This window comes from Ascidia mentula, chromosome 6 (assembly GCF_947561715.1).
Source record: "Ascidia mentula chromosome 6, kaAscMent1.1, whole genome shotgun sequence".
In the NCBI taxonomy this organism is placed as follows: Eukaryota; Metazoa; Chordata; class Ascidiacea; order Phlebobranchia; family Ascidiidae; genus Ascidia; species Ascidia mentula.
Genome location: NC_138571.1, coordinates 5671664 through 5743752, shown reverse-complemented (window position 1 = coordinate 5743752; position 72089 = coordinate 5671664). Strand labels below are relative to the sequence as shown.

At 38.9% G+C, this 72089-nt stretch overlaps 7 protein-coding genes and 2 pseudogenes across 7 annotated transcripts in view; 1 reads left to right on the top strand and 8 right to left on the bottom strand.

Moving 5' to 3' along the window:
* The window catches only part of LOC145907004 (uncharacterized), a 1734-nt gene extending 502 nt beyond the window's left edge, over positions 1 to 1232 (bottom strand). Inside the window, exons 1-2 of the mRNA XM_082994446.1 lie at positions 479 to 1232; positions 1 to 316 (exon numbers count right to left, since the gene is read on the bottom strand). The exon at positions 1 to 316 is cut by the window's left edge and continues 20 nt beyond it. Of these exons, the coding sequence (XP_082850572.1) occupies positions 1 to 316; positions 479 to 1232 (1070 nt within the window). The remainder of the gene's footprint in view (positions 317 to 478) is intronic.
* A 17094-nt stretch (positions 1233 to 18326) lies between these two features.
* On the bottom strand, positions 18327 to 19195 carry LOC145905395 (uncharacterized). The gene is made up of 2 exons (XM_082992584.1): positions 18707 to 19195; positions 18327 to 18527 (listed from the first exon to the last, which is right to left on the bottom strand). Exons 1-2 carry the CDS (start codon positions 19193 to 19195, stop codon positions 18327 to 18329), a joined length of 690 nt encoding a protein of 229 aa, XP_082848710.1.
* A 6686-nt stretch (positions 19196 to 25881) lies between these two features.
* Positions 25882 to 26607, top strand: LOC145907002 (uncharacterized). Its single transcript, XM_082994445.1, has one exon. It carries the CDS (start codon positions 25882 to 25884, stop codon positions 26605 to 26607), a length of 726 nt encoding a protein of 241 aa, XP_082850571.1.
* A 56-nt stretch (positions 26608 to 26663) lies between these two features.
* Positions 26664 to 28504, bottom strand: LOC145907001 (uncharacterized). The gene is made up of 2 exons (XM_082994444.1): positions 27320 to 28504; positions 26664 to 26672 (listed from the first exon to the last, which is right to left on the bottom strand). Exons 1-2 carry the CDS (start codon positions 28502 to 28504, stop codon positions 26664 to 26666), a joined length of 1194 nt encoding a protein of 397 aa, XP_082850570.1.
* A 7751-nt stretch (positions 28505 to 36255) lies between these two features.
* LOC145907000 (small ribosomal subunit protein uS13 pseudogene) lies at positions 36256 to 36636 on the bottom strand (annotated as a pseudogene).
* A 7416-nt stretch (positions 36637 to 44052) lies between these two features.
* LOC145906999 (uncharacterized) lies at positions 44053 to 44604 on the bottom strand. The gene has a single exon (XM_082994443.1). The coding sequence runs from the start codon at positions 44602 to 44604 to the stop codon at positions 44053 to 44055; it is 552 nt and encodes a 183-aa protein (XP_082850569.1).
* A 20-nt stretch (positions 44605 to 44624) lies between these two features.
* LOC145906998 (uncharacterized) lies at positions 44625 to 45477 on the bottom strand (annotated as a pseudogene).
* An 8-nt stretch (positions 45478 to 45485) lies between these two features.
* On the bottom strand, positions 45486 to 46718 carry LOC145906997 (uncharacterized). The gene has a single exon (XM_082994442.1). It carries the CDS (start codon positions 46716 to 46718, stop codon positions 45486 to 45488), a length of 1233 nt encoding a protein of 410 aa, XP_082850568.1.
* Positions 46719 to 46794: 76 nt separating this feature from the next.
* LOC145906996 (uncharacterized) lies at positions 46795 to 49151 on the bottom strand. Its single transcript, XM_082994441.1, has 2 exons — positions 48480 to 49151; positions 46795 to 48402 (listed from the first exon to the last, which is right to left on the bottom strand). The coding sequence occupies exons 1-2, from the start codon at positions 49149 to 49151 to the stop codon at positions 46795 to 46797; spliced, it is 2280 nt and encodes a 759-aa protein (XP_082850567.1).
* Positions 49152 to 72089: the final 22938 nt, after the last annotated feature.

Genomic DNA, 72089 nt, shown 5'->3' with positions numbered 1-72089 from the left:
CTGAAAGGTTTTTCCCCAGTATGAGTTCGAAAGTGTTTTGTTCGAGAGCTTGATGTACTGAAAGCTTTATCACAAATGTTGCATTTGTAAGGTTTCTCTCCAGTGTGAGTTCGTTCATGTGACATTCGATGACATGATGTACTGAAAGCCTTGTCACAAATCCTACACTTGAATGGTTTCTCTCCAGTGTGAATTCGTTGATGGATTTTCAAGTTTGAGCGTTTGTTGAAACATTTTTCGCAAATATTGCATCTGAAAGGTTTTTCTCCAGTATGATTTCGAACGTGTGTCGTTAGATGGCTTGATGTACTGAAAGCTTTATCACAAATTTTACATTTGAATGGTTTTTCTCCGGTGTGAATTCGTTGATGGATTTTCAATCGTTGTCGAAATTTAAAACGTTTTTCGCAAACATCGCATCTGAAAGGTTTTTCCCCAGTATGAGTTCGAAAGTGTTTTGTTCGAGAGCTTGATGTACTGAAAGCTTTATCACAAATGTTGCATTTGTAAGGTTTCTCTCCAGTGTGAGTTCGTTCATGTGACATTCGATGACATGATGTACTGAAAGCCTTGTCACAAATCCTACACTTGAATGGTTTCTCTCCAGTGTGAATTCGTTGATGGATTTTCAAGTTTGAGCGTTTGTTGAAACATTTTTCGCAAATATTGCATCTGAAAGGTTTTTCTCCAGTATGATTTCGAACGTGTGTCGTTAGATGGCTTGATGTACTGAAAGCTTTATCACAAATTTTACATTTGAATGGTTTTTCTCCGGTGTGAATTCGTTGATGGATTTTCAATCGTTGTCGAAATTTAAAACGTTTTTCGCAAACATCGCATCTGAAAGGTTTTTCCCCAGTATGAGTTCGAAAGTGTTTTGTTCGAGAGCTTGATGTACTGAAAGCTTTATCACAAATGTTGCATTTGTAAGGTTTCTCTCCAGTGTGAGTTCGTTCATGTGACATTCGATGACATGATGTACTGAAAGCCTTGTCACAAATCCTACACTTGAATGGTTTCTCTCCAGTGTGAATTCGTTGATGGATTTTCAATTCGTGACGAGTTTTAAAACATTTTTCGCAAATATCGCATCTGAATGGTTTTTCTCCAGTATGAATTCGAAGATGTGAGCTGAGATAGTTTTTTTTAGTGAACGCTTTAGAACATAACTTGCATTTGAAGGGCTTCATTCTATAAACTTCTTCAAGAGTAACTATTCTGATCACTTGCATTCTAAATGTAATTATGGTTCGTTACTTGTGCTAGAACAGCCTTATTGTGTTGTTTGCATTTCATCTTCATTTCTTCTTATTCCGCAGATGTTGTTTGATTCGTAAAATTTCTTCCACTGTGAAGCAACAGAATTGCCACGAACCATAATTAAAGGTATTAACACGATAAACTTTGCTTCTACTTGTTCTAGCAATAAATATACATGTGCGCAGGACAATAATCTTGTAGTTAAATATACATTAATTTATTGACACCAACTCGCTGCTTTATTGTTGATTTATATCAGATAAAATAATTAGTCATGATATTTCATAGATCCAATTACTAGGTATCGAATTATCAAAGCCTTGTTCCGAATTACCAGACGAACCATGGTTAAAGATGTCTGTATTCTGTCGATTACCTGTTATAATTTCATATACCACCACATGCTATCCATACGCTCTGCTACTCTTACTAGTCGTTCGTTCACACAGTTCCCTGCGCGATATTCACATAGTTTCGTGTCTTGTCGGTCACAAACGCTGCAGCTTTGCTGGACAGGAAGTTATTATTACTTTACACTCATTTAGCACCACGGCTTGCATAGAGTTGTCTTTGTGTTCTGTAATAATAGATCAGCCAAATGTGTTGCAAGGACAGCAATATGTTGCACCGCTATAATTTGTACACATTTTATATCAGTTGTTAACACACGGGCAAATTTGTCAAAATTCAACTGTTGTATATTTGTGTTCATTCATGCATGTCATTGGGTTCTCACCACGTGTTTTAACCGAGAAATGTTCATACTCTTTTTCCAATATTCGATACACGTTTTTGAAAGGCCCAAGAAAATAGTAAGTTATATGGTATAATGGGAAACACTTGTAAGCCTAACATATCACAGGAGTAATATAGACCAATTGTGAATTCATGCAGTAGTCACTCAGAATCACGTTTGGCCGATTTATTAATGTTAATAATCAACATTCTGTTCAGAATGTATAATTGTGGTTATGAAAATCATCTCCACATCAATGTGAACAATTCCGTGTAACTCGAGTTGAAAATCATTCATGCATGGCAACATAAATGAAGTCGAAATTAAAAGTGTTTTCATGGAAAGCTTTCTATATAAATTTGTTCAAAGCTTAATTGACGACCTTTATAAACTGTAGATACAATATTACCCTGCAGTTCTCACGGTTAAGTTTCAGTCAAGTTAGGAAATCCAAATACACGACAACGGAAACATCCGGCCCAGAACACAATGCACGCTTTATCCGTTCCAGTGATCGAACAAGTCACATTCTGACTCATACTGGAGAGAAACCATTCAAGTGCGCAATTTGTTCAAATTAGTTTGTTCAAAAAAGAGGCCAAACTGGCAATCTAAATATACACGTCGGATTTCATATTTAGAGAGTTGCCATTCCGATACGAAATTTATAAATAACTATTCCGACCCTCGTCGCAAGTCAAAATCGTAGACAAAATCCAGTAGATGGAAGGGAGCAGATTGTTAATAAAAATTCGAATTTATAAATTGTAAACTAAACTTCTAACACAAAATGAGATTAAAGTTGAAAATAGGTCGTTGATACCGAGTCACGTTCGGCTTTTACTTAGGTGCTTGTGCGACCATTACAATGTGCAGTGCTGGTTTTTGCTTTATGTACAAGGCTGGATTGGTGTATTCTTGATAAATCATAATGTTAGCAAAAAACGCGGTTATTCGATAGAATTGTGCTATGTGGTATCACAGTTCTGTAAAGGGCTAAAGTCAACATAGATTACACTCCACTCCACCGTGCAATTAGTAAGTACTGAATTATAGTAAAATTAGTAATAAAATTAAAGTCGTGTATAAGCTGAGTTCCACTTTGTGGTGACTATACAATCACCGTCATCCGTTGGGCACCAAACTAGGTGCAACCAAAGCGGAGAAAACAAGGTGGAAACACTATGACCAAGCAAAGCTCAACCAATAGTGCCGTCAGGTCCCGTGTCACAAAATTAAAGTCATTTGTACTAAAACTTAACAAATTCGATGAGGTTTATCGTAATGAGAATAGAACGTACAGCAGGTCATTATTCTTAACAGCAGGTCAGCCTTAAATCTTAAGGCTGAATAAGCGGAACATTTAATAATAACATGTGATTGTTATTTTATGAGTCATCGTATGTGTGTTTAACGTCGCGCGTATATGTTTTCATTTTTCCGTTAAATCGTGTCCTCTGTGACATTAGTGTCGCTTTTGGGTGATGAGTGCAAACGTAGTTACTCGGCTGATGTCGCCTGTGACGTATGAGTGCAGGTTGACTTAGGTCAAGTGAACCACAGAATGAAGCTTGGCGATTTTTTAGTTGGTATTGCGTTATGTTTTCGCAGGCGTTATGTTGCTCTCAGGAAAGCAACGTGTTGATGTCATCATTATCGATGGCGGTATGTTGTGGTCTGTAGTCCTGAGTCGTGACGCCATCATCGTGATGTCCACTGTGTTGCGTTGTTGCCTGGACGATGCGTAGTTCCGTTGAGGACGCTTTACGTAAACGCGCGATCAAGCTTTGTTAATGGCAAGATCGCGTTCATTCGTTGCGGCCAATCTTCAAGAATATAACCACGTAAATGGCCAAACGGGGTAATGAAATTTGGTGAGGTCACATCTGTTCAAACATTTAAGTGTCAGAATGCAGCAGAGACGTTTAAAAATAAACGGGCCGGCACGAATCGCATTCCTTTTATGCCAATCGCGTGCTTTATGAGAAGGCAATAGGTTTTCCGCAATCACACAGTTAATTTTCAACTGCAATCAACATTAAATCATCATCTTTCATACGTTCTATGCGGTATGCTCTGCAGATGTGTTATAACTGCAGTTGGTATTACCCGAGTTAACACAGTAGAGATTCACTTTCGCCAAGTACCATTCGTTAATCTTACATTTCTTCTGTGATAATCACTTCAATTTTGCAGTATTTTCAAATACAAGGTCAGTCTTGTGACTGAATGTCAACTTTATCTAAATTTATTGAGATATTCCGTACAAGAAAATAATTTTCGCTACGTGAAAAATTTTCCTTTTGTAAATGTCTTCACATTGTATTTAAATCCCTTACAAATAAAAAACTATTAGATGCTGAAGCGGAATGTGGAACTTTGGATCTCACCTCTTTTGATTCCAATGTTTTCATCACAATTGACAACGATTGCCGTCTTTTTCAAGTGCCACTAAACCTAACCACAGCCAGATTTGCTTTTATGATAACTGGAGATCTCGAGGATGACAGTTGCATGGTTGGTGAAATTATTCGTTATTGCTTTAAAAACAAATAAACCAAACCTACAGAATTTAAACTAACTGATTTACACAAAACAGTTTTACGAGGGATCTGATGAGAGCGGACCAGTATTGGACAGTTTCACTGGTGATGGATCAACCACTGGATTTATACATTTCACATCTTCTGGAGTGTTTATGAAGTGTGAACTAACTCAAAATAGAACAGGATTTGTAGTGACATTTCAACTTGGTTCACGTGCGTAACAACGATTTGTTTTTAGTTATTCCTAAAAAAAAAATTGTGATTACCTCTCAGCAACAAATGAATGCCAAGAAGCGTTCACAGCAAACACTTTTCCTGAAAATTTGGGTAATCCGGGAGGAAATAATGGTGTTCCTTATATGGTGGTTTGTTACTGGATTTTTTCCAGCGATTCCACAGAGCGTTTTAACCTAAACTTCATGCCCTTGCAACTAGGGTCTGGGTCCGTCTTATCTGTAAGTATAAAGACATGTGAAAATTACCTAAATGAATCACTGATTTCTTTGAAGATCAAACCTACCATCCCTGCTGCTGATGCCACAACAATTAGATCATTAGCGGGAATGACCAACTTTTCCCAACTAACAGTGGTTGTTGAAGCCTCTTCATTTGAAATAGCCTTTCTTAATTTGTTCAACACGACTCTTTATTGGAATGCTCAAATTACTTTGGGTAAACATATTTACATTGGATTAAAGTTCAGAACACCAAGCAAAAATGTTTCATGATTACAGTGGATTCAGATAATGTACATCGCTGTGAAAATAAAGGAATAAGCATTGAGTAAGTTATTTCAAGAAAAGTTATATTTACTTTATAAGTTGTAAAGAAAAACATTTCTTATTTGTAGTTTGAGTGACACGGTGTGATGTCGCTAAATGCTACAACTGGCGATGTTCTTTACGTATCACCAAGACCTGTATCAGAAATTGCGAGCTTAAATCCAAAGTGTCGAAGGGCGTTTTCTTCCGACAACATGTTTGAGTTCAATATAACCGACTTTGATGCTGTGGTGAAGGTGAATTTGTTTTTATTGTAGATTAAAATATATGAATTTTTGATCCGGAATTGGTTTACAGAATATGGATTCAAGATTTATTGTTTACAATTACACGATATGGAATCAAAAGCAGATGGATTTCAACTCATTGGTGCAACGTTATGTAAGATATTCGATAAACTTCGCTTGCATTTTTAACGCTTCAGCAGAAGTAAGTTCCAACAGAATTTCATCTGAAACCAGGTAAGTACTATGTGTTCTGTGTTTGACGTTCGGTTGCTTGCCTAAATTGCTAAAATTGTCAGTAATGCGCAAGCTGAAATTGCCCCAGTTTCAAGCGAGTTTGATTTTTCTTTCATTCTTTGCAACAACGAAGCTTTTTCAAATGTTTTGTCCGCTAGAGACTCAATTACAGTTCCAGAATATATATTTGCAAAAGTTGACTTTGCAAGTTTACTTGGCAACACAGGGGAATTCATTGTGGAGGTAGACAATATTGCGCACATATTGTACAATTGTAACAATTTGAATATCCTTTGTTAAGGTTGAACGAAGTTGGGCGACACAATCATCTGATCCTACTTCAATCCCAACTTATCCAATTATTGAAAATCGGTACGTTGACAAATTGATTATGTTAACATGCGAAATATCTTTCGCGTTCTTGAAAGGTGTGCTGCCGACAACCAAGCATCTAATGTCATTGTTTTGAGAAACTCCCAGTCGGACTATGCAGAATTTAAGTTTGAAAGCTTTGTGTGGACAAACTTCAGTGATTTGGAGCAGAACATATTTGTCCATTCCAGCATAAGGATTTGCCAAAACTCTACCGGAGGGTGCGTTGATCCGGTTAGTATAATCTTCAATTGATGTTTTCAAAAATTTCATTGCAAAACTTCAAAGTTAGCAAAATGTTACCGTCAACACTAGGAGTGAAAATGATCGGAAAATAACCTTATTAAACAGGGGTGTAACAGAAAAAAGCGTTCCACCTTGAACAACTATAAATATGGATGGATTTCAGTGGGGCCAGTTCGTCTTGTGAAACCCAACAGCTGTGGCAAGGTTAAAAGATGAATTTTGTGGATGTTTTTTTTGTGAGTATAAACTTTATTTTTATTCAATGTTTTCAGGCCAACGGAATGTGCTCGGATGAATGCAAAATGTCGAATGGAAAAGTTCAGTGTTCGTGTTTCAGAGGAAGAAATCTTTTTGATCGGATTTTGCAACCTACTACTCACTGCGAATACTTTCAATCCATCTGGCGTTTATTGTGGTCGATGGTTGGGTGGTTGTCGTTGCTTGTAGAGTTGTCAGTGGGATTTTGATTGTTTGTGAGTTTAGTGACATACTCTAAATACTGAATAGTCGTGAAAATTCGAAACCATCCCTTTAAAGACCAATTATTTGCATTTTGTGTTTTTGGAAATCACGTACTGTCGTAAAGTGATAGATTAAGGCAAATGGTTGAATTGTACTCTTGTATTCGAAAGAAGCATGAGGCAATTGCACATGCAGGGACTTACGTTTGCAGAAAGAAAACACACTGTATATCTGGCTCCTATGACTTTAACATCTGCCAAGGACTACCTTTGCGACCTTTTAATTAAAATAAAACGATAACGAAACATACCTTGGATACGAACATATAACGTTAAGATGCAGCGACGAGAGCGATGCTTCAATTACTTTTGTCTTCTGTCTTAGTCCTCTCGACACGCCGGATGGTGGACGAAACGTGGCTACAATAACATACTCTTGTAACTTATGTAACAGAAGAACAAATTTTAATTTTATTTTTTTTTAAACATTTCTTTTTCTTAGTAAATTGGTATCGTTGATATTAAGACAATGCACAGTCGATAGCCAGATCGCCTACAATTAAGAGACACGTCTCAACCTACATAATAGATATAATATCAATCATATAGTTAGACAAAATTATGTATGTCTCTGTTATTGGTTTTACAACGTTGTATGTGTCGGATAAATCCACAAGCATAACTGTTTTAACCGTTAGGTAGCGCACATAAACACATTTGCAGCAATCGGTTACCTGCGTTATGCAAGTGATTTAAACGGAACTAGGTATGTGGAAATATTCTTTATCAAGTTAACAAGTCTTAAACACTTGAAACACGAATGCAACACTTGACATAGCAAAATAGAATTCGTGTGAGAATAACCTTGGGCAGAACGTGTAAAAATTATTCTCTGTTTGCAATTCTGAATAATTCTACAAATTACGTAGTTGAAGGTTAACTTACATGGTATTGTGTAAGCGGTTGCGACGTCATTGTTGAATTGCACAATAAAAAAGGAATTACTATCAAAAAGTGAGCTGGCAATCAACATGATTTTGTGGCACCGAAAACAGTTCGTAACGCCGATTAAACTAACCCCATAGCGTCTTCCAAGAAAACAGTCTAAAGTCAAACGCGACAATCATAATTCCACGTACAGTAATATTTTTGTTGGATTAATAACAACATGAACATTTACCCAACGTTGATTTTCACCGAACGTAGTGATCAAAACGCAGAGAGGAGCGTCTTACATACGCACGGCAATATCCGTAATAATTACAACGATCTTACTGAGGAACCATGAGTGTGAGCTTCAATTACTTTGCTACTACTGCGTAGGATTTACCAGGTGATAAAATGCTTCGTTTTGAGGATCTAATTAAGACTCTTGCTGTTATCGTAAACATTTCTATTGGTTCCTTGATTTACCATCTAATGTATTGCATAACACTTTTCATGGCAAAAATCAAATCAAATCACTCTTATTTTGCGCACAAAGTTACTACGCACATGAACAATAGTTTCAACAACAGAGAACCACTGTCTGTCGTAGGGTCGCAGCCGGTGGCACTGAGGGAGTGATGGGTTGCCATAACTGCACGGATCCAAATCATAAATCGGTCATTGCGATTTATACATGACACAAATTTGTCAAAAACATTTCATTTCTGTACTTTGAGTGAAGTAGTGGTGGCAATAAATATGATTACATTATTGATTCAACAAACGAACATTACACTTTCTATACCTTTTAACATGAACAATAAATGTATTATTTGATTGCATAAATAATTTAAACACTACAACATAAACACATTTTTATTCGCAGTTCTATTAAAAGTTGTCCAAAGAAACAAGTTCAGCTGCTTTCTCGACCATTATTCATAACGTATCTGTCCCTTTATTGAGTAATTTAGTTCTCACCAATAAGTGATGCTTGACAATTTCATTTGGAACATTGTGTATTGTCTCTATTGTCCGACAATGCTGACTTAAATGGCAGAAAGCGCCAGCAATAACAATCCAAATGTAATCGCTGGTTATTTAATTGAGAGTTAAATTTATTGACGATATTCGCGATATTTCGTTTGTGCTCATAGATCGATCCAATTACATTTTTTTACAATATTATTCAAAAACACATTTCTGAACTATTGGGTACATGAAAAATTAGGCTCAGTGTAAAGTATGTGAAAAAACTTCGGAGAATGCAAACATGAATATAGTAATTGAAACAAACTGAAACATTTGTAATTATTTAATACTGTATGATTACCGATCTCGTTGTCCGAAATTTACCAATTTAATGAAAACCAGAGCAGACTGGCTGTAAAAGAAACTACCAACACCAAGACACCACGTGGGCGCAATTGACTTATGGCATCGCACTTGTAACTTCCATCGTTGTTCAAACATAGAGAGTCACCGCAGGGATAAGGTGTTTGGTTGCATTCGTTTACGTCTGTTTCAAGAGAGAAGAAATGTGTTGTTTTTAGAATGAAATCCCTGAATTAAACATGTGTTAGAAAAATTACACATATTTTGACATAGTACCTCCACACGTGGGCGACAGAGAGGACCAAACGGTTGTTGGACCAGCAGCAGTGCAAGTGCTTGTATCCGAACCATTTAATGCAAAACCGTTTGGACAGTTGAATGTAATTCGTTCTCCAACATTGTAAACATACTTGTCCGGTGTTAAGGATGCTGATTGGACATTAGGTTTGTTGCAAGTTGTACCTTAGAGCAAAGTACTTCAGTTAAATGTAAATGTGTCATGACAAATATGCAGAATTCCTTCAGTATCAGTACTTTGTCTCTTACTAAAGTATTGAAAACAAACTACCAAACCGACAAAAGTCGTTCTTTACATTTCTTAAATATTATAATAAAACATGATGTTATCTCACAAAAACTATATTGGTCAATGTTTCAATTGTTATCCAACCAACTTTCTTCGAGATACTAAGACGTTTTGCGCCAATTGAGCTTTTATGAGTTGAATTAACGTTATGCCAGGCAAAGTCATCAACAAAAAGAATTTTATGTTTAGAATCAAAAAACATGTTTCAAAAACCTATGCATGTTGGCGATGTCAGAGGATTCCAATCTCCGGTGGCTGAACAAGTCATTGTTGATGTCCCGTTCAACAGAAACCCACTTTTGCAAGTGAAATATATTTGCTCACCAATATTGTAGCTATTCTTGTTCGGTGTCACGGATGCTGAAGGGACAATCGGTTTTTCGCATATCACTGTAGAAAACAAGGATTTATTATTTGTGAACGGTCGTAACTCACTTAAATGATAAGCAGACAAATGTGAACCAAGATTATTTATTAATTTATGAGTTCACCTTGACAAGTTGGTGGGTCAGGGATCCAATGTACTTGCTGATGTTCCGTTTAGTGCGAACCCACTCTCACAAGTGAATGATATTTGAACGCCAACAGCATAAACATCAAAGTCAGGTATTGCAGCACCAAACCTCACAGTTGGTTTGCCGCATGTTTTTACTAAAAAACTAAATTTGTTTAACAAAACTTGTCCATTTTTAACAAATTTCATTGTGTCATACATACACACAAATTCAAACTACACTTACCATCTGGTTTTGCAAAGCTCAATCCAGTCACTGCAAAGTTATAAAATAATTGTATTTGACACAAGTCATATAAGTGCTTGACTGTTTAAAATTTGCAATTTTTTGTGTCTACTTTGTAGAGGCGCACAACGCGGTTGCATCGCTCACCGTTTTCAATCCATGCGGATACTTCCGTCACTTTAACGAAAAAACTTGGGCCACTTCCACAGCTGCTGTCGCTAAAGCTCCTTACCCCATATTGATACCACGTGTCATTGCCGACGTCACAGATTAAAGGACCCCCATCATCAACCTTTACATGAAACAATAAAGTATATGAAGCATGTTATCAATGATCCAGTCTTGTTGTATGGTTGCCAATACGTCGCAAAAATCTACTTCGTCCCATTAGTAAAATGGCCATACTCACAAATAAAATATGTTTTAAATCACTGATTACAATATTTTTTTGCAAGGGGTTTCTTACAGTGCTAAAAGTATGTTTTCCATAAGTTGTTAGAATTGTGCCCTAAGAATATGATAACCACAAAGCAATGTGATATATTGACACTTTGCGGTGTTTGTGTTATTACTCTGATAACGGTAGGCAACATGCCAAGTGCGTAGTTTCAAAATACGATTCAGTGAACTTACTGAACAAGTGTCTTTCAACATTGAGTCAGCGCACATAATAGTGGAAGGCATTGCGTTGGAGGAACCGATAAACCTGCGGTATTCGTATTCACAGTAAGATCGACTCTTGGTGTTTAATTCAGCTTGCTGTAGTTCATCAGGTTTGCTGCTATCTGAAATTACGATTTGATAAATGTGATTTTAGAACCAGTATCTGAGATCGTTAAAAAGCTTACTATGCGTTCTCCCCCATCCTGCAAAGTGCCATTTTGTCTCGGACGGTATATCGTAGTTTGGCCCAGGTGGAAGGCAAATAGGCCTCACGACGTCGTTGAATGTAATGCTGGTCGTTAGTTTGAGTAAAGCCAAATCATACCCCGTCAGCTGACCACTGAAAAAGTCAAATATAGTTTGTTTGTGAGTGACGTTAGACTTTCGTGGGAAGTCTCTGTGTGTTGTAACGTAAAAGCTTCGGTTGCAATTCATCGTAACGTGATGCTTACATATGTCTAGTCGTTGAATGTTGGCTGTCAAAATGTTATCGGTTTTCATGTGAGAGTCGTATACCGTAGCTGTGTATATTCTGTGTATTGGTTTGTATGTACATCAAAGTGCAACAGTGCATCAGTTCTTCTTGACGTAAGTGCTGCTGTTAATGCTTATGCTATAGAACAGAGGTTCCTTAACGGGTACTCATACCACTGTGGGGAACGAGATGACATTCCAAAGGGTACGTAGATGTTTTGTCAGCTGAATTGGTGTTTCCTTTTTACTTTGGTAAATAACTGTGCAGTATGTTTTTTGATATTATGTGTTTCCGATTGTTTTCTGATTCAATAGGAAAAGGAAGGGATTACATGATTTCATTCGTAAAATCCTATAAAATTGGTCCGGCGAATGTTTAACCAAATTAAGTGGTGCAGACCACAAAAATACTTTGTAATCCCATAGGTTTGGAAAATAAAACCTCACCTAAATTTGGGATGTTTCTGTTGACTTTCGACAGGAATTTTTTGGGTGGTTGAGGTCGCTGAGCTGGTGCGTAGATAAGTTCCAACCAAGACAACAAGGCTAAAAAATATTTCTCAAAACTATTCTGGTAAATTCGATAAACAGCATCAATTTGAATGTTCTTTACCTTCCAGATCCACCATCAAGTTGGTCCGCACTTGTGAGAATCCATCGATCAGACAAAATGCTTCCTCCCCCCAATGTAAAATACAGTAACCTTTGTTCCTTTATTACCAGAGCCATCCATGGCCATGAACCATTAGGAGCTGTTGATCCTCCGTAAATTCTTGAACTCTAAACAAAGTAACATGCAATCCTGTTGAATTAAACATTTAAGCCACATAAGGCATGTAAAAAATGTTTCTTTGACGATCAAAATTTAACATGCACAAAAATAAATAAGATCTTCTAACAAAATATACTTACAATTGTAAGAGATTCTGATGTTTTTCCACAAGTTGAGAAGCTAACTGCAAAAGATTAATCGTTTTTTGACAATATTTTGCTCTGTCAGTTTAGTCATTGAAATTACTACTAGTGTTTAAAGCGGTGAAAATAGGTTGTGCAAATATCACAATCAGGCTTACAACATTCCTTTATAAATGAAATTTTAGCCTGTCTCAAAGCGACTTCGTCATGGTTTGAATTGAATCAGATAAGAAATACTTTCTCGTATTTAGTTAAATATTTTGCACAACTAAAACAGACCCTGATAATATTCTTACCCTGGCAATGAGGTGTATTGTTGTCCCATCCAATATCTGTGCATTGAGATTTATTTTCCCCTACAAGTTGGTAACCAGCATTGCACAAATAGGAAACAGTTTCGTTGATGGAATATTCCGTATTGTCCGGAATCACGGTCATATATTGTGGCACCACAGGCCTGGAACAATTATTTGCTGCAGCTTCGTTGATAATCAACAATGCAAATACCAATAACTTATAAGTCATGATTTGCTTTAAAATGGTCTACATCTATATAATATCTAAGATTGACAAAAACTGTAAATACTCTACACTTTTGTACCAACGCATGGTATACTCTGCGTATTTTCTATCCTTTAGATGCTGCATAAGACCAGAAGACAGGTCGTTTAATATATGCAAAATTCGTTAAAATTTTATACCGTTTTAAAAGAAGATTATTTTCTAGCTCAGTAGTTGGACATTTGGAACATCAAAGGTCTATGTACCACAGTAAAAAAACTGTCGGGCATTGGTCAAGATTTTAGCATCTTAAACTGCTGGTTATTCACTTCTTACCAAGCCAATCCAAAAAAGAAATATGGTACAAAGTTATAATGACTTGTTGATATTCTTCGATGAAATTACCAAAACTAACACTCACAATACAAGTTGGTTACAAGTTAGTTTTAGTTTCAATTTCGAGCATGACTTATTTCTCTGTGTTTTGCTGCACTACATTGTTACTTTGTTATTCCAGGACTACATTTAATCTGATGTCAAACAAGGCCCTGACGCACGCAACCAAATGAGTAATTGTGTTTAAGGTTCCATTTCTGTTTACGGTTGAATCAGCATAAACGCATTGGTGAACTTATTGACTCCAGACAAACAATTTGCGTCTCAGGTCGCTTTAAGTTTAGTGTCTTTGGATTGCTTCCCTGTCCTCGAAAAGAACGAGGAAATCAGGAAATCCGAAACAGCAGGGTTTTTGTGGTCAGGTTCTGTTGGCGTTCATTAAACGTCTTCATAACAAACACAGACTGTTATGGAGTCTGCGTGGCAAATAAACATTTCCATTCGAATGACTAAGCGAAGCAGGAAACTGTCGTTGCGCAATGCGTAATCATTGTGGTTAGCGGTTGCTGCATTGAGTGGTGTGGTGGTGTTAGGCTTTGGGCAATTTTATGACGCTTTGACTTTTTTGAAAGCCTAATTGCCAGCCAAGCTTGCCGACAGCGTTGATAATCTCAATAAAGTTTCTGTAATGTTTGTGCACCCAAACGAAAAACGAGTTTACGAAGTTCGCAATTGAAACAAAATCCTCACGTTAGGCCCGTTTGGTGCGGTCCCCCTGCGCGCATTCCAAACTAGTTAAACCTTTACTCAAAACAGACTTGCGATAAACCTTAGTGGTATGTTATTACTGCCGTTTGTCACAAGCCTATCTTATGACACATCGCTTTACGTGCATCCTGGAAGTTTTTCTTATGCAACCATGTTTGGGTGTGACAATAGAGAATTGTATTCATTATTCTTTTCCTTGTAAGTAAAGTTACGGTCTACGTGCATACCTGCAAGTGAGCAGCACGAGCTCATCGTCACGTCGTCACCAAACCACTTCAGGCCTAGCTATCACAACAACAGCACAATGCTCCCAGTTATAAATATCTCACCTTAAACGCAAAGCCTCATGTCAAAAACTTAGTAGTCAAAAACGCTGAATAGTGTGGTTATTGAAGGTGTGTTTTATAATTTACTTGCAGTGTTTTAGTGGAGTTTTTGCGTTTTCACTCGAAAAAACCAGCACTGAAAATCAAACAGTGAAGTATTGATATGTACGGTGACGTCATGTCAGTCAGAATGGGTCTGACGGCAGGTCAGTGAGAATCGGTCTCGAAGATGTGGTTGTACTAAATACTTTCGAAGCAATTAACCAGGTACATTGATGCGAATTTTGTCGTGTTATTGTTGTAGGGGAAACCTCAAGTGAGTGTTGTTCGTCTGTTGAAATTTAACACGTAAATCCGTTCCAGCCTTGAAAGAATTATTTGTAATTTAATAATACGGCGACAATTTTTTTTAGATATGAAAAATCGATTTCGCGTACAAACGCAACATGAGTTTCTGCAAATAAAATGCAATAAAGTACTCGAAGCTACATGTACACAAAATAGGCAAGCAATTAAAACAAAACTAAATGGTGAACACTGTGGACCCCTACCACTGCATCTACACAACTACGAACTGCACTGCTGTGGTCTCTAACACCGGAGGCCTAAATATAAGGGAGTGCGAAAACAGTGTTAAAATATGTACTATATCCATAAAACCACAACATCAAGCAAAATTATCAGCAATTGCTAACGAATTCGGGGGGAAATTTGTAGAAACTGATGATGCGTTTGTGGGCGAAATCGATTATTTGTATTAAAAAAAAAACAGACTGAAGGTAATCAGAAACACTTGGTTTCAAACCTTTAGTTTCCATTAGTATAGAAATAACAATCATTGACAACTAGCTGCAAGTCACATGGTTACATTTGGCACGCATTTGACAGAAGAGGTTTGGGAGAAAAAAAGATGGAGGAAATCATTAACGAGGAAGCAGATCGTTTCGTCGAGTTCCTTGAAACGTGTGAACACTCTTGGATGCTGAAGTAAGTGTGTCAGGCATTGCACATAATGTTTTACCTTCAAACCAATATCTTTAAGTTTGGGTTTTGATAGTTAATTTACGAAACTCTTTGATTAAATCTGCTAGTAAAAACTCATTAGTAGTTTCTACCGTCATTACTCTTCTTTAACAACACACTAACTTAATAAGAGCAGTTTTATTGATTGGTAAACAACATTTTGTCTCTGATCTTCATTCGAAGGAGATACGATTACAAGAATGCAATCTTTAAGTTACTGCAGGATTATATAAGGTCACTACAAGTAAATATATATATATATATTAAGTTTAATTGACTCCAATTTATTAACTTTCTCAAATTTGCAAAACAAATGCGCGCAATTGTATTGTGATTAAAGATTTAAATCCCGCGGGAAGGCAACAGATTGTCCACAATACTTCTGTACGAATTTCTGGTAAACGTTCAGCCTTTTTAAAGAAACTGCCGAGAGGTTTGATTCCAAGACTCGGTCACTTTAACGTATTTTCAAACCATTAATAAGTTAGATTAGGTTTGCAGCCTTGGCAGCCCAGGCATTGTAGCCTAGCTGGATTGGCCACTTTGTCCCGACAAGTGGGAGCAAGATTTGAAAAATCAAGTGGGAGCAAGATTTGAAAAAAAAACTGCCTAACGATTAGCAAACTATCATCAAGGTGACAAATGACGGAAAGTTATTGCAAAAGAGGAAGTTATGACACTTCGAGCTATCTCCCCACCATTAAGCACGTCACCCTATGCAACGAACAGAGTGTATCATACACATGGAGGAATATAGCAGGCTTGGGTATTTTACGGACGTCACGTTCTAACTACCTTTATTTATTGTATTGATGAAAAGCGGAAAGAAACCCAATAGATAGTAGGATGGTTTTATTAATCATGACAGCTACTGCATCAAATTTGGTTGACTTTATAAACAAAGCGCTTATAGTTTTACTTCTTGACAAATTTACCACGGAGAAAAAAGCTGCATTCTAACCTGGTTCGGTAAGGACCATGAAGTTGAAGCCGATAGTAGCTCTTAATACAACTGGCCCATTCGATCTGTTTTTGAAAGGGTGTTTCGAACTTTCGTCGCCTAAGTGAGCTAACAAGCCCTATGTTGTCAAACTTTTATCAAAACACACAAAAATTAGGATTAGCTTTCTGTATTCGAATTGGGTCGAATATCAAAATACCTACCGTTCGACCGAAATCAAATATTTGCATGAACCACACCATAGTTAATTGATTGAGATGTGTTGCGACCTATATGCCAAAAACTTGACGTTGGATATTAACAAGATTAATTAACCCTTAATAACGGAATCCTATTTGACTATTTCATTTGACATAAGGCCACTCGTGAGTTCTAACCGTTCTGTTCCTGACCTGCTTTTAATTGCAAACCTGATACCAAGTTACTTTATCAATTATTAGACTAAGGATCCGCGATTATATTGAATATGTCGAATCAAAATTTACAAGTAACGATATCACGAGATCAACTGATTACAAGCAACGCATAGCTAGAGTGGACAGATGCTTAGAGAGAGCGTGTGTTAGTCGAGAAAGCATGCACATATATACATAAAAATACAAGTCAGTTCTAAGTTACCACAACGAAAAATTCGTTTTGAAATTTATTTTGATGGACAGCAGCCCATTCTCTTCACAAAACAAGTACTTGAAAACCAAACCAGAACGATTGATGCATTACAACAATTACGTGAGAAGCGAACCTTCTGCAAACAATGGCTACAGAGATCTCGTGCGGACACAAAGCGTGCGTCCACAAAGACTGTAGGTCAGCAAAAATATCGCGTGCAAACACAAGGGGTGGTCAGTTAATGGCCACATGTCAATCAAACAAAACAACGAACATCCCGTGAGAATAGCGTGGGATGTTTACAAAAGCACAATTCTACCATAAATCAGGATTTAAGTTTACCAACGAATGCGCATCCTATTTTACCACAGTACAATCCGAATTTGAGAGGTCCCGAACTTTAATGACGTAATTTGGCTATTTGTGATCAATGTTCATGATATGCATAAATGTCGAATGTCCAACCATGTATACATGATCACGTAACAAGATGTTTTATTATTTTTTTTTTCAGTTTCTTTTTTGCCAAAACACGGGCAGTAAAACATGCAACAAATTTTTTTATCCTTCAAATAATCTTTTTGAAAATGGCGAAAATGTGAAACTCAAGGGTGAGGGTTTATATATTACATAGAGCAAATATTTATTGTCACTTACTGCATATTTTGACTATCCTCATAAAAAAAGAACATTAACCAAGTCTTCGGATCGCTTCTCGAACATTTACAGAAAGTGTCAGTTGTCTGTTGTAATGTCTGACATTCTTCGATTATGATTAATCTCAGCCTTCTCAATTAAATGTACAAACGTATTCTTACCAAGTGTATGGGTACAAGGCATGCATGATAGCTTTTCCCTTGTTACATAAAATAACGGAAATAAAACGACAAAACCGGCAAAGCGTGTGACCAGAAATTAAAACACACTACACTGAATTTTCAGCAGCGTTAGCACGCTCATCGTCAGAACATTATAGCGTTGTTTGCTTTATAGCGTTGCAAAGTTATAATTTCATGAGTCACAGGCAAACAAAAGACAGTAATTTTGCTTTACTTATAGATATTTGAGACATTGAGAGTGTCAATAAATTTGCCGTCAACCGGTTAATTTAGAATTATTTCCTCTTCAATATACATTGGAATCGACAGGCGTGTGAAGCGAACTGTTTTTTTATATTTAAAAAAATAGAATTTATAAGAAATTGTTTTCAATGCATAAAAATACATGCGATTACAGATCGTTTGAGGTTTGCCTTAATCTTGCAAATATCGTTTGCATATTTCCGGTTACCAAAATTTCTATGGGAACAGACGAACTGGCCAATCATTAAATGAACACACGAGGGCCACTGTGTTCAAGATCATGTTGAGGTTATTCGTCAACCACCAGATCACCATCCGAGCGTGTATCTTTGCCTCGTATATGGACACTCCTAAACCCAGTGTGATGTCGGAAATTACGCATACAGCAGTGCTAATGGACAGACGAACAATGAGAGCCTGAAAATCATTTGTTAGTGTGAATTTTGTTATGAAACTGACAAACACACAACCTAATAAAGGTTACAATAGTTACTAAACAGCCAAAATAAAGTTTCAATTTTCTCGAGCACATGAAGGAAATGGTTAGTTCTTTTGTTAGATCGTAAGGGAGGTTGTGGTCACTAATTTAAACTTACATTAATTCGTGCTCCTCGTTCTCTTCGACCTCTGCAGCACAAACCATTGTGACGTATGAGGGGGTAGAGAATCAGTAGCAGCATACAGATTTGCATAGCCACCAATGACACAAAGGACATTATTCCAATAAATATGCCTAAAGTATCTTCGATTTCAACATATATGCAACCATTTGGCGACGTCACAAGCTCAAGACCTACAAACACCAGTGATGTCACAACTACCATGGAGACAAGAAAAGTAACGATCACACAGATACCGCATACTCGTAGTGGAGTACTGAAAAACTGCTTTAGTGCTGTGCAGTTGTATAGAGAACGCTGACGAGTCCACAAGGTGATGTAAACAGCAAGAAGATTTAAGTTGTTGAATACCGTGTTTAAGACGTGAAATATTACACAGGCTGTGTTGGTCTTTGCTCCCAAACTTAACTCAACTTGTAGAACTGCGCAACGCAAAAGAGAGAATATTGCGGCTGCCAAACACATAGGATTTTCGCTGAACAAATAAATCCACTTCGTCTGATCTCCATTATCCTTCCTATTTGATCTCTTGGCGTGACGAACTTGAAAGCTTGCCAAAACCACGACCAAATACAATGAAATCAAAGTCAAAATCCACCAGCATGCTTGTTCGACTTGCATCGACATTAATCCGGTGTGATTTAAAGTTGTCAAGTTTTCATTTGCCATAGCATAGTATGTGCTTTTATTCAACTATCAGTTGCATAAAAATATATACATAATTAATCCCAGTCTAAATTGTACGAAGATAAATGTATCTTTTCTTTTAACATGCCTCAAATAAAGGCATGCCTTGTCAAATGTATGTGGGCATTGATACACAAACTTGAGCAAGCTTCACATTCATAAATCAGTTGATTGTTTATAGTGCCGCGTTCCATTTAGTACATAATAAATCTTTCCATTTAGAAACGGCGAGCAGTAAAATCAAGTACATAATAAATCTTTCCTTGAACGTATCATGGCATGCCTGGCAGCGTTTTGCAAAACTTTTAACGCTTTGAGTTTTTCTCTGTTGAAAGTATACCGTACATTTTCTGTGTGACATTTTCCTTTCCTGCAAAATAGTGTGATTCTATGTTGACAACGAATGCAATGACATCGATTCGAAAAGGCAATTGCTCCATGTTTTTCATTTTGCTCTTGTTTTTCTGTCGCCACTGCCTAAACTATCATCAAGGTGACAAATGACGGAAAGTTATCACAAAGGAGGAAGTTATGACGTCATCTTATGCAACGCACAAAGTCTATCATACACACAGCCCGAAAGAACGCAGCAGGCTTGGGTATTTTTACGGATATTAATCATTTTAACGACTGCGTAAAATTTAGTATGCTTTATAAACAAAGCGCTTATAGCAAAACTAATAAAAATAGTAAAACTAACTAAATTTTACTCAGTCGTTGACATGAATAATGCTTGCTTTAACCTTGTAACGACACAATTCTACTCTAATGCCGTTACTTTGGGTCGTATTCGGTAGTTTCCTCATTGTACATTCTAATTTTCGTGAATAAACTCTCACGACAATTCGCCACGTTTGTTATTAAACTTTTATGGAAATACATTAAATTACCATTAGGTGTCGATCTTCGAATTGGGTCTAATGTCAAAATACCTACTGTTCGACTGAACACGAACATTTGCATGCAGCAAATCCCTGATAAATTGATTCAAATTTTTTATTGATTCTTTTGCAGCCAAATATGCAACAAAATATTTATTAAAACAAATAGTGCAGCATGCACGTTATCACAACAAACAATCACGACTTTGCTTTACTTAGAAGTAAAAACCCGTAAAGTTTCGCTTATTTAGTGTGTGATGAGAATGTTATCACTGAAATAAACTGTTTTCTACGTAAACAACATCATTACACTTTACAGTCGCATCAAACAACTCGAGTATTTTAAAAATGTCACACAATTGTGTCGCGATGTCTTGTAATATTTCACTAATTTCTTGGGGGAACCCAAAAATAACTTGTATTTCGTTTTCGGGAAAAAGCTCACCTAATTGTCATTTTCAGCATGAATACAGACCGCGAAAGCGTGGCCTATCGATCATTTGGAACTTGCAAGTTTTTATCAAGAGTCAAAAAGAAGTCAAACCAAGTATATCTTTAAATACAGCGTCCGGAAACATGCTAAATGCTGGACTAGATTTGCGATAAAATTGATGCTGTCTTTCTTTGGATTGTTCGTATTGAAATGATTTTAAAGCAATGAATGTAAAGGTTCATTACCAAGCACACATTAATTTATTGTCCAGATGATTGCAAGAAGCACAACACAAAAACATAATAATCACACAGGAACATTGTAAAAAGTTTTTTCTGTTTTTTTACATAATTTCTTTGGCAGCACAGTCGCCATAAGGCACATGTAAATTTACATCTGCAAATATTTAACTTACGCTAACATACATTGTATGTAAGGTTGATTTGCCTTGAAAAAGGCTTCTAACACCACAAGTTCAATGACATCGGAATTAAACTTATCATTTAGACATAAATTCATCCATGTATTTCAATCGCTTGTCATACTTTGCAACGCTGGAGGTGTTTGATTGGTTAAAACTGCCCTTTCTTACATTTAAATTATATACTGTAAAGTACTGCAAATCAGTCATCGACTTCCTATTTAGTCGAGTGATTGTTGCAAGTGCTTCATGCAAGACAATAGCGGTACAGCAATACTTTTTCAAGTTATTTATCTCGATTATGGTCGCTTGTTTTGTAACGGAACAGTTACAGACGGCAAAAACATACGATTAGGAAAACTACAAATCTTCAGAAATATTTGCTGGAGAAACATATACTGTGTTCCTAGTAAATGTTGGTTGTTGTTTACTGGTTGTTCACCAGAGGAACGCTATTGAAAAAAATAACGCCAGTTAACAAAACTTCGGACGCGAGTAAATTCCCCATCTTACGAAGTGGCGGCTTTTTCACACGAAGTCGTTCTTGTGATGAACTTTCGAACGAGTAAAAATATGATAATAATACCTTCTCAAATTATTAGATGTGCCGTATCAGTCTTTATATGTATACGAGCTAAATTCTCATTCTCTTTGTTAGGCACTTTTTTGTAAAAGACTGACTTTTGTGTTACGATGGGCTCAACAGAGACTGGGGGTTTATGAGCCATTATCAACACCACGATGCCGCAACAACGATGCCGCAACACGACGACGCCAACTAACGACAGCTTATCGTAACATACTAGGAAACATACTAGGTAACCAGACAAATACTTTTCACCATAAAATCTCTCAAGGCCCTGTTTTCATGTGATACCAAGTTTTACTCGATTATGCCGGGGACGCATGGTCAAATTAACCAAATATTAATCATAACTCAATATACGCTTATACGCGCTCTAGCCCTTATCGCCAGTTAACAAAACTTAGGACACGGGTAGCTCTGGTTAATTGGTTGCTCGCGTTGTACAATATGTGCTACTGCTGGTAGTGCATTTTTTAATTTCTGTTGGTGTTCAATAAAACGTTTAGTTCATAACAAAGAAAAGACCCACATGGTTCTACTGTTTGAATGTGTTTTCACTTATCCATAAAAACCTTATTTTTGTTTAAAATTGCCAACCTTGTATCTTGAATATGTTGATGTACATGACTCATAGTTTGTTGCTTGTGGCGATAAAACAAAATTCCATGACCTGGTTTTTGATTAAACCACTGTGTTTGCTTTATTCCCTGAAAAAGCCTTGTCTTTCTTAAAGGCGAAACTTCTAAAATATACATTCCATTTTTTAAACAAAAGATGTATGTGTGGAGTTTTTTAAAAAAAAACAACGACAAATTTTGATAATTTATAGAGCCCCATGTCGTGTCGTGCTTCTTTTTATCGTGCACAACCCATATCATTTATTGACTACAACCTTTAAAATTAAAAACTCAACATTACACATTCATAAACTGCAACCGTTTGGATATAGGCTGCCAAACTACACACACGATCAGTTGTTTTTGCGTTCATCAAAAGTTGAGCCAAAATGGTGTCAAAAGTTGAACCACATTTCTTTCTTGTTTTATTACCTGGTCACTCAAGCGTAACCAATACCACATTATTTTCTATTAGATGTTTCACGCTTGTGGTGTCTCAACAAAAACTGAATTTGGATTTTTTTTCGATAGCAGAACAATATATCAACTTTTAGATACAAACGCGCATAATCACAAACGTTTGATAACTTCATGTCCAGCATAGATTGTGATACAAATACACGCCAAACTATGTGAATCTTGAGCAGCCAACTGTGTGAACAAAGAGAAAAAAACAGGGAAAGCAGTGTGTTTAAACAAACATGTGGATGATATTAAAGTTATATTCAAGTAATGGTTTGTACCCAGTTTTAGATGCGTGTTCGTTATTCAGGAACATCCGTAGCTATAATATGATTTCAGAAAAAACTATCTTTTGTTGAAGTTGAACAGAACAACTTGTAAACAGTAAACCAAGAGTAAAGTTACAAATACGTTTGGTATAGAAATACAACTAGACTTAAACATCATGTTGTAGTTTGAAATCTTTTTTTAGACAATGCATTGCATAGCTTTTTGCACAAGCTTGCAACTGTCTTTTACATAATGCAACATCTAGTAAAATGTTGTTATAGTGCAGTGTAGGGTTCCAGACAAATCGTAGACACTGACACGTTGTTTTCTTGGTCGCAAACGATTTCATCGTTTCAGGGCGATGGTCGCTACTTTTGATAGTGGTTAGAGATACGTAAATGCGGGCGTCAACGCTCCAGGGAATAAATATTGCACAAGCCAGTAATACATCATCGTTGGATTAACAGGCAATTCTTGTCAACTACGAACCCTTTATTGTTTAACCAACAAGAGTACAAATGTTTTGCATTTATGATAGAATAAAAAATCGCCTCTTTTGCGAAATAGTTACTAACACATGCCGACGACAAGTGCCGCACGTGCACGGCTTCGCGTATCCTATAAAGATAATATAACGTAAGCATCACAATTTTTTTGAGATTGATAAAACATTTTTGTAAATCACTTCATAATTATACACACACATGGTAATGTACTAATACCTCTTGTAATTGTTTCTCCTCACCGCCGTTTGTCACATCGCAGTATGATGCAAGCGGTGATGACTTGTCTTCTTTACGTGTGTTTGGTGTTGTTGTTGTGCATGTTCGCATCGCTGCGCCATAACCCTGACCAGGTTTCGCTGCATAGCAACTAAGACATTGATTAAATACAATTTACGTTAATTTTATATGCCAGCATGAATGTAATCACTGCTGCGATTGCTGTGTTGTGCAAATATTCAATATCTGTAGGCTTTGAGCAAAGTAGCAAACACTGTTTTTCAAAGAGGAATTGCTAAATGCCAGTCCATGTTACTGAGAGAATTGTTTCCTCTGCCTTGCGATTCCAGTATTTGTGAACAATCATGGCCGTTGTGAACATTTCCTGTACTTCGTTCGCACTGCCACTGACCCTAGTCTGACAATAGGGCAAACGCTAACTTCAAAATCGCACAGTGTTCTCCACTTAATTGTGTGTTTCAAACTCTGTTTCACACGCATGTCCGGCTCCGTTATTTCCTTTTTCTCATCAATGTTTGCTCTTGCAAGCGTTGTGCCTCGCATTCTATTTTCTAAGTTATTGTGGCTTGCGCAAACAGTTTGATTGAGATATTTCACTAACAGAAAAAAGTTCATGTTGGTAATACACGTTAAAAATTATAAAGCTTGTTCATGGAGTACGACTGACAATTATAGGAAAAAGAAGGTTCAGCTTACCATTGTATAGTTTGTTGCACAATAATGTTAATATTGTTAAAGGAACAGTTTGCATTGATGTTCTTGATTTATCGATGTAACTTGTTTTATAACTCACGCGACTACATAGCTTATTAACAGTAGGGTGTTAGGTAGTGAAAGTTAAAACGTATGATGTAAGTTAAATGCAAACTCTTTGTAAACTCCACTAGATACTTTCAGTATGGTGCAAGAAAGGTTTTGGATTATTTTTATGATTGGATAGCAATGTGTTATGCTTACATAAATGTTTCGAAGGGATTTATTTTTGTGTTTGATTCACGAATCCGTGATGTTCTTGTTAGTTTTTTTTGCCTTTGTTTGCTAAGATTATTCCATGTTGTGTTATACATAATCAAAGGTCTTGAGGCGAGTGGAGCCGTATGTTGTTATTGTGACACTTATGCCTGTGTTAGGTAGCTGCTGACCTTATTTGTTCTGCTGAGTGAGATGCTTACATCAGTTGAAATGATGAAAACCATTTTTTTACATTAGCATGCACTTTTCCAGAAAAATATACACATGAGTGGTTTAGATTGCTTTATGTTTGGATTGTGTCACAAATGTGTTATAGATCGACCTAATGTGATAGTCTATGGCCTAATTCCCATGCGACGATATCTCGCAACCACCGGACGTTTACTGTGCGTATCAAATCTTTTGTTTCGAACGGCCGCTTCGCACCCTCATTTCTTTTGTTTTCGTCCCGAATGTGCCAGTTTTATCGCGTCGCCCGTTACTTGCTGCAGCCACCATTGTTGATACTGCTGGGAAAAAAGTTAACGCTTTGACCCCAGTCATTGTTACCCAAACGATATAAGTAGCACAATGTTTTCTAAAACAATTCATTTTAGTACAAACCCGTGCTGGTAAAAGTTTACACGTAAAAGCATTTAGCGTATGTGTAGTTACAAAAGTGTAGTTCAGTGTATGGGGTTAAATTTATAACCGTGTTACTACGTCTGTAAGTAATCGTATTTTGTGTGTTGCATTCTATTTGAATAAGCATTCTATTTGAATAAGACAATAAAGGTGTAGGAAAAGGTTTATTGCTGATCAGGGTACAAGTGCGTTGCTGTTAAGGAACTTCCAATAGTCAGACCCATCTTTTGCGTAACCGTTAAAACGGAACGTGACAGATTGTTTCCTGAAAATATTATATTTTACACAGACAGGTTATATTTAAATAATAAACAACGACGAATAAAGCACCAAAGATATTAAAAAACATTCAATTGTTTTACAGGTGGGAATCAAATAGGTAATTTTCGAAATATTTTTCTTGAAAAAACTAAAAAACAACAAACACCTACTCACGTTTACATTCTTCCTTAAAGATGCAACCCAAAAACTACACGATGATACAAACCAGAGAAGGACAAAAGAAATTCACTTGCAATATATGTGAAAAACAAATTACTTTGAGAAATTTAAAACCTCACAGTTGGATACACACAGGGGAAAAACCTTACAAATGTAAAATTTGCGGAAAGTCATTCCGACAAAATGCACAGCTCAGAGATCACATCAGGATTCACACCGGCGAAAGACCTTTTAAATGTAAAGTATGTGAAAAAACTTTTAATGTTGCTAGTCATGTAAAGCAGCACCTTCGGATACACACTGGAGAAAAACCTTATCAATGTGATATTTGTAAAAAAAAATTATCTTCAAAAGGCAGTTTGAAGCTACACTTTCGTACGCATACTGGAGAGAAACGTTATAAATGTGATGTTTGCGAAAAGCAATTCACATACTCTTGGAATTTAAAGGAGCATATTGCAACACACGCAAGGGAGAAAAGGCACAAGTGTGATGTATGTGAGAAAAATTTTCGGCGCAGAAATACTCTAAATCTACATCTCCGTACACATACAGGAGAAAAACCTTACAAATGTGAGATTTGCAAAAAGCAATTTACGCAAAGTGGAACATTAAAGACTCACGTGAGAATACACTATGGGGAACGACCTTACAAATGCAAAGTTTGTGAAAAACGTTTTACCACTGGAGGACAGTTAAAGGTTCATACCCGGACTCACACTGGAGAAAAGCCTGTGTGAATGTATAGTTTTCCAAAAATCATTTCCACAAAGTTCAATCCTAAAGCAACACCCACTCACAGATTCTAATGAAATACATGATAAATGATTGTTTTTGATACCATATGTTGGAGCTATTACCGGGGAAATGCCTAAGTAGCTTCCTCTATGAAAACGAGTTTGTTAGATCAAGAGCCCTGCTTTTGCCCACAAGAAGTGCCAACAATTTAAATACAACACAGTCTTTAGAGCATTGGAGAAAACTCTTATCAATGTATTCATGAACAATTACACTTTTCGTTCGTGTTTTTTGGTGATTCATTACTTAATTCTTCATTAAACTTGCATGTTGCTGCAACTTTCTTTAAACCATGTACAATTCTGTTCGAGAGGACAAAAGCCAGTTTCCACGTGATATTTGGGTTCTCACGCGATAATATTGGTCAAAGTAATTGTTGATATAGGAATGTTCTTGTCGCACATATAAACTAATATAAAGGCTTAATCAGAATTGTTCTTCTGGCACTCAAGTTTCTAGTGTTTATTTGAAACCGACGTTTCGTCTGCCATCCGGCGAGACTTCCTCAGGGTTATGTTAGCAATATTGCATCAAGCGCATAAACACAAAAATCGCAAGAAAAACGCAAGAAAACACAAGAAAAAGGGAACTGGATAACACTGGCACCGCTTGTATCAACACGTGACCAGGTGTGTAGCGGGGCGTAACACTTACAACAAGTTGTTGTAAACAGCTGGAAAATAGACGCCATTGCTCCTTGTCATTAACACAATGGTTGTTCTTGTGAATGTGTAGCGTCTCCAGGAACAGACGTTTTGTGTGGTCCTCCTCCATCTCTAGGACTCGGACCTCGTCGTAGTTAACTCGGTGGCCGAGCGTGGCAGCGTGTTTTGCCAGTGCTGTCCTCTGGCTGTTCTTCGCTGTAACGTCGCGGCAATGCTCTTTTAACCGCGTCTGCAACGCTCTTCCGGTTTCACCGATGTATGCCTCACCGCAGTCCTTACACGGAATGTAATACACAACGCCTTTGGGTTGGGCCGTACCCTTCTCGATAGGGTGTGACACCATCTTGCCCAGTGTTCTGTGTGGCTTTGTGTAGACCGCAATACCATAGTCCAACATCATACGCCTTAGCGTGTCAGTTAAAACAGGAATATATGGCAAAACGATCGTACCGGTAGTTGGCGCTGTTTCTTGTGGCTTGACCGCGGGCTTTCTTCTGAACATCCATGACGGATACAGATTTTTCCGCAGTGCATTCTTGATAAACTTCACCTCTTTGTCACGATCTTCTTCTCTGGAAACCAGAGCATCGGCTCTATCCATCAGTGACCGCACTACCGCTGTCTTGTGCTGTATCGGATGTGCCGACTTGAACGACAGGTACCGATTGGTGTGCGTCGGCTTGCGATACACACGAGTGCTGATCAAACCTTTCTCATCACGGATAACCTCTGTATCTAAAAATGGTAGTGTGCCACCACTTTCCTTTTCTAAAGTGAATTTGATGGAATCTTCCACATGGTTAATGTGGTTGAGTAACAACTGGAGCTGTGCATCAACGATGGCGAAGGTGTCGTCGACATAACGCTTCCAGTAACGGGGAGGATGCGCAAAAGTGGCGAGTGCCTTATCCTCGATTGTTTCCATTACTACATTCGCCACTACCACAGAGATGGGGGAACCCATCGCCGTACCAAACACCTGTTGGTAAAACACACCACGAATAGAAAAATAGGTGGCGTTCAAACATAATTTCAGCCCTTCTGTGATGTCCTCACAGGATAGCAACGTGCGCTGCTCAAGATTACTGTCATCCTCTAAGCGTGCCATGACATTAGCAACAGCTACCGATATTGGCACATTGGTAAAAAGAGACACGACGTCAAAGGACACCATACTCTTCATCCGCTATTGCCAAGTCCCTCACTTCAGCTGCAAATTCACGTGAGTTTTTAACGTGATATGGGCTGTTCCCAACCAAAGGGGAAATAATCCTTGCTATAAATTTGGCGAGCATGTAGGACGGGGACCCAATAAAGGAAACAATGGGTCGTGTTGATACAAGCGGTGCCAGTGTTATCCAGTTCCCTTTTTCTTGTGTTTTCTTGCGTTTTTCTTGCGATTTTTGTGTTGATGCGCTTGATGCAATATTGCTAACATAACCCTGAGGAAGTCTCGCCGGATGGCAGACGAAACTTCGGTTTCAAATAAACACTAGAAACTTGAGTACCAGAAGAACAATTCTGATTAATAAGTATGCCTGGCAGCAAAAAAAATAGCAGTATAATATAAAGGCTGGAAATATAGATATAAAGCATCTATGTTTCATATGTGTTTGTGAGCTTCTGTAAAGAAATTACGTGTATAGGAATTTGCTTCCACTGATCGAAGTTTTATGACGAAAGTTTTGTTATTGGATAGTTTGAGTAAATTTGCTAAACTATTTATTTAACAAATTTTTACTGTTTATTTGTGTGTTAATCTGGATGTATATTATTGTGCAGAAAGTGAAAAATTGCATCAAAAGAATGTTTATGTGATTTGCTAATTAAACAAACAATCTAACAAACGTTTTATCTTTTTTGGAAGACATGTGTAAGTGCAAAATGTGGGAATATTTCAGAAAGACAGCGATCAAATGATCAAACAACAACGATCGAAGACAACATAACTTTTGGTAGAAGGCCTATGTTGTGGTACGCAACAGAATACTCATTTCGCACTCTGTGTTTATTTCGTACCCTTCGTTTTGCATACGCAGAATTTCTGAGCCGGAATGTTAATTGAATTTCCTGCTATAAAGGCAGGTCTCCCTGTACATTCATTCTATTATTTTGTGCTATACGAAAATACAACGGCCTACATGAAAGAAGTTAAAAAAAAACAATGTTTCCCGAAAGAATCGAAGACAATAGTTTGCAAAACAAAGTTTTCATAAACCAAAAATACTTAATTTTATGTGATATTAAAATGGCGTGTAGATTTGTAGATTTCACACGTGCAGATTCTCAAGACAAGTTTGAAAATATACTTTTGTGTATCTAGAACCACACTTGTGGTAACAGATTAGACTTAAAGAAGTGTAAAAAACTACACCGGGTTTTCTTTGTGTGGTTCGGTTGTATTTTTTACTGGTATTAATTAAGTTTCAAGATATACTCTATACATAAAGGGTATTAATGCAGTCAGAAAATAGATAGTTACAATAGTAATCACTAGGTGGCGATGATATGGCAACATGGTAGTAAGACAGTTTACCTTGAATACCAACCAGGTCAGTCTGTTGGGACTGAATTTCTTCGTTTTATGACGAAGAGAACTTCGTTTTAGATTATTTTTTATTTGTTTTTATCGCCACCGCGCATTATACCGGGACAAGATCTTGGCCAGTTTGTTTCCTTGTTTGAATCTTACTGTGAGAGTCTTACAAGCCAGTGAGGAAGTAAAGCGTCATCTTTTTTTAACACCAATTAATGATGACCTCCGCTGGCTAGTTCAGGGAAACGACAGCAATGTTTTTCACCTGAAGTACGATGAGTTAATTCGCCGCGCCCGAAAGCAAGGTTCTGACCACTAGCGACTCCATGAAACACGCGCGATGATGTTTGACCGGCGGCAGTTGCTACAGGAAAGCATTGAGGACTTTGTAAATGCTATGAAAGTTCTTGGCGAAAAGGCGAATCCCAGCACGGAGGAGACTATTAAAAATGAGGACTCATATTCATTACCCTTTGTTGGCGTGAAGATATCTAGCCACCCCAGCTTAACATTCAAAGTGATTTTTCCAACAACTGAAACCAAACTACCGTTAACTCCAGAAAAACGTTCACTTTGGCCCAGCGAGGAGATTTTGAGGCGATGATCATTGCTCAACGTCTGTAAATACTGTTGACTATTCATAGAGACACTTGCATTAGTATCAACTAAAAAACATGTATACTAGCTCCGAAGCGAGACAAACAGGTCTATATTGGGGTTTGGTACTATGTTTAAACAATGTACAGGAAGTACTCTTTGCCATGAGCAGCGAAGTGCTGTCCGCATGTGGCAACCAGGTACATGGCGGGGGACACTTTAAGGAAATGCTAAAACCCTGAGCAAACTGTCACAGCGTTTTTACTGACTAAAGTGGAGAGAGGAGACAGAGACTTCTTGCCGTAAATGCGAACACTGTCAGCGAAATAAGAAAAACGGGGGTCGAACGAAACGACCGCACCATCATAACAATGCTCCGCAATTACGTCCAACGCGCTAATAAACAATGAGACGAAGCACTTTGGTTGCTTCGTACAACGCAAGTCGACTTCGGCGGTGGTTGCTCGGGGTTATCCCCTCACTTTCTACTTACAGGACACGAACTGCGCCTACCCGCCGATCTCATTTCTCCAGATCACGAAGTGACAACGACTCCGCTACGAGCCAGCTTGCGGCCGGCTTAGGAAGAAGACAGAGAAACCCGGACGGCTTAACGAATTCAAATGGAAGAACAATACAATAGACGACGACATGGAGGCGAATGCAGAAAAACCGTACAAAGGCCCTTTCAAAGTTTTTGAACAACACGGCCAGCGAGTACATTACAACCGCTTGAAAAAGGCAAATCTGCCTTACCATGAAACAGAACTCCGAAACACGCTGGCGGATGAGCTCGGACTGCACGACACTGACAATTTAGTCATCTACACACCGGATGCACCCACTGCACAGGATACAGTGTTGCTTACCTGCCCTTTGTTGGACTTTGGTCAAGGTTTGGACGCCGACATAAACCATGCTGCGGCGACGACCAACGACATAGTCGGACACAACGAAATCGGCGACATATCAACAAAAGCGTCCTAAAGGAGTAGGACCAATTTTTTACGTAAGGGGTGTAGACATCATTGTTCGTTTTATTTTTCACACGCTTTATTTCATTTTGTATTTTCACTTCACCTTAACTCACATGTTTTTCTTTGTTTATTTTCGCACTCACCTTTTATCACATATTTGTGATTATTTCGCCTTTTTACTTGTTTTTATACGCCCAAGTAGTCACGCTTACGTGGCAAACATGGGCTGTAATGATTGGTTAACACGCTGGCGGCGGAAATAATGGGATGAGCCGAGTTAGTTCTCTAATGGTAGCGAGTTGTAAACACAGTTTGGTGGTAGATCGTGAAATGTATTTGTTGTCCGACGTTAGTTGTAGTGGAATGTCATGTTGGTGCAAGTTTTAGAACAAACGTTGTTTTATTCGCACTTTAAGTATTTTTTTACACTTCTTAGGGTCTTTCTGTTTTATTACAAAAGTAGCCACCTTGGTCGTGCGACTCCAGGTCTTTGCAATAGGTCGTCAGTGCAGAGTAGCCTAGGTGTTAACCAAGTTAGGAGGACTCACTAATTTCGGTTACATAAGTACGAAAAAGGGAAATATTTTTATTACAAAACCGCTAAAATTTAATTCTTTGTTTCAATTAATTATAACTTCCTGTGTATATAGGTGTCAGCTTTCACAATATCATAAAGTCTCATATTTTCCTACCATTGGTCACGAAGATCTGCATCAAATCCTGAAAAATATTTTGTTTTATTCCGTGATCTCTAAAGTGGAATGAAACTAGCCTCGTCAGTTGGTTTATCTTTCAAAAGTTGTGAAAAATCGATTTCGCCTACAGCATATACGCATCATTAGTTTCTGCCAATAAAATGCATAAAAACATTCGAAGCTACAAGTACCTACAATAAGCAAACATATAAAAATAAAGCTGAAATGGTGAGCACGCTGTCTCCCACCACTGCATCTACACAACTGCAAAGTTCACAACCCTCTAACACCGGATGCATAAATTAAGATAAGGGAGTGCGAATCAAAATGATAACGACCCGCAGCACGAACCAAAAACCAAAAATAAATTTTCAACAAGATGGACACAGCACCGGTAAGATTGGAATTCAGCTAAAGGCAAGTTGGGAACCAACGACAAGACGGCTCTGCGCCACCATTTTGCAAACGCGCACCCACCGGCAGGAACGCGCCTAAGCATTTTAAGTTGATTTTCGGTGGTATTTGTGGAACAGCCTATGGCTAAAGGACTGGATGTGTGCGAAGCCAAATGGCCGAACCGCACCCAAGTTTCAATAAACATTCAAAAAATGATTCTGTCCCGAATTTGTTAGCAGTTGCTGGCAGTTTTTTCTGGTGTTGTGTTTTGTGGATGGAGTACATATTTTACCATTGTTCACAATGTTGTTGAATTACGTCGTACGTTCGTGCTGCGGGTCGTTATCATTTTCATTCGCACTCCCTTATCTTAATTTATGCTTCCGGTGTCAGAGGGCCTTGCACTGTTGTGATGTTTGCAGTTACGTAGATGCAGTTGTGCTGATCATTTAAATTTTGTTTTCATTTGTTGCTTCGAGTGCTTTAATGCATTTTATTGGCAGAAACTGATGATGCGTATGCTGTAGGCGAAATCGATTTTTTACAAATTAAAAAAATAAACCAACTGACAGTAATCAGAAACACTTTGTTTCAAACATTGTTTTATACTTTCCATTAGTATTTACAAGTAGTGGAAGCGTACAAGATCTATGTTAGCTCCCAAACCTGAAACGAAACTTGAAAGTTCATATTGGTCATGATTGATGTATCTCGTTTCACAAAGCACAGGGTTGATTTATTACGCTTCAACTTACGTTTACCCATTGCTTTTTGACGCAAAGCTAATTTCTTACTGATATGAAACTTACCAGAGCGAGAACTGCTGCAATAACCAGACCCTGCACCACCAGCACAATCTTCATTCTTCTAAGCTCAGAACGTAATTGTGGCAACTTCTTTTTCTCCGCGCTTTGCTGAGGTTCCTCGTCAACTGATTGTTCGGGTAATTTAGCTTGCAGCAATGCCTTACGCTACGGGGTCTAGTATCTTTCTTCTTGAGTTTGTGATTGTAATATTTCAACTCTTACGTAAGCCTATTTTTACTGACATTTCATTATGTAAAGGTTATGACGTCATATAATACATGTTGTCAAATAAATGTCATTTCGGAACAAAGCTTGGAGTAAGCGTCAATAGTGACGTCAAAAGTTGTTAAAAAATAGTTATGATTTTCCCGCTTTATTCACAGCGGTTGGGAAACCGCGTCAGACAACAAGATCGTAGTTTCTCCACACCAAGATAATATAACCGGTTTGTACGACTTACTGTTTTCCTGGGGACCAGAGCGAGCCGTCATTTCATATTTTTCGCAATTCATTTTCGATGAAAATGTTGAATGATGATCGACCAGAAAATAAAAACAAACAACCACCTCTACGTGTGCACAAGATGATCTAACACGAAAGTATGTAAACAGCAGAAAAAAGTTATGGTGGTGTAGCAACACGCAGGTTTCCCTGACCTAGTTCTGGTCACCACGCTTGTTTCTTGATCGCACACTGCGAATACCAGACGGAAAAGACACAGGCGGAGTTAAGCTTTCCTGCAAAACTTAAACAAGCTTCGGACACCCTGCTGGACAACCACGATTTTCCTGACACTTCGTTATAAAACGCCCGCGTAGTCATCGTTCTTCCCCTCGGCCTGCCATTATTCTCGCCATCGCGCTGTTACGTTCGCACGTTTTTTTGATGGTTGATTCGTTGCAATTCAGTCACGTGATAAACTCTAAACGCGCTTGGAACAAATTAAACTTTAAACCGCCTGACATTGCAAACATGTGTTTCCATTAATAAACGAAGAAAACGGGATTTTAAATTTCGTAGTCTACAGCAAGAACACACAGGCAGACCTAGCTTCAGCACAGCTGCAAGCCGAGTGGAATCAATTGGTACGCTGCAGTGGCATTTCTTAAGGAGCAGGAAATGCGTCGTTGTCGCTTTTTTGTCGACATTATTTCATAACCTTTCAACAGGTTATGACATAACTGTCAAACGCTGCACTGATGAGACCTTACATGTCGAAACAGTGTGTGTACACACCCTGTCTGCAGCTCTTCAAAACCTTTGTTCTCCAATCTATCATCTGTCATTCAATTCTCTTCCTGTAGTCAACTGTAACCAGGCGTTCGTTTCAGCGGAAAAGTGTAAACAGCACTCGGTCAGCAGTTGCCTTGGACCCACGACGAGCGAAACGTGTCTTCATGTCAATGTCCAAGTTTCTGTTCATGTATTTTCTAACATACTTTCCATGCTACAAGGAATGTGGGATTAAAATCAGCCTAACAAAATCACACAGAACGTTTCCTACAACCGCGGTTAAATAAGAACGTATTCCATTTTAGTTTGAATTCTTCGCCGTTTTTAGTTGACAGTGGATTTTTTGTTCTGCTGTCGTAACTTGCTGAACTTTTCTATAGAATATTTCAAAATCGTACAATTTAACTAAATTACATTTTGAAATACAAAATCGTGCTACCAATAAGAACAAATTAATCAGTTTTACTCGGTAAAAACGATTGCGTGTAGGTTTCCCATTTGTTTGGTTGTTTTTCTTGGGGGTTTTCTAATTTCTGACGCATAATATTCGTAAACTTGTCATTAACATAGTCTTAAGGCGGGTTAAAATGGTTGATCTATCTATTTCTATGTCAAAACTTGTTTCCCATTTTGCTGGAATGACTTTTATTAGCTTTAAGGTAGCCTGTGTAATTTTTGCTTGAAGGTTTGAACAAACTACAGACTGCGTTCCATTGTAAACCGAATGCTGGGTGTTATTTTCAGTAATAAAGTCACGCATAGGCCTACGCTATCGGTCTCCCTACATCGGGTCTTCGTAGGTACCAACGTCAGGTACGCTGAGTCAGAAATTTACATCCGCACCCCAGTCTCTTGGTTTTCAGTGAATATATTGTTCAGTGAAGGAACAACGAATCAGTACGCTTAAACGTTCACAAACTCGGGTTGATAGCGGTGTAGAATGGGTGAGACACAATACATCAGCAACAAGACAGCATTGGGGTAGTCAGTAAAAACTGGACGTAGTTTAGCTCGGTCAGTTGTACAGGGCATGGATTGAAGCACTGCTGCAGGACTATCTGCTAGAGCGCGATGATTTGCTTTGACAATGTGATACAATCGATACAGCATGTTGAGATACAACATAGTCTCTATATCGATTGGCAACATGCCTCTGGTGTCCGACAAAGGACCATTTCAGTGCAGCCAGTCAGTACAAACCGGGCGCAGTTTAGAGCATGCAGTCATACAGGGCACTGTCGAGATTTCTGAACTTCACAGTTCCACTTTTCTAAAGGTTCTGTGGAGTTAGCTTAGCGTCCAAAACATACAAACAACCGTCACAAATTTGCTACGTAGCCAACTGGCTTACAAAACATTGAAAGAGGCACATGACAGGCCTTTAAGTCTACATAAGATTTCACAAACATTGAAAGTATGACTAGAACCTAGACAAAGTCTAATCTACAAAAATGTCAACGATCACTGCGGCTATTTCCCGCAAGTAAAACAGTGATCAAGCCGTGTGAGACAATGGAATCCAATGATGTAATGCAAATGTGCACATATACACACATGGGTTCAAGTAACATAGAAATGTTGATAAAATTGTTAAACTGTTCGCAACACTGGGTTTTATGGAAATGTACGCACAGCGGCACCACGTGGTCACTGCAGAACAGCCCCAAAATTTGGTAGACAAATGTTTACTTCTTCTTGGACACACCAACGGTACGACCACGTCTGCCAGCGGTTTTAGTGTGTTGGCCGCGCACCCTGAGACCCCAGTAGTGTCGAAGACCTCGGTGGGCACGGATTTTCTTCATTCGTTCCAGATCCTCACGGAGCTTGTTATCGAGCAGGTTAGACAAGACCTGGCTGAACTTGCCATCGCGGGCATCCTTTTGTATATTGTGAAACCAATCAGGAATCTTGTATTGGCGCGGGTTCTGCATGATGGTAACCACACGATCAATTTCATCTTCGGTGAGCTCGCCAGCCCGCTTGAAAAGATCGACATCAGCTTTCTTGCAGATTAAATTGCTGAAACGCCGACCCACACCCTTGATGGCGGTCATGACGAACATAATGTTACGCCTGCCATCGATGTTGGTGGTCACTGGTGGTGGTGGTGCCGCTGTGCTTACATTTCCATAAAATATGATCCCAAAAAATAAAATTCTAAAATCAATCGAGCCTTATTTAAATTTATGTGGGGCTCATCATGGAAAAGAAATAAAAGCGTCACCCTATCTTATTTGGATAATAGCGGGGCGGGTATGATAGAAAATGAGAATTATACTAAAAGCGCTGTTATTCAAAATTGGAACCAGGTAACATAATTAATATCCGAACACGATTCCTGCAAAAAAAATCGTCGGCTGGCCCATAGCAAAATATTGAAAACCCTTATTTCTTTGAGAACCCTACGTAATTACTGCTAAATCAATTCCCAGCCAAAACCCCAACCACAAGCGCAACTCCCATGACTTAACAAAATTATAAAAAATCGCAGTAAACCTTTTGTGGCCTTGTAATGTGTCGCAATCACGTAGAATGATACGTCACAGTTTTCAGACAACGTCAAAAAGCAAAAGGCGAGAACATACACAAACAAATTAATAGCCTCGTTATAACACCACCTGTGGCTCGCCAGACGAAGAGGATTTGGCACCCCCTGGTGTAAAGTGTAAATGTAAGTATTCTTAAGTTCCAGACAGATGGCCACTGTTTCGACCTAAAAGGTCTCATCAGTGCAGCTGGTGTGACTATAAGACGAACTTTGTAGACCAAACGGCCAAGCAAAGACTTCCACTTTAAGGTTGCACCTAGTTTGGTGCCCAACGGATGACGGTGACTGTATAGTCACCACAAAGTGGAAGTCTTTGCTTGGCCGTTTGGTCTGCAAAGTTCGTCTTATAGTCACACCAGCTGCACTGATGAGACCTTTTAGGTCGAAACAGTGGCCATCTGTCTGCAGCTTATACACAAATTAATATTATTGGCTCCACATTGCTTATTCTTCAGTTCCATTTCGAAACTTGTTTTATTTTACATTTAATGTGAGAATTTCGTGTCAACAAATCTTCGTCTATGAGACACGAATACCTTACAAGTGAGAAATCGCAAAAGATATGTTTTATTTCTTATGTCGCTTTACATTGCTGGAAAGTCTGAAATCGGTATGAATTTTTGTATGAATTCTTGCCTGTATTAAATCTCAAGTGCATCGGATGTTGCTTTGCCATTATCAATAGTACAATAAAAACAGCTGACGGCACAACATAGTCGTTTATGACCAACATTATATTCATATGATACATTTTATCAACAATATTCTGTCTCTACCGCAACCAAAATGCTCTTGAAATGTTTTGTATTTGGGTTACTGAAAAATAAAGAATCAAAAACACAAATTCGCAAAACAAATCACATTCAAGGATCGACAATTATTATTTTTTTCTTTTTGATCTTTTTGTCGTGTGTTTTAGTGTGAGAATTTCTTGATGATTTGGTGGCAAAACACCTTCCGCATACGGAGCAGGCATGTGGTTTTTGCATGAAATGAACAGCTCGCATATGGACGTCTAAATGATACTTACTCGAGTAGATTTTGTCGCATATATCACACTGGGCTTGCTTATGCTGGCTTGATTTTTGGGGGATTGTATTTTTCTGGTGGTCGCGGTCGATATGTCGTTTCAGATGATTGGAATGTTTAAACTTCGTATTGCATACAGAACACGAATAAGGCGTCTCGCCTGTGTGAGACCTCATATGCTTTCCAAGAATTGATTTAAATGCAAATGTTTTGAAACACAACTTGCACTCATGGGGTTTCTGGTTGTAGTGAATCAGATTAATGTGGGTTTTAAGGCTGCTTAAATAGGTGTACGACTTTTCGCAGATGTTACAACGATGTGACTGCACGCCTAAATGGGAGTCCACATGGTCTTTGTAGTTCTGCTGGAGGTGAAATGTCTTTTCGCACACTTTACATCGATTAGCTCCAACTTTTTTATGATAATGTCGGTCGTGATGATGCAGGGCACGTTTACTGTTGTATAAATTGCCGCATAAATCGCATTTGTACTTTTCGGGAACCGACTTTTTTGTCCGTGTCCCTTTCAGAGGTCTTTTAGAAGTCGTTGCATTATCAGCACAATGATTTCTACCAGAAGAATAAGTTTCATGAGGTGTTAGGGGCAACGTATCTTCGGGATCGACAGAATGATTTGAATCTTCCAAGTTAGCTTCGTCGCCTTCAGTACATTCTATTGAATAGTCACTGCATAATTCCTCGATATTAGTCCCATCGGAATCTCCATCAGAGTATGTTTTCATATGTAATGTTGATAGGTCATCTTCTACATTGCCTTCCATGCCATCAACATACATGGTAAGCTCTTCTTTTATTTGGCTTACTTTGATCAGGTTTTTCTTGTCCGACTCAACATGTTGAAAAGCGTCCGTTCCGACAGATGGACTTCGTTCACGATCTTTGTAACCGATTTCTATAAAGAATTTAATACCGGGTTATAACTAATATTATTAATCGACAATAAATCCTTACCAATGATTTCTTGTTTATCATCCATCATGACACTGGATTCAGATAGACGAAATCAAAGTTTATGAAAAACAACGCTGTCAAATATATTCCTATATCTTGTTTCCGCTGAGTCAAAAAGTCAGTGATGTAACAAGTGAAAAACGATATTTCTATGGTGTACTGATATCTATGGCCCATATCGGTATCCAATCACCGTAATCATGTTTTGGGGGTTTATCGGAATACGAAGTAATTTGCTTTTCTGTGAACAAGAATTCCTGTGCGCGTGACCCATAGAGTTCCTCTGCTAGGTTTTGGGACCGACAATGAATTGCAAATTGGATGAGTTTTTTTGTATTTCTTGTACAAAACCAACCCACATTTTTGCATCCTTTTTATCTAAAATAATGTCCGACCGTGCGACGAAATGTAATTGTCCTGCAACAAGAGGTGGGCCTAACACAAAATGACAAACAAATGTATTTTTTGTGATTCTCCAATCATTCTGTGATTTACTTTTTGAGTAAAATCCTCTTGAATAATTTGATGCTTTCTCAAAAATCACTAAAACTGCCCCAAACACGCTAAAAATCGCCTTGGCAGCAGCATAGGCCTATGCATCCCTGCTCTTTCAACCCTAAATTTGACCTTCATGCATCACCGATTGCTTTGTTGCGTGCTTTTATTACAGAGGATTTTTATCCGGCAAAACTTACTTAGAAATACTGATTGTAGTCGTTATCTGTGGTAAAATTTTACAACTTGCGCAACCATACATTACTGTTTCTATGTATATCGCTGATATTTGAATAGTAAGTTATGGTCTCTGGGCTCTGGACGGTTAAAACAACAAAATTTTCCAAAAACAAATGTTTATAGTTTTACATCCACCTAGCAACGGCACCGGTATTCATTATTGAGCACTATCCTATACCGTAAAAATAAACTTCCTTTTCATAACCTTTCTGTTTCCCTTGTTTTTTGTCAGAACTTGCAATTTATCGGTGTATTAAATATCACATATACTAACAATGTCAGTAATTACGCACTCTTCGGGAAACACCGGGGTTGACGATCCAAGTCTATCTCAGAGAATAAATGCCGTGAGGTGTATATCCGTATGGTTGAAAAAACTTTTACACTTTCTCGCTAGCACTTCCATCCACTTGAAATCAACGAGGGTGCGAAAATTGTCTAGAATGAAGATAGCTGTTTGCGCAACTTGTCAGATGTTGCTCCAGAAAATAGCACCTACTGATAGAATAGTTACATTCACTGTAAGGCTGTTCTAATGCAACGACCTGGAGATAACGAATCGCGATACTGTTACGCAGTAGGTTATTTAACCATTTATGGAAGAACTAAATGGCAAAATTACAATCTCAAAAAAAGGAGAAATCATACCGTCGAGATGTCTTATTTCTATCCCTTGTGCAATAGAAAGTTCAAATATTCCATTGTTATGAAGCAACATATTGACCGCATCCACCTGGGAAAATCCTTTAAATTAAAGAAAGTATATTCAATGTACAACCAGGACCAAGAATTTAAGTGCAAACATGCAATAAAATATATATACTAGGAAGGTTCACTTTGATGTTCATGTGCAGGCCGTTCACAACATGCTTAAGCCACATGCCTAGTGTGCCACATGTGAAAAGTGTTTCGCCAGACCTGCATCGGAAACGACGGACACTGAGATGCTTCCTGGCAAACCCTTGAACAGATTTAATTACTATATGACGTTTGTATGTAGTCCGTCTTTTGGTGTTCCATAATCTTCTGACATCTCGCATAAGACATTACGGCACAATGTTGATTTGTTAAACAAATACACGACAAATATTTTTTTTTGCCATCGGTGACGTATGTCAGCATGACGCCCATACTGTTTCACATAACATTATTTTTTTGAGAAAATCTTTACATTTATATAGTTTTTCAAATTTGTGACTCAGATAGAAGTTACCAACTGCCTCCATTCGTATAGGGAAGCATTGCCCGGTGATGGTAGAAGAGTCGCATATAAACACTTATAAATTTGGACTCAAAAGGTAATATACATTTATCGTTTTGAGTAAACCTAAAGGATCGCGGATTCACTTAGAGAACCACAAGATAAAACACTGCAGTAAAATCAGACGAGGCGTGAAATAGAATGATAACTCAATCGTGCGTCAAGTCGTCTGCACTGTTTTTCCACATTAGAAAAGCGACTACTAGCGCAAAAAACTTTTAACTGTTTATCTTTAAAATTTTCGAACAAACACTCTCGCAGTCTTTCTCCATAGACCAGGAGGTAGAACATGGATGTTTGTTGACGTTTATAAATATACTATGCTGGTCTGACTTTGGCATAATGTTATGTTCGGCGGTCTATAGACAACTGAGAGGCACGCTTGCTCCTGTTGCTACCGTAACATTTGGAAGAAACTTACGCCAAGGTTTTCAGCATTGATTTTGCAGTATAACTTTATAAGGGGTAAGTTTGGACACAAGTTGCTATCTCATACAGCGAAAAGTCACATAGGATGACGCAGGTGAGTTATGGATATTGTAACCTGCACCGGGGATTACATGCTGAGAACGCCAATCAAAGTGGGGTTGCACAGCCGGCGGACTAGCACCTCAAAAACCCTTTTTCTTTTTTCAATTCCTGTTTAACAACACTGGCGCCGATTCGGTATCTGGTAAAAGAAATTGTTGTAGCGTCAACAGTTATGTAAAATATGTTTGAATTTTGTTTTTTAAAGCATTCGAAAAAGTTGTTAGTTTGTAGACATAACTGAGAACTAAAAAGAAATGAAACGAAGCAGCAACACGCAGACGTCCAGTGCGATGTAAAGAATGTTTCTACCTGTTTTGTTGGTTGGTATAAGAATTTTTTTCATAGATTACAGACCTTCTGTATAAATTGTGTTGGTTTTTCAAAGCTTCTTTACCCGTAGATATTGTCCATTTCAACCTGTTAGAACACTGACTTTTTTGACTCAGCGGAAATAAGATATAGGAATATAATTGGCAGCGTTGTTTTTCATAAAGTTAGATTTCGTCCATCTGAATCCCGTGCAACGATGGATGGTAAACAAGAAATCAGTGGTTAGGATTTATTGTCGATTAATAATATTAGTTATAACCCGGTATTAAATTGTTTGTAGAAATCGGTTACAAAGATTGTGAACGAAGTCCATCTATCGGAACGGAGGCTTCCCAACACGTGGAGTCGGACCAGAAAAACCTGATCATAGCAAGCCAAATAAAAGAAGAGCTTACCATGTCTGTTGATGGTATGGAAGGCAATGAAGAACATGACCTATCAACATTACATATGAAAACATACTCTGATGGAGATTCGGATGAAACTGACATTGAAGAATCATGCAGTGATTCTTCATTAGAATGTACTGAAATCAAAGAAGCTCACATGGAAGATTTAAGTTATTTTGGCAACTCCGAAGATACGTTGCCCCTAACACCTCATGAAACTTATTCTTCTGGGAGAAATCATTGTACTGATCTTCCAATGACTTTATTTATAATCGATGGGAAATCCTATTTGATTAACGCATTTGACATAAGATGAAAAGTGAGTTCTAATTGTTGTGTTTCCTAATCGGATTTTAATTGAAAACCTGATGCAAACGCTACACCAATATTGATTTCATCACGAACATTTTTGGTTGCACCATTAACACACGCAATGATACCATCGCCAAAATGAATAAATTTATGCCCATAAGCGCTAAGACAGAACTGAACTGAACCGAATCACACAACCAGATAAAAAAACTACTAATCATAGCAAACCATGCTGATTTTATAAACGCAAAGACAAAAGCAAGCTAACGGTCAGTGGACAGTTAACAAAGACAATACGGTTACTCAAAGACGATAGAGGAAAATCACACAGGAAAACCTAAGGTTTCTAATCGACCAAACCAAACACCCCTTTAAACTAGCCAATAAAATCACTTGACAGCAACTGTTGCTTGGAAATTAAACATGTCTTGAAATTAATATGACGCCAAAAAGATTGTGAAACAATATCACACGAAGAACACGAATCACGTGAATATACAACTGTTGCTATCGTTACACTTTCAAATGAATTACGCTTGATAAGACGCTACGTAAGAATAACCCAATGGAAAGAGATTTCGAACAATGACAAACTGGTCAGGCAAATTAAGTCAATGAATGCAAACGTTGATATGTAACGTAAAATTACGCTACGCTAGCCCAGTCGTTTCCAACCGCCAACTGTCTTTCAGGTTTGCCGCGAATTTTTATTTATTGACGTTCGTACTTTTTCACCATACTTTTTACCGGTAATGTAACACTATATTGATAGCAAAATAATGCAACGATGTTGGCGACTCTTTACTGCAAATAGGTTTATCCATAAAGCTATAGACGTATGTACCAGCAAAACACCAAATTGTACGTCAGTTCAAATAGTCATTGTACCAGCAATCATTCTTGTTGTCAGAATGCTAAACATAAAGGTTTTTATCATAAACATCACACTTTACGTTTTTTCGTTTGTTCTTCTCGACGTGTTTTGTCACTTTTGGTGTGGGAATTTCGTGATGATTTGGTGGCGAAACATTTTCCACAGATTGGACGGGCATGAGGTTTAAGCCTGTGATGAACTGCTTGCACATTCTTTCACTTGATTCACTGTAACCTGATATCCCTTCCCATATTCCATATCTGGTTGATGTCTTCTTTTAAAGATGAACTTTGTTCATGAAAGTCATCACAGGCAAACATTTCTGAAATTGTTTTAACAACTGCAAAATATATATGTCCAATATAAGTTCACAATTTTATCCGTTTTGTGAACGTTCGAAACATTTTACAAACACATCGCCAATATCGTGCGTATCGCGGATTGAAATCAGTGTCCGATGGTGTCTTCGGAAGACCGAGCAATTAACCCGGATTTCATCTAGCAACCCGAGCTGCCATCGCTCGGAATGGTTGAGGAGGTCTCATCAGAATCAACGATGCGACACAGTTTTGTTATAGGGCGCCGAAAGAAACCGCTGCTCGTCCGAACGAGTACGGTGCGAACTTTTCCATTTTCATCAGGGTATGTCTCAATGATTCGACCGATCGACCATTTAGAACGGCACTCAGATTCGCACACAAGAAGGACGACATCATCTTTCTTGAAGTTGCGATGAGAATCATGCCATTTTGGACGAGCAGTGATAACCGGCAGGTATTCTCGCATGAACCTCTTCCAGAAATGGTCAGCAAGAAACTGCACCTGACGCCAACGCCGTCTTGCGTAGCAATCCCCTTTCTCTGCAATCGTCGGAGGCAGGTTGGGCGATCCTCTCATCAGCAGGAGATGGTTCGGGGTCAGCGGTTCTTCGTTCCTATGATCAAATGTCACCGGGACAAGGGGTCTTGAGTTGATTATAGATTCAGCTTCCACAAACAAGGTCTCCAGGACTTTATCAGACATCACCAGGGAACCAGCAATCGAGGACATGATCCGACGAACAGAACGAATCATACGTTCCCAAACGCCACCCATGTGGCTTGCAGCAGGAGGGTTGAATGACCACGACGTCTGTTTCTGAAGCAGAAATTCAGAGACTCTCTCAGAATTTTCTCGGCACCAACAAAATTTGCGCCATTGTCGCTGAAGATATGTTTTGGTGCTCCGCGTCTCCGAATGAAACGACGAAGGGCAGCTACAAATGAGTCAGTAGACAAACTTTGGGCAACCTCCACATGAACAGCACGGATTGTAAGGCAGGTGAATATGCAACCGTAACGTTTTACTTCGCTGCGACCCTGCTTCACCAGAAAAGGACCGAAATAGTCAATTCCGACATTGGAGAACGGAGGTCCAGCGATTCCCAAGCGAGCCGACGGCAGATCGGCCATCATCTGCCGACCCGGCTGTGCATTGCGGCGTCGACAAGACAGACATTTCCCAAGCACGCGCCGTACGGCAACACCGCCCTTGATGATCCAGTAATCTTGTCGAACTGAAGTCCAAGTGTGTCCCATTCCGGAGTGTCCAACTCTTTCATGATGGCCCAGGATTAATAGGTCAGTCAAATGCGAAGAATGGGGCATGATTGCAAGATGTCTCGCGTTGAAACTAATCGGCGCTTTGTCTAAACGTCCACCAACACGGAGAACTTGATCAACCAGAACAGGGTTTAACTTGTACACGGAACGACTGCAGTCAGTCTTTTTTCAATCGGGAATTTCCACTTAATGCAGAGAGAAGTGAACCAAAACTTTTCCGCTGCTCGTACTTAATAAGTTCCAACTCGGCGGTCTTCAACTCAGACAAGTCAATATTAGTTGACGGGACAACTGATAATTTCCTTCGATGTACCAAAAACATCTTAAATCTCATTGCGGCGGCCAGTTGGTTTCTGGCTCAAGGAGAAACATTGGGCCTTTTAACCAGCGACTCGAATTGACAAGTTCATCGGCGGGTAGACCTCTTGAGGCATCATCTGCGGGATTTAATTTTGTAGGAACGTGTTTCCAATTCGTAATGTCGGTCAGTCGCTCAATCTCTGCCAGGCGATTGGCGACAAAAACTGGAAACCGTTTGGTTGCAGTTCGAATGCTTAACATAACAGCAGTGGAATCACTCCAGAAAACTGAACTTTCAATGGGCAAGTCTAGTTCCTTTCTCATGAGGCGATCCAACCTCGCAGCGAGCACAGCAGCGGTGAGCTCCAGTCGAGGGATCGTCTTCGTGTTCAACGGGGCAAGTCGGGATTTTCCAATCAGAAAAGAACACATCACTGTCCTGTGATCGTCTTCGATGCGAAGATATGACACGGCGCCATACGCATACTTAGATGCATCAGCGAAATGATGCAGTTGATACTTCAATGGAGGTTTCAGTTCCGACGACCTGAAGCAACGCGGAACGACAACATTGCCTAAGTGAGGCAACTCAGCAAGCCACCTCTTCCAGTTATCGGATATCAAATCCGGAATGTCGTCGTCCCAATTCAGTTCCAATCTGCACAAGTCCTGCAGCAATAACTTGGCCCTTAGAATCACGGGAGATACGAAACCCAGAGGGCCGTAAAGTGAACTGACAACTGAAAGGATTCCTCTACGTGTGTGCGGCCTGCTCGGCGGTTTGACTTTGAACCGAAATGCATCCTCCGCAACAGACCAATGAGCACCAAGGACTCTCTGTTGCGTAGCATCATCGAGGCAACGCGATTTTACAACTTTTGCTCGATCATTTTCGGGAGCCGACTCCAAAACGCGCTGTTCGTTAGAAAGCCACTTTGTCAAGCGAAATCCTCCTCTGGCTAACAGGTCTCTCAAACGAAGACGAACAGCAATAGCAGTTTCTATATCCTTGACGGATGCAAGGCAGTCGTCCACATAAAAATTGCGCCGTAGAACGGATTCAACCTGTGGATCAAAGTTTTCACCAAATAAATCTGCGGTCTGTCTCAGACAGAAGGTGGCGCAACTCGGAGAGGACGTTGCACCAAATAAGTGCACTTTCATCCGGTGAGGCGTCGGTGTACAGGTCAAATCTCCACCGGGCCACCAGAAAAATCGAAGTGCATCGCGATCACGGGTTTCCACCCGAACCTGGTGGAACATTGCCTCGATGTCGGCAATCAAGGCAACTGGCTGACAGCGAAAACGGGTTAGCACGCCAACCAAACTGTTTACAAAATCAGGACCTTGCATCAGTGCGTCGTTCAGTGACGCTTCTGTTTCGGGCAGCACAATCAAAGACCACACGAAGTTTGTCAGGCTTGTGTGGGTTAAATACTGGGTGGTGCGGCAAGTACCAGATGCGATTGTCTGTCACGACCATGTTGTCGGGAATTTCTTCAGCGTATCCTTTGGATATGTACGTTTGCACCGTGTCTACGTATCCCTTTCGCAGAACATCGTTGTTGGACAATCGTTTTTTCAAACCGACCAGTCGCTTTTCCGCCATCTGGCGACTGGGTGGCAACTTTTCGATTCCAGGTCTCCAGAGTAATGGGAGCTTAAAATGTCCATCTTGGTGCTTCACCGATGCCTTCATCATGTCATAAACAATTCGATCTTCCCTGGATGTGGGCATGTCGAATACTGATGTTCCGTCGCCAAAGTCGCTCTTCCACAAACACTCTATCTCCCGTTGGAACATGACTTGTGCAACCTTCAGAAAACGCACATGTGCTTGGCCCCTTGCAGACGAACCAAGTGCGGGACCAAAGAGTGACCAGCCAAGAGATGTCTTTACAGCACAAGGGGTCCCCTGCGGTCCAGAACGTGTACACTGTACGTGGAAGGCTGCGGGGTTATCGGCTCCGATCAGTATCGTCACAGTTCCCCCTTCCAAACGACGCAGGGGCAACTCTTTGAGGTGATCGAACTCGGCAAGCTTCTTCGCATCAGGGATCCTATTCGGCGACACGGGAATTTTGTCGATGGACAGCACTTCCGGCAACATCAACGGCTCTCCGTCATCAAGCGGCATGACGGTGAAGGACACAGTGGAGCCTTGGTAAACTCGCGATTGATCTGTCAGAGTGCTCAGACAAATCTTTCGATCCTTGGATTGCAGACCAAGTTTATCAATCAGACCTTGTTCGCAAAATGTAGACGTAGAACCTTGATCAAGAAACGCGTACGTATTTACCTCGATGTCGTTGTGTCTGACCTTGACGGGAACGACGTTGAGGTAGACACCGCAGTTGTCCGTTGTAGCTTTCATTATCGTTGCCGATTGTTCTACCGGCGGTGGCTTCGGGGAATGGTTCTCAGTAATCTTGCCGGGTCGCCTCTTCTGAAAGGCGCCATGCAACTTTGTGTGGTGAAAAATGCCAGTGCAACCCTCCACCGAGCATGGCTTGCGAATCATGCATTTCCCGCAACGATGACCTGAACAAAGACATTTAAAACACAAGCCATTTGTGACAACAAACTCGCGTCTTTCCTGGGTAGACATTCCGTCGAATTTCGGGCACTTGGGCAAGTCGTGAGGCTTGTTGCAGCACGCACAAGAAACGGGAGTAGATAGGGTTTGACTTCGCGGCAGACTGGATCCTGACGACGAAACGTTGCACCCAGCAGCACGAGAACCCTTCTTTACTGAAACAGGGACGGGTTTTTCGCGCACGCTTTCGTAGACTGCTTCGACCCGGAACAACGAATTGGCGATACGCGATCGCTCGACGACAAAATTTGTAAAGGCAAGATATCCGGCTGGGGATCCAGTCTCGTCGAGCACTTGAACGGAACGTTCGATGCACTTCTCTTGAAGCCGGAACGGCAGTTTTCGAATTAGCTGAAAAACGGCTTCGTATCCACGCAAGTTGGGGGTGACCGTGGCACGACAGGGACAGCAGGTTGGTAAGGATTTACCGGCGCACTATTTAACTCAGGTCGAAGCCCCCCAACAAGGGAACTTGTCACGGGAGGATGTCTTGGGTCACACAGCAGGGGATCTCCAGTAATGGATTCTTCCTCCCACGCACGTACTTCAGCCTCGGCTATCTCAACCTCATCGTCGACCTGTTTTCTTCTTCGTCCAGCATCAAGTTCTGCTTGACGTCTTGCAAGTTCAGAATCTTCATTGACTTGACGCTGTGACACCCGAGCCAATTGAAGTTTAACACGAGCGGTTATTCTTTGACGGGTAATCGAGGAGGTGGAGGAAACAGAGCTATGTACGTCAACATGTGAACTCGACGATCGGCTTGATATAGTTCTCCGACGCCCAGTTGACTTCTTGACGTTGGCAAACCACTCCGCCACACGAGAATCGAGTTCACGTTTTGCGCGCTGGCAATCCTGTCTTGCTAGAGCCAATTCTTCGCTGTTTTCAGCAAGCGGCGCATAGGCATCAATCAGGTCGAAAAAGCACTTCTCCAGCTGTGGCAGGTATTCCTTAACAAGAACAGCGTTGTCAATTTTCAACATTAACTCTTCAACATGCAGACAAGATTGTTGCCATGCATGCGCGCAGCTGGATACTAGCAAAACCGGCGGGTCCTCGACTGTGGAAGACGAAGACGGTGAAGCAGGATCACACATTTCGAATGGTAATAAATCCAAATGTTTCGAAACGGGCTGAGAATCAATCCAATAATTCGAAACGATGATAAGGAATTAAATAATTCGAAACGGGCTGAGAATAAATCCAATAATTCGAAACAATGATAAGGAATTAAATAGTTCGAAACGGGCTGAATAATGAATCCAAATAGTTCGAAACGATGTGCGCTGCCCTTGGCAGTCAGACGGGCGTGACTGGTTGCGCCCGGACAGTGCAACAGACGGGGTTTCTGCAATGGTTCTTAACACACAACACTTCTTCTTCAAAAGGAACGGGTTAACTTTATTCGGAAGACGCTGCGGTTTCTACACAACACGCGTTGAATTAGCGACCAAAAACATTGAAATTAAAAGCACAATTCTGCTTACCGAAGGATTGTGGAACCAGTCACAAAAATATCGGCTTCTTTCCAATTTCACACAACAGGAAACAACGTTAGCAGATTCAACTTGCACTTAAATTGCCTTAAATTGTCTGATTCAAATAGAAATAATATTAGTTTCCTACAGCAGTGCACGACAACTAAACTAACCAAAACTAAAACTTAGTCAACAACAGTTTAGGCATGCACTGGGGTTCTACGGGAACAACGGCATTTGTGACGTAACAACGGTACATGGTGCTGACGTCAAATTATCAATACATCACATAACATAGTGGCGATGTAAGGCTAATGCGTTATCCCCGCGGCAAATCCATCTGCCCGTTGCATGTTTCATTGTCTGTAACGTGTCATTATAAAACAGGTCAAGCGTTGATTGGGGTCATTCCAAAATTGCGATGTTCTAAATAATCCGACATAACAACAAAATTCGAAGATATATTTGCAATGAAAGCGACACAGTAAAAAATAACTCAAAGTAAGTTATAATACTCAAAATCGCAACTCGCCTGAAGGGTCAAAGTGCTGTCTGTGAAACAGCGTATTCTAATTGCTGTTCGGCGTACATTCCCACGACCTGACAAGAAAAACTTTGCTTTATTGAAGCAGAAGGTTCGGAGAGGTTAGTTTTGAAACCGATGATTTTCATCGCAACTGATTTTGGTATTTTCACCCGGAGGAGGGAAACAAATTTAAATGTCTTCTTTCTTGGCAATGACCATCAAAAATAAACGTAGAACAAAAACAATTTTATGTTCTTTGCGAATATTATTACTAATGCGTCGTCTACAGTTTTGTGTTTGCCTAAAAATTTGCAATACAAGGGTCTATCTTAATGAAATGCATTAGTGTGAATCGACACGAAAACAAAATCAGCGTGTAGTGGAACTAACGACAAAATAACAGTTTATTTTTGTGGTTGTACACTTTGGGCTTTTTTGTATGTATTTTGATGTGATGTTTTTGTGTCGAAAACCAAACAGGACAGACATAAAGTTTAGGTATGAATTCAACTGCCCGCACGACTGAACCGTCGTGTTTTCACTAATGAAACTTAATTTGTTCATGGACCAAAGGTATTGGTAGTTGGATTGATGTGTTACTGTGACACTTGACAGATTGTTGAAAATGTCTCGTTTCATTAAGGAACACAAAGTAAGCACAGCTCCCAAATGCGAAAGTTGACACAACGCTTTAAAAACATTTTTTGATGATAATTACTTCATTTGCGTTTTGCCAATTTACTATACCGAAAACGCTAAATGATTGTGAGGATTTCGAGAAAGTATTTTTCAAGAAAATTTACAAACCCCTTGGCTGCGAAACCAATGAACCTTATGATCGAAATACAAGAACTGAGATCGCATAATATAAAGGGAGTGTGCGGTGGGGCGATTCTGCCCCTTGCTTTGCGAAAGCATGGTAATACTTCTGCGTTGTATGATTACGGTGGTGGAGATCTCCCACGTATGTGAAAGTCGCCTGACAAGCTATGCGCTGGGGAACCAGTGTACCTTGGCCACAATATACCCCATGAAACCACAGAGCTCCTGTAGCTCAGTTGGTATAGCGTTATGGGCCTGGTTAGCCCAGGGTCGGAAGTTCAAATCTTACCGGGAGCTTGATTTTTCAGATCTCGTTTCGACTTCTGGAAAAGTGGCTGATCCAGCTTGACTACAATGCCTTGGCTGCGCGTCTTGTAAACCATATGATCAAACTACGATAGCAGAGACAACCAAATATAAAGAGCTTGCGCAGTCGGGCGATCCAGCTTTGTCATGCGAAAACATGGTAGCAGTATGGTAATTTTGTTTTATGTTTTGGTTCATCACTCACAAAAGCACCATAAATGCGTGCTAAATATGAAAAGGAGTAAAAACGTTCCGCTCTATGCTAACAGATTGTTAACCATGGTTTGCTAGCAAAACAAAAAACTCGGGTTTGTCAGTAAATGCATTGCGCATTGTTTGTAGATTGCATGGACTTCGTGCAATGACCATATCTTTCATAGATAAATTTCAAGGAAACACGCAGTTTGCTCACAATCCTACGTTGAAATCAAATTTTCTGCACGCATTCATATTTCATGTTTTGGGAATTAACATACGTTTTGATGGCATGGAAATCTCATGCAGCTACCGACAGTTTGCCGCCCAGTTCCCTATCAGAACTCAATGCTTTTGGAGAAAAAATGATACACGGACCCATCGTAGAAAAGACCGATTGAAAATATCAGACTGTTTAAATTTGAGCTTATATATTGTCATAACTACCCCAGCTGTTTTAAATGTTTTAAATGTTATATTTGTATTTTTGCTTACGTTGTATTACTACTGCAAAGGTGAGTTCAACAAGAAGCATAACCACCGTAAAATTTCGGATGTACGTCAACCCAAAATGTGGAAAAATGCATTAATAGTGGCAGCAACCAATAATCGCTGCAGCGAAATGGACGTCATGCATGGAGTTTGCGTCAAAACAATGCCTTGTTTGGAAAACTGCATCATATTGTCGATATCGAATAGTTTCAAATGTAGGGGGCCCCCAAAATTATATTACCGCATATAGTGACATTACATGACGTCAGTTTGGGTGTGATGTCATAACTTTAACCTCACCTGATGATTCTAACATTTGTAATTACGAAATATACAGCGAAAAATATATTGGTGGTTGATTCTGGCAGATTAAGTAATAGTGAACTTAAACCACAACTAGTGAATCACTGCATCGTTTATCTAGGTTATGACCGAAACCGATTATTCGGCAGTCGAATCATTAAAGTCGGAACATCCGATACAGCACAAGACAGCGGTAGTGCGGGCGCTTATGGATAGAGCCGAGGCTCTGGTTTCCAGAGAAGAAAACCGTGACAAAGAGGTGAAGTTCATCAAGAATGCACTACGAAAGAATCTGTATCCGTCATGGATGTTTGGAAGAAAGTCCGCTGTCAAACCACAAGAAACAGCGCCAACTACCGGTACGATCGTTTTGCCATACGTTCCTGTTTTAACAGACACGCTAAGGCGTATGATGTTGGACTATGGTTTTGCGGCCTACACAAAGCCACACAGAACACTGAACAGGATGGTGTCACACCCTATTGAGAAGGGCACGGCCCAATCCAAAGGCGTTGTGTATTACATTCCGTATAAGGACTGCGGTGGAGTATATATAGGTGAAACCGGAAGAGTATTACAGTTAACTTTGACGATGTCCGAGTGATAGAGATGGAGGAGGACCATACAAAACGTTTTTTCCTGGAGACACTCCACATTTACAAAAAAAACATTGCCTGAATGACAAGGAGCAATGTGTGTATTTTCCAGCGGTTCAGAACAACTTATTGCAAGTGTTACGCACCGTTACGCACCTGGTCACTTGACGATACAAGCGGTGTCACTGTTATCCATTCCCCTTTTTTCTCGCTTGATGCATTATAGTTAACATAACTCTGAGGAAGTCTCGCATGGTAGAAATGGCCGGCCGAACTGTCTTTGCGAATCAAAATAATATATATTTCTGGAACACCATAAGAAGTGAAGGACGATCAACGCCAGTGTATAATCCTTAGTTGTAAACAGAAATTTTAATTTCGCCTTTTGGCACCTTCAGTGTCTGTGTAACAAGAAAAACAATAAAAAATTAAAAACCACAACAAAATCCATCAGTAAGTCCACTTTCGGGATTTCAAAGACAAAAAATAGGCGATAAAAACGTAAAAACTTTTTCTGCAACGTGGTTACAGGTACGCAACAAATGCCGATAGATAAACCTCAAAGTGTTAGTAGATCATGGCAACAAAGAGAGGAAGGGGCAAGGACAGTATCGTAGTCATGGGATAAGGCGACAACGCACACAGAATACAAAACAGTGATGGAGGTAAACGACGAAAAGTGTGTGGAGAAGCAGCAAGGACTTCTTATCTGAGAGCATCGATAATGCGGATCAAATCGGCGTAAACTGCTAAGTGAATTGCGGTCTTACACCATTGTCTGGGAATGCTTCGATATGCTGGCTAATTCTTGATAGATATAATTGATGACGTTCCTATATAGCATAGTATATACGTAATCAGCCACCGTTTGAAATTATTACGTGATCGCAATGATTCTAATTAAAGTTTGTCTCTCGAGTTTGAACGTAATCGAATTAGAATGGAAGCTAATAGAATGATACGAAAGAACCAAAGCGTTACATTATAAAATGGCGGTCACGTGATAAGTGATAATGTGATAGAAAGGCAGTGGGCACAAAAATAACAATTATATATAAAAGTACTTAGTCCATTATATACGATAAAGTGTCCCTGGTATATACTAACTCCGCGAATGATGGAATACGAGGTCAAATTTTTTTCAAAGCAGCCTCCAGCTGGGAGTTGTCCCACATGCGGCTTTGTTACGCATTTTTTCTCCCTCAAAACAATTAATCGTACTCCAAACGGACATCACAAGACTGCAATTCAAACCGAAACACGCTGCAGCACGAAACAATGTGAAAGTTGGAATTGGTGCTGTGTGAACGAAATGAGGCGAGTAAAGTTACGAGCATGCAAAGGTTTTAGGGTTTATTTATGCAGTGTAACGTCAATGCATGAGAAAGCGCAATACGACAGATCTCATTTGTCCGACATCAATATGCGGAACACCTCATTGTATTGGTGTTGATGATAGTTAAAGTTGATCACTGTACAGGATCAGCTATTGGTTTAATGTTTACAGAAAGTGTTGTTAGTTCATTGTTTTAGACTAGTAAGGCACGACCACTTAAAACTGCCGCACTTGGCACATTATATAAAGGTGTAATGCTTGAAACAGTAACTTTTATTCTTCTATGAGTCGCAAACGATTGAGATTGTTGAGACTTTACAGGAAAGAGTAATAATTTCCAATCCAATTTGACAGCCTATTTTACGCGCCAAAAAGACACCAAACTATGTGAAAGTTGTGCATGGAACTGTGTGAACGAAATGAGGAGAGCAACAGATTGGGAAGATAATATTTATTCCAAACTTGATCCATATATAAACCTATGGAATATATAATCTGTGCGAATATCAGTGTGTATTTCAATTCAAATATATAACTGAAAACAACAGGTGGTTGCCCTGATCACACTTAAAACAACAACTTGTTGTAAGTGTTACGCCCCGCTACACACCTAATCACGTGACGACACAAGCGGTGTCAATGTTATCTATTCCCCTTTTTTTCTTGTGTTTCTTACGTTTTTTTCTTGCGGTTTAGTGTTTATGCGCTTGATGCAATATGTTGACATAACCCTGGGGAAGTCTCGCCGAATGGCAGACAAAACGTCGGATTTTGAATAAATAACTTCAGAAACTTAAGTGCCAGAAGAAAGATTTTGATTAATTAGTATGCCTGGCAGCAAAAATAGCAGTATAGTTTTTCATTGTTTAAATGATAGCTAGGTGGCATTATTCAAAAAACATAATAGTGGGAAAGGCGGTAGATTTAAAAACCCTTGTTTTGGTAAATAGCCGTTAGTCGTAGGTTTGCTGTTGTGATTTGAAGGCTTTACTTGTAAATTAGTAAGTTGGAAAAATATCCTTCACGTTTGCTTAGATGAATTAAAGTAAATACCAACGATTTTTTGACAGCTATGCTTTAATTGTGATTTTTGTAAACGTGATGAATTTGACGACTAAGTCCAGGGGTGATATTTTGCAATAAATAAAAAAATTAAGGAATATTGAATTTGCTTTGGAATTGTGAAGATTTTACTCCAGGTTCAGTAAATGTAAGGGCAATTGATGGTAACGCTGTATGATGCACGGAGCTTAGTCTAATTGTTTCTATGTTTATGTTGATAGATTTGGTAATTTGATCAAACACAATGTATTTTACTGGTTTGGGTATTACTTAAATCATTTTGCCATTGTAGATTCAGTGCATAAACCCCTAGTTAAAACATTAACATTTAAAAAAGGGATGCAAAAAATAATTTCTGTTTGTCACGTTTCAAAATATCCCCAAATTAATAACTTTTGTTAAATCAGAAACCTGCTAAGTTAAGTTTTGAAACGCCGGATTAATATTAAGGCTCAGTGAAGAACGACATCTACACTGGAACGTCATGAAAAGCAACGGGAAAGCACGTGTATGGAAGAACATGGAACAGAAATCTTTCGAGTGCACGTACTGTTTGAAAAGATTTGCTACAAATAGCCGCTTGAAGATACACATTAGGACTCATACTGGAGAAAAACCTTTCAAGTGCTCATTTTGCTGCAAAGAATTTAGTCAGAAAGGCAATCTGGACAAACACATTCGAACTCATACTGGAGAGAAATCTTATAGATGTGACATTTGTGAAAAGTGCTTTCGAACTTCCAATGAAGTCAAAATTCACAAAACAACTCATACTGGAGAGAAAGCGTTTAAATGTAATATATGCGAAAAGGATTTCCGACAACCACGCCATCTCTCCGAACATATACGAAGTCACACCGGAGAAAAACCATACAAGTGTAACAAATGTAGCAAAGAATTCAGCCTGAAAGTCAGTCTACTCGTGCATACAAGAATCCACACTGGAGAAAAACCTTATAAATGTGATATTTGCGAAAAATCCTTCAGAGACGCAAAGTTCGTAAAAATTCACAAACGAATTCATACTGGAGAGAAACCTTACAAGTGTAAATTTTGTGACAAAGCTTTCAGTAGATCATACCTTCGAACGACACACGAACGAATTCATACTGGAGAGAAACCATACAAGTGTAACATTTGTGATAAAGATTTCAGTAGTTTAAACAATCGAACGATACACGAACGAATTCATACTGGAGAGAAACCATACAAGTGTAACATTTGCGATAAAGATTTCAGTAGTTTAAACAATCGAACGAAACACGAACGAATTCATACTGGAGAAAAACCGTTCAAATGTAACATATGTGATAAAGCTTTTATCCTGAAATACAGTCTAGACCAACATTTCAGAATCCACACTGGAGAGAAACCTTTTAGGTGTGACGTATGTGAAAAAACTTTCACCTCTTCAAGCGCTAGAACTGCTCACATTCGAAAACACATACTGAACAAAAAACAATGAGTGTGACCATTGTGGTGAGCGATTCAAGCTGTATACGTGTTCACGTTCGAAGTGATACCGGAGAGAAACCATACGATTGTAGTGTTTGTCAAAAAATCTTTTAGTATTGCGGAAAACCAAAAGACACGCTTTTTTACCCACACAAAGACTAAGAAAATACGATTAAGTTCACACCAAAATTACTCTTTCATTGAAATATGTGAAAATGTTTTTAAACAATTACAAAGAAAGTAAATCCACCGCTTAAAGGCAGACTATAAAGAACACCCACATATTATGATTCGCAAATAAAACTTGTGTTGTTGTTGTGTTTTTGAGATTGTTTGAGTCATTTCTTGTTGTGTAAATGGTTATCTAAGTGAAACACATTGGTTTCTACGCGGAAAATATAAAACAAGACTTTTAAGTCTATTTTGTTGGCTAATTATATTTTTATGAAGAAACGGGCATCGCCAAGTTACCTAGAATAACCTAACTTCCCATCTCCAGCTCACAATGTGCCATCACTCTGCCCAACTAACCTCAATAAAATGCCCACCACCGAAACTTATTTTATAGAAATACCAATATTCGTAGACCCTTGTCACAATGGATCACAAAGCAAACCAGTGATGCATAGGAGCAAAGTTTACGGTTGAAAGAGTGCACATGCGTGTGTTGTAATAATGGCGAATTTAAAGGTGCAGTTTTGGGCTATTTCAATCAGGTAGTTACTTATTGGTGGGTCCTGCTAAAAATTATGTTGAAATGACCAATCAACTCTGTCCACAGAGGGTTAACAACAAAGACTGTAAATCGTATCAGAAACCTGCTAAGTTACATTTTGAAACGCCGGATTAATATTTCGGCTCGTTGAAGGACGACATCTACACTGGAATGTCATGAAAAGGGGAAAGCGAGTGTACGTAAGAACATTGGCGAAAAACCTTTTAAGTTGACCGAAAGGTACAACAAAGTGGAAATTAGTGTGCCCGCTAGTGTAAAAGTGCATAATTTGTTTGAAAGGATTTAATGAAAAGAGCAACTTATAAACACACATTCTGACTCATATAGAGAAAAAAACTTTCCAGTGCTCATTTTGCTGAAAAGATTTTAGTCAGAAGAGCAATCTGATCAAACACATTCAAACTCATACTGAAGATAAACCTTTGAAGTGCACGGTCTGTTCGAAACAATGCTATCACAATGTTCATTTAAGCAACCACATTTTAACTCATACTGGTAAGAAATCATACATGTGTAACATTTGCAAAAAGTGCTTTATACTTTAAATGAAGTCAAAATTCACAAAAGAACTCATATTGCAGAGAAACCATTTAATCTGGTCATTAACGGAAAGACGACATACGTGACATTCAACGATAAAAAGATGTTAAAACAGGGGCGAAAATCCTGGTTTAAATGCCGCACTGACAGCGATGAAGACTTTTCTATTTCTTTTTGCGATTCTTAGAGAAACCTGAGGATTAGCGTTTTTTACAGGTGCTTAACTCGTGTTTGCGTCATTTTGTGACGAAATCTGCGGGCATTTTTACACATTATCTTTGATTTTGTTCCTACCGGCTTTGGAAACATGATCACAAACCACATTTTCATGTACATCCACGTATTAATTAACGGAGCCCAGGGGGTTATTGTTTTCCTGATTTATTGCGTCATGGACGACGTCACCAAGCACATTATAATTCCGTGTACAAAAGAAGAAGATGGTTTGGAGCTAAAAGGCAATATTGTAAGCGATCAACTTGGTACAAGCACAGATAAACGGACCATCGGCTGCACCAGTAAATTTTGAGATCAATATTCCTATCGATGTTTAAACCTGCATGCATTGCAATTTGGTATTTTCACCCGGAGGAGAAAAAACATATTGAAATGTCTTCTTTCTTGGCATTGACCATCAAAAATAAACAAAGAACAAAAAAATTTTTATGTTCTTTGCGAACATTATTACTAATGCGTCGTCTACAGTTTTACGTTTGCCTAAAAACCAGCAATACAAGGGTCCATCTTGATGAAATGCATTAGTGTGACTACACACGAAAAAAAATCAGCGTGTAGCGGAACTAACGACAAAATAACAGTTTATTTTTGTGGTTGGGCACTTTGGGCTTTTTTGTATGTATTTTGATGTGATGTTTTTGTGTCGAAAACCATATAGGACAGACATAAAGTTTAGGTATGAATTCAACTGCTCGCACGACTGAACCGTCGTATTTTCACTATTGAAACTTAATTTGTTCATGGACCAAAGGTATTGGTAGTTGGATTAATGCATTACTGTGACACTTGAGATTGACGAATACGTCTCGTTTCATTAAGGAACACAAAGTAAGCACAGCTCCAAAATGCGAATGTTGACACAACGCTTTAAAACATTTCTTGATGATAGTTACTTAATTGCATTATACCAATTTACTATACCGAAAACGCTAAATGATAGTGAGGATTTCAAGAAAGTCTTTTTCAAGAAAATTTACTAATGCCTCGGCTGCGAAACCTGTGAACCTTATGATCGAAATACAAGAACTGAGATCGCATAATATAAAAGGAGTGCGCAGTGGGGCGATTCTGCCCCTTGCTATGCGAAAGCATGGTAATACTTCTGCGTTGTATGATTACGGTGGTGGAGATCCCCCACGTATGTGAAGGTCGCCTGACAAGTTATGCGCTTGCGCACCAGTGTACCTTGGCCACAATATACCCCGTGAAAGCACTGAACTCTTGTAGCTCAGTTCGTAGAGAGTTGGGCCTGGTTTGCCAAGGGTCGTGAGTTCAAATCTTGCCGGGAGCTTGATTTTATAGATCTCGCTACGACTTGTCATGAAAAGTGGCTGATCCAGCTTGACTGCAATGCTGCGATTCTTGTGAACCTTATGATCAAAATACGATGGCTGAGATCACCAAACATAAAGAGCTTGCGCAGTCGGGCGATCCAGCTTTGTCATGTTAAAACATGGTAGCAGTAGTGTAATTTTGTCATATGTTTTGGTTCATCACTCACAAAAGCACCATGAATGCGTGTTAAATATGAAAAGGAGTAAAAACGTTCCATTCTATGTTAACAGATTGTTAACCAGGGTTTGCTAGCAAAACAAACAAACTCGGGTTTGTAAGTAAATACGTTGCGCATTGTTTGTAGATTGCATGGACTTCGTGCAATGACCATATCTTTCATAAACTTCAAGAAAAACCGCAGCTTGCTCACAATCCTACGTTCAAGTAAAATTTTCTGCACGCATTCAAATTTCATGTTTTGGGAATTAACATACGTTTTGATGGCATGGAAATCTCATGCAGCTACCGACAGTTTGCAGTCCAGTTCCCTATCAGAACTCAATGATTTTGGAGAAAAAATAATTCACGGACCCATCGTAGAAAAGACTGAATGAAACCATCAGACTGTTTAAATTTGAGCTCATATATTGTCATAGCTACCCCAGCTGTTTTAAATGTTATATTTTTATTATTTGCTTGCATTGTATTACTACTACAAAGGTGAGTTCAACAAGAAGCATAACCACAGTAAGATTTCGGTTCTACGTCAACGCAAAATGTGGAAAACTGCACTAATAGTGGAAGCGTCCAATAATCGCTGCAGCGAAATGGACGTCATGCAAGGGGTTTGCGTCAAAACAATGCCTTGTTTGCATAGGAAAACTGCCTTATATTGTCGATATCGAATAGTTTGAAGTTTAGAAGGCCCCCAAAATTAGAATACCACATTTAGTGACATAACATGACATCAGTTTAGGTGTGATGTCATAACTTTAACCTCGCCTGATGATTCTAACATTTGTAATTACGAACTATATAGCGAAAAATATATTGGTGGTTGATTGTGGCAGATTAAATAATAGTGAATTTAAACCACAACTAGTGAATCACTGCATCGTTTATCTAGGTTATGACCGAAACCGATTATTCGGCAGTCGAATCATTAAATTTTAAGTCGGAACATCCGATTCTGCACAAGACAGTGGTTGTGCGGGCGCTTAAGGATATGGCCGAGGCTCTGGTTTCCAGAGAAGAAAACCGTGACAAAAAGTCAAGTTCATCAAGAATGCACTACGAAAGAATCTGTATCCATCATGGATGTTTGGAAGAAAGCCCGCTGTCAAGACACAAGAAACAGCACCAACTACCGGTACGATCGTTTTGCCATGCGTTCCTGTTTTAACAGACACGCCAAGGCGTATGATGTTGGACGGTCTATACAAAGCCACACAGAACACTGGGCAGGATAGTGTCACACCCTATTGAGAAGGATACGGCCAAATCCAAAGGCGTTGTGTATTACATTCCGTGTAAGGACTGCGGTGGAGTATATATAGGTGAAACCGGAAGAGTATTACAGTTAACTTTGACGAGGCCCGAGTCATAGAGATGGAGGAGGACCATACAAAACGTTTTTTTCCGGGATTTACTACACATTTGCAAGAACAACCCTTCCGTGAATGACAAGGAGCAATATGTGTATTTCCCAGCGGTTTACAACAACTTATTGTAAGTGTTACGCCCCGTTACACACATGGTAACTTGGCGATACAAGCGGTGTCACTGTTATCCATTTCCCCTTTTTCTTGCATTCTTAATGTTTATTCGCTTGATGTATTATTGTTGACATAACGCTGAGGAAGTCTCGCTGTATGGTAGAAATGACCGGCGTAACTGTCTTTGAGAATCAATATAATATATTCCTGGAACGCCAAAAGGAGTGAATGACGATTAACGCCAGTGTATGATCTTCAGTTGTAAACAGAAATTTTAATTTCGCTTTTTGGCCCCTTTGGTGTCTGTGTAACAAGAAAAACAACAAAAAATAAAAACCACAACAAAACCAATCAGTAAGTCCACTTTCGGGATTTCAAAGACAAAAAATAGGCGATAGAAACGTTAAAACTTTTTCTGCGACAAGGTTACAGGTACGCAAGAAATGCCGATAGATAAACTCAAAGTGTTAGTAGATCATGGCAACAAAGAGAGGAAGGGTCAAGGACAGTAACGTAGTCATGAGATAAGGCGATAATGCACACAGAATACAAAACAGTGATGGAGGTAAACGACGAAAAGTGTGCGGAGCAGCAAGGACATCTTATCTGAGAGCATCGATAATGTGGATCAAACCGGCGTAAACTGCTAAGTGAATTGCGGTCTTACACCATTGCCTGGGAATGCTTCGATATGCTGGCTAATTCTTGATAGACGACGTTCCTATATAGCATAGTATATACGTAATCAGCCACCGGTTGCAAATATTACGTGATCGCAATGATTCTAATTAAAGTTTGTCTCTCGAGTTTGAACGTAATCGAATTAGAATGGAATCTAATGGATTGATACGAAAGAACCAAAGCGTTACATTATAAAATGGCGGTCACGTGATAATGTGATAGAAAGGCAGTGGGCACAAAAATAACAATTATATATAAAAGTCCTTAGTCCATTATATAAGATAAAGTGTCCCTGGTATATACTAACTCCGCGAATGATGGAATACGAGGTCAATTTTTTTTCAAAGCAGCTTCCAGCTGGGAGTTGTCCCACATGCGGCTTTGTTATGCATTTTTTCTCCCTCAAAAGAATTAATCGTACTCCAAACGAACATCACAAGACTGCAATTCAAACCGAAACACGCTGCAACACGAAACAATGTGAAAGTTGGAATTGGTGCTGTGTGAACGAAATGAGGCGAGTGAAGTTACGAGCATGCAAAGGTTTTAGGGTTTATTTATGCAGTGTAACGTCAATGCATGAGAAAGCGCAATACGACAGATCTCATTTGTCCGACATCAATATGCTGAACACCTCATTGTATTGGTGTTGATGATGGTTAAAGTTGATCACTGTACAGGATCAGCTATTGGTTTAATGTTTACAGAAAGTGTTGTTAGTTCATTGTTTTAGACTAGTAAGGCACGACCACTTAAAACTGCCGCACTTGGCACATTATATAAAGGTGGTAATGCTTGAAACAGTAACTTTTATTCTTCTATGAGTCGCAAACGATTGAGATTGTTGAGACTTTACAGGAAAGAGTAATAATTTCCAATCCAATTTGACAGCCTATTTTCCGCGCCAAAAAGACACCAAACTATGTGAAAGTTGTGCATGGAACTGTGTGAACGAAATGAGGAGAGCAACAGATTGGGAAGATAATATTTATTCCAAACTTGATCCATATATAAACCTATGGAATATATAATCTGTGCGAATATCAGTGTGTATTTCAATTCAAATATATAACTGAAAACAACAGGTGGTTGCCCTGATCACACTTAAAACAACAACTTGTTGTAAGTGTTACGCCCCGCTACACACCTAATCACGTGACGACACAAGCGGTGTCAATGTTATCTATTCCCCTTTTTTTCTTGTGTTTCTTACGTTTTTTTCTTGCGGTTTAGTGTTTATGCGCTTGATGCAATATGTTGACATAACCCTGGGGAAGTCTCGCCGAATGGCAGACAAAACGTTGGATTTTGAATAAATAACTTCAGAAACTTAAGTGCCAGAAGAAAGATTTTGATTAATTAGTATGCCTGGCAGCAAAAATAGCAGTATAGTTTTTCATTGTTTTAATGATAGCTAGGTGGCATTATTCAAAAAACATAATAGTGGGAAAGGCGGTAGATTTAAAAACCCTTGTTTTGGTAAATAGCCGTTAGTCGTAGGTTTGCTGTTGTGATTTGAAGGCTTTACTTGTAAATTAGTAAGTTGGAAAAATATCCTTCACGTTTGCTTAGATGAATTAAAGTAAATACCAACGATTTTTTGACAGCTATGCTTTAATTGTGATTTTTGTAAACGTGATGAATTTGACGACTAAGTCCAGGGGTGATATTTTGCAATAAATAAAAAAATTAAGGAATATTGAATTTGCTTTGGAATTGTGAAGATTTTACTCCAGGTTCAGTAAATGCAAGGGCAATTGATGGTAACGCTGTATGATGCACGGAGCTTAGTCTAATTGTTTCTATGTTTATGTTGATAGATTTGGTAATTTGATCAAACACAATGTATTTTACTGGTTTGGGTATTACTTAAATCATTTTGCCATTGTAGATTCAGTGCATAAACCCCTAGTTAAAACATTAACATTTAAAAAAGGGATGCAAAAAATAATTTCTGTTTGTCACGTTTCAAAATATCCCCAAATTAATAACTTTTGTTAAATCAGAAACCTGCTAAGTTAAGTTTTGAAACGCCGGATTAATATTAAGGCTCAGTGAAGAACGACATCTACACTGGAACGTCATGAAAAGCAACGGGAAAGCACGTGTATTGAAGAACATGGAACAGAAATCTTTCGAGTGCACGTACTGTTTGAAAAGATTTGCTACAAATAGCCGCTTGAAGATACACATTAGGACTCATACTGGAGAAAAACCTTTCAAGTGCTCATTTTGCTGCAAAGAATTTAGTCAGAAAGGCAATCTGGACAAACACATTCGAACTCATACTGGAGAGAAATCTTATAGATGTGACATTTGTGAAAAGTGCTTTCGAACTTCCAATGAAGTCAAAATTCACAAAACAACTCATACTGGAGAGAAAGCGTTTAAATGTAATATATGCGAAAAGGATTTCCGACAACCACGCCATCTCTCCGAACATATACGAAGTCACACCGGAGAAAAACCATACAAGTGTAACAAATGTAGCAAAGAATTCAGCCTGAAAGTCAGTCTACTCGTGCATACAAGAATCCACACTGGAGAAAAACCTTATAAATGTGATATTTGCGAAAAATCCTTCAGAGACGCAAAGTTCGTAAAAATTCACAAACGAATTCATACTGGAGAGAAACCTTACAAGTGTAAATTTTGTGACAAAGCTTTCAGTAGATCATACCTTCGAACGACACACGAACGAATTCATACTGGAGAGAAACCATACAAGTGTAACATTTGTGATAAAGATTTCAGTAGTTTAAACAATCGAACGATACACGAACGAATTCATACTGGAGAGAAACCATACAAGTGTAACATTTGTGATAAAGATTTCAGTAGTTTAAACAATCGAACGAAACACGAACGAATTCATACTGGAGAAAAACCGTTCAAATGTAACATACGTGATAAAGCTTTTATCCTGAAATACAGTCTAGACCAACATTTCAGAATCCACACTGGAGAGAAACCTTTTAGGTGTGACGTATGTGAAAAAACTTTCACCTCTTCAAGCGCTAGAACTGCTCACATTCGAAAACACATACTGAACAAAAAACAAAAAGTGTGACCATTGTGGTAAGCGATTCAAGCGGAAAACGTGTTCACGTTCGAACTTATACCGGAGAGAAACCATACGATTGTAGTGTTTGTCAAAAAATCTTTTAGTCTTGTGGAAAACCAAAAGACACGCTTTTTTACCCACACAAAGACTAAGAAAATACGATTAAGTTCACACCAAAATTACTCTTTCATTGAAATATGTGAAAATATTTTTAAACAATTACAAAGAAAGTAAATCCACCGCTTAAAGGCAGACTATGAAGAACACCCACATATTATGATTCGCAAATAAAACTTGTGTTGTTGTTGTGTTTTTGAGATTGTTTGAGTCATTTCTTGTTGTGTAAATGGTTATCTAAATGAAACACATTGGTTTCTACGCGGAAAATATAAAACAAGACTTTTAAGTCTATTTTGTTGGCTAATTATATTTTTATGAAGAAACGGGCATCGCCAAGTTACCTAGAATAACCTAACTTCCCATCTCCAGCTCACAATGTGCCATCACTCTGCCCAACTAACCTCAATAAAATGCCCACCACCGAAACTTATTTTATAGAAATACCAATTTTCGTAGACCCTTGTCACAATGGATCACAAAGCAAACCAGTGATGCATAGGAGCAAAGTTTACGGTTGAAAGAGTGCACATGCGTGTGTTGTAATAATGGCGAATTTAAAGGTGCAGTTTTGGGCTATTTCAATCAGGTAGTTACTTATTGGTGGGTCCTGCTAAAAATTATGTTGAAATGACCAATCATTCGTAATTTTGTGAAAGAAAATACAAATTATGTTAAAAATTATTCTCTTGAAAAATGGTTTAACTACCCCCCTTGGTTGGTCAATATTTTAGTAAAAGCAAAAGTAAAAGTTTATATCTCCCTGTTGGTAATAAGATCTTCCAGGATGCTCAAGAAGTCTTTGCAAATTATTTTTGCTGTAAATAATATTATGTCCATATTTAAGTCACAAGATTTTTTTTTTATTTCTTTATATTTAATAACTCTGTCCACAGAGGGTTAACAACAAAGACTGTAAATCGTTACATTTTGAAACGCCGGATTAATATTACGGCTCGTTGAAGAACGACATCTACACTGGAATGTCATGAAAAGCAACGGGAAAGCGAGTGTACGTAAGAACATTGGAGAAAAACCTTTTAAGTTGACCGAAAGGTACAACAAAGTGGAAATTAGTGTGCCCGCTAGTGTAAAAGTGCATAATTTGTTTGAAAGGATTCAACGAAAAGAGCAACTTATAAACACACATTCTGACTCATATAGGAGAAAAAAACTTTCCAGTGCTCATTTTGCTGAAAAGATTTTAGTTAGTAGAGCAATCAGATCAAACACATTCAAACTCATACTGAAGATAAACATTTGAAGTGCACGGTCTGTTCGAAACAATGCTATCACAATGTTCATTTAAGCAACCACATTTTAACTCATACTGGTAAGAAATCATACGCCACCTGACGGCGAAACTATTTTTAGTTTGGCCCACGTATTTATTTCCACACAGCGTGCACACGGCTACGCATATGCCGTAATTCTGGCAAGTCTACTTTTGTTGGAGGTTTGTTGTGCTGGTCTGGAGGGAGATATAGGACATTGCTGGAACCACGTCTTTCCCTTTTCCGTGGCAACCACATAAACTGCAATGTCAACAAGGGCCAGAACTACCTCGAACAGTAGTGTGATCTTCAGAAAGTGCAATTCGCTTGTAGTTTGTTAGTATACGAGATAGTGTCGGTGGTCTTTTGTAGGCGACCATTGGACTATGCTTGAGTGATCTTTCTTTTTCTATGAGCTTAACAAGTTTAGGAAACCACGTATCCCACACGCGGGGATCGTCCTTTATGTGTGCAGTGTGGATAGTTGAGTTGCTGTCATCTTCTATCCACTGCAATGCCTTCGTTATACCTAGTCTGACAACGTTTTGGGGGAAGTGTGATTGAACGCATTTACGTTGCAATCTTTGTAGGCTGTCGTGGAAATCCTGTTCGCGTTCATTCGTCCTGCGAAGTCTGATAGCCTCACCCTTTACGATCGCACTGTAGACCCACAAGGGGTGGTGAGAGGCACCGTGGAGGAACTTCCGGTGTGCTGTTGTTGCTTTCGTGAAGTCTTTTATAACAAACCCGAATGGATGGTCTGTGCTTGTAACATGCTTCACATCTAAGAACTCCAATTCTTCTCCAGCATCCGCAGTACAAATGGTGCGAAAAGGTAATTTTAAATTATGTTTGGCCAGTGCTCTCCCAACAGATGATTGAATGCTGCGGTTGACAGCTTTTCCACCTGCTATCCAAATTATATCGTCTATATACCTTTTAAACAATTCTGACTGTTTCAACGACTTTGCCAGGGGTTTTATAGCATAGTGTAGGGCAATGTTGGCTACGGATACTGAGTGGTTATCTCCAGTAATTATCCCTTTAACTTGCGTATAAAACGTACCTCCATGCACCGTGATGATGTTTTCCATGGTATAGCTAATGAGGTCTATCAACTGCCTTCTGCCTTCGTCAATGAAACGTGATTGTTCATACAGTGCTTCCTTGAGGGCGTCTTTGATCAGAGTCCGAGGTAGATTCGGATAAAGTGCAACAACGTCTGCAGCTGTTATGTACAGCCTTGACTTTAGTTGTTGTGCTCTGTTCGTGTTTTCACTTTTCCAATCAGGAACCTCTTGTACGTAATGGGCACTGTCTCTGCAGTGTTCATCGACTAGGAACTTACAATAGTTGACTGCGATGGGTTGCAGTATATGTTCCAGCATTGCTGTGACGCGAGGCGTTGTTTAAAAGGTATATAGACGATATAATTTGGATAGCAGGTGGAAAAGCTGTCAACCGCAGCATTCAATCATCTGTTGGGAGAGCACTGGCCAAACATAATATAAAATTACCTTTTCGCACCATTTGTACTGCGGATGCTGGAGAAGAATTGGAGTTCTTAGATGTGAAGCATGTTACAAGCACAGACCATCCATTCGGGTTTGTTATAAAAGACTTCACGAAAGCAACAACAGCACACCGGAAGTTCCTCCACGGTGCCTCTCACCACCCCTTGTGGGTCTACAGTGCGATCGTAAAGGGTGAGGCTATCAGACTTCGCAGGACAAATGAACGAGAACAGGATTTCCACGACAGCCTACAAAGATTGCAACGTAAATGTGTTCAATCACACTTCCCCCAAAACGTTGTCAGACTGGGTATAACGAAGGCATTGCAGTGGATAGAAGATGACAGCAACTCAACTATCCGCACTGCACACAAAAAGGACGATCCCTGCGTGTGGGCTACTTGGTTTCCTAAACTTATTAAGCTCACAGAAAAAGAAAGATCACTCAAGCATAGTCCAATGGACGCCTACAAAAGACCACCGACACTATCTTGTATGCTGACAAACTACAAGCGAATTGCACTTTCTGAAGATCACACTACTGTTCGAGGTAGTTCTGGCCCTTGTTGACATTGCAGTTTATGTGGTTGCGACGGAAAAGGGAAAGACGTGGTTCCAGCAATGTCCTATATCTCCTTCCAGACCAGCACAACAAACCTCCAACAAAAGTAGACTTGCCAGAATTACGGCATATACGTAGCCGTGTGCACGCTGTGTGGAAATAAATACGTGGGCCAAACTAAAAACAGTTTCGCCGTCAGATGGCGTGACCACAGAGCAAATTGGAGGAGCTTTTCCATTGACAAAGGGGATGACAACGTAGCTCTGATAAAGCACTACGCAACCCAGCACAAGTCCACTTTTGCAAATCAACCCAACATTGCGGATTGTTTTTATGTAATTTTTGTGGAACAACCACATTTTCGGGATTTAGACATGTGCGAGGCAAAGTGGCTTCACCTTTCAGGTGCCACCATTAACATACAAAAAATGATATTGCCCAGGGTGCGTTGATGTTTTTTTAAAATCTTTCTCTCTTTTTTATTGCTTTTAATCGTTTTAATGGCTACATGTTTTTCGTGTGCGTTTTCAAGGTGGTTTTACGCCGTTCGTCTTATCGGCGCGTTCCTTATCTCCTCCCTCGTCTGATGCTGTTTCTCCACCGTGTGCGCAATTCTCTCACCTTCTCATGCAAGGCGGGTAACTCAGTGTTTTGCCTTGGCACAGTAGCATTGCAAGAGGTCGAAGTTGTTGTTGTTTTTTATCACTAGCCCTTTCTCTAATGTTGCTGTTTTTCAGACGTTTTTAATATCATTTAATGTGTTTACTGAAGGAACTGAAGATGCCCATGGGGCGAAATATATATTCCTGATTTATAAGCCAGGCTGATCCTGTAATAAAAAGCTACTGCTTTTTTTAGTATCATAAAATAAGTTGCAATGATCGCTAGGCCTGCATCTGCAGTTTTGGTCAGATCCCAATATTTCAATTTTTAAAGTCCTTTAATTTGCGTATTTTTAACTTTTTTTCCAAAGCTTTTCATTATTTCCAGTAAATATCCAAAGCTAACAAATGCATTTTATTATGTAAGAATCATCTGAGAAAAAACAAATTATTGTTGAATTTATCGATATGATACACGGATGGCTTTTCAGATTTATTCAGTACCATAAATCGAATCGGTGCAATATGTGAATTGTAATTGGGTTGTGTTTGTCTGTTTGAAGGTGGTTTATTATCCATACAAGGCACTGGGATTTTATAACACAGTAAACTTTATATGCCATCAATTTAACATGTAACACAGGTCATCCACAGTAAACCATATAGGTTTTCCGCCCATCCTCCTAAATAAGCGGAAAATTGGTTTCACTTCAATGCGCCACACACTGTTTATCACTCACCTTTCGTTCACCTTAGATCACTGGGTTAAAGCGTTACATGCTGGTTATCTGCCTCAATTATTTCACCTATAGAGTTTGCTTTATTTCTTAATGATTACTTCCCGTATTTTCTTGTTTATGTATCAGTTACTAAATTTTGTGAAAGTAAGAAATATTTTGTATATTTTTGAAAATGTCCCCTCAATTTAAGGACATACGCAGCGTTTGCACACCATATTCAATGAGGTTAATTCTTGTTCAAACGTTTCAGTAAACCGTAGAAACCCAACCCCACATTAATCGAAACAAACGATTTTAAAATATAAGATCTCATTGTTTGTTTTTGCACATTTTTCCAACTTTTCGTACCAACATTTTTGCACATTCAAGGAGACGTTCACTTCAATAAGCATGCATTATCTATGCGGGACAGCTTCTGTATACTTTCTGCAATGAAATTAGATTTTATTCGAGCGGCAGACTTAATAAATCTTTCGGTTCTGAACGAGAAATATTAGATGCCGTAAGCCAGCTTCAAATTGTGTGATTTCGAGTCCTTACACAATGCGATTGAGGAACAGCATTAAATCTAATCTGTAAGTACGGGTTTGGTTCTAGGTTCAAAAAAGCAAATTTTTAAACTTACCTTGAGAAGCAACACATGTGCTCGCTATAGTAAAATCACATAAAATTAGGTATTTTTGGTTTATGAAAACTTTGCAGTATACAACCTATGGTCTTTGATTCTTTCGGGCAACCGCCCACATAAAAAAAGCTTAACGGGTTTCTGCGTTTCAAGTTGTTCAATAACTAAAAAAGTTTTTCGAGAGATTTTGTACTAAAGATAGGCAAAATAGATTTTATATTTTTTGAAAATAATTAGCACTGTCAATTTCTTGTCACCAAAATCACTGTTTTTCCTAATTCTATCTTGTAGGCCTACTACAAGATTAACGTTGTGTTGCCTTCTATTGTTACTGTTTGATCATTTGATCGTATTTTGTTGTAGCAACTTTCCAATAACAGAACTTCCGTCACAAAACTAATCATCAGCGGCAAATTGTTTAAGCTTATGACGCCATAAACGTTATTCATAGTAGGATATGTGCGCCAAGAACATTCCTACAACAACAATTACTTTGACCAATATTATCGCGTGAGAACACAATTATCGCGTGGAAATTGGCTTTTTTTCGCATTAACAATCCTCTCGAGCAGACTTATACATGGTTAAAGAAAATCGGAACAACATGCAAGTGTAATGAAAAAGTAAGTAGTAATCACCCCCAAAAAAACAAGAACGAAAAGTGTGAATGTTCATGAATACATAGATAGAATTTTTCTCCAATGCAGGTAAGACCGTGTTGTATTTAAATTGTTGACAATTCTTTGGGGCAAAAGCAGGCACTTGATCCAACAAACTCGTTCTCGCAGACGAAGCTTAATACATTTCTCCATTAAGAGTTCAAAAATATGGTTTCAAAAACAATCATTTATCATCTCTTTCGTTAGAGTGAGTGAAAAGGTATTTGTTGAGGATTAAACTTTGTGGAAACGTTTCTTGGCAAACTTAAAATTCAAACAGGCTTTCCTCAGTGTGAGTCCGGGTATGAACCTTTAAGTGTCCTCCAGTAATAAAAAGTTGTTCACAAACTTTGCATTTGTAAGGTCGTTCCCCAAAGTGTATTCTCATGTGAGTCTTTAATGTTCCACTCTGTGTAAACTGTTTTTTGCAAATATCGCATTTATAAGGTTTTTCTCCTGTATGTGTACGGCGATGTACATTTAGGTTACTTCTGCGCCGAAAATTATTCTCACATACATCACACTTGTGCCTTTTCTACCTTGTGTGTGTTGCAATATGCTCCTTTAAATTCCAAGAGTATGCGAATTGCTTTTCGCAAACATCATATTTATAACGTTTCTCTCCAGTATGCGTAAGAAAGTGCAGCTTCAAACTGCAGTTTGGAGACAATTTTTTCTCACAAATATCACATTGATAAGGTTTTTCTCCAGTGTGTATCCGAAGGTGCTGCTTTACATTACTAGCAACATTAAAAGTTTTTTCACACACCTTGCATTTAAAAGTCTTTCGCCAGTGTGAATCCTGATGTGATCTCTGAGCTGTGCATTTTGTCCGAATGACTTTCCGCAAATTTTACATTTGTCAGGTTTTCCCCCCGCCGTATGTGTCCAACTGTGAGGTTTTAAATTTCTCGAAGTAATTTGCTTTTCACAGATATTGCAAGAGAATTTCCTTTTTCCTTCTATGGTTTGTATCAACGTGTAGTTTTTTGGGTGCATATATAAGAAAGAATGTAGTAACTTAGAACTTAGAAAACAGAATGCGAGGCACAATGCTTGCAAGAGCAAACGTTGATCAGAAAGAGGAAATAACAGATTCACAACGGTGCGTTTAACGTTACAAA

Bases quoted from the DNA above. Each gene is read 5' to 3' on its own strand.
- LOC145905395 (XM_082992584.1), bottom strand. From the start codon at position 19,195: ATGTGTTTGGCAGCCGCAATATTCTCTCTTTTGCGTTGCGCAGTTCTA. The intron at 18,528-18,706 runs GTAAGTTTAAAT...AATGATTTTCAG, and splicing joins AACGAGGAGCACGAATTAAT to GCTCTCATTGTTCGTCTGTC.
- LOC145907002 (XM_082994445.1), top strand. From the start codon at position 25,882: ATGCAACCCAAAAACTACACGATGATACAAACCAGAGAAGGACAAAAG.
- LOC145906996 (XM_082994441.1), bottom strand. From the start codon at position 49,151: ATGTGTGATCCTGCTTCACCGTCTTCGTCTTCCACAGTCGAGGACCCG. The intron at 48,403-48,479 runs GTAAATCCTTAC...GCCGTTTTTCAG, and splicing joins CTGAGTTAAATAGTGCGCCG to CTAATTCGAAAACTGCCGTT.
- LOC145907001 (XM_082994444.1), bottom strand. From the start codon at position 28,504: ATGGTGTCCTTTGACGTCGTGTCTCTTTTTACCAATGTGCCAATATCG.
- LOC145906997 (XM_082994442.1), bottom strand. From the start codon at position 46,718: ATGTTCCACCAGGTTCGGGTGGAAACCCGTGATCGCGATGCACTTCGA.
- LOC145906999 (XM_082994443.1), bottom strand. From the start codon at position 44,604: ATGTCCTCGATTGCTGGTTCCCTGGTGATGTCTGATAAAGTCCTGGAG.